General features: G+C 48.8%; 1 long non-coding RNA gene across 4 annotated transcripts; it reads right to left on the bottom strand.

The window, feature by feature from the left end:
• Positions 1–18,418: 18,418 nt before the first annotated feature.
• On the bottom strand, positions 18,419–39,735 carry LOC123579260. Of its 4 annotated transcripts, none has more exons than XR_006702708.1 (4): positions 39,273–39,735; positions 34,508–35,005; positions 28,020–28,233; positions 18,419–19,115 (listed from the first exon to the last, which is right to left on the bottom strand). It is a non-coding gene; the product is annotated as an uncharacterized LOC123579260 (long non-coding RNA). The 4 variants fall into 4 exon arrangements; XR_006702706.1 differs by lacking the exon at positions 39,273–39,735 and having other exon boundaries at positions 18,419–18,521; positions 18,814–19,115; positions 34,508–35,390; XR_006702707.1 differs by lacking the exon at positions 39,273–39,735 and adding an exon at positions 35,098–35,388.
• Positions 39,736–71,162: the final 31,427 nt, after the last annotated feature.

Below are 71,162 nucleotides of genomic sequence, written 5' to 3'. Positions count from 1 at the left end.
CCCCTTTCCCCAGATTTGCTGAGCACCTACTAAGGGCAAGATTCCCTGACAAATCTCTGGGATGCAACAGTGAGTAAGTCGAGTAAGTCTTAGGCCCTGTAGGAAGGAGTCTATAGCCTTGAGCACAGGGGGTGAAAGTCAGATACATGAATGATGTTGTCTCCTATAGAGGAGGCTGTGTGTGGGGTGTGAATGCAGAGGAGGGGACAGATAACTGGGTCTGGGGGAGTAAAGACACCTTTTTAGAGGACCCATGAAGCTGCAACTTGATGGGAGAGGTTTTCAAGTAGAGAGGGTATAGAGTGCTGGGCAGAGGGTCTGGAATGTGCAAAGGGAGAGGACAGACTGGATGAATAAGACCATTTTCTGTGTTCCTCACCAAGGCTGGTCATGGTGACAGAATTGGGGCATCCTCGTCATCCTTTTTTTCCTGTTCTGGTGCAACTTTAACCTGCCTCTAGGAGCCCTGCCTCTTCTGTGGCTCCCCCTCCATCCAGAAGACCCCCAAGCCCCGCATTTCAGGCCCGGTGAGTGACTGACTTGTACATCAATAGTTCAGGCTTGTCTTCAAGGTCTGGAGCTGAACTGAGTCCTGGAGCTTAGAGTGAATGATGCCATGTAGGAGCAAACCTCAGACAAGGATCAGGTAGCTGGGGTATGGCGTGATTAATCTCAAGCAAGCATAGCGTTAAAAAGAACCTGGGCAGAAGGCTTCCAGATTTTTCTTCATGTTCCTTTTATCTCTCCAGGCGCTGTTGTTTTCTTAGGGTAGGTGGGATCTTCCTTTCCTAGCTAATCTTACAGCCTCCAAGAAAACAGGCCTCAGGCCTTGGAGATGTAAGTCTGGGAGCAGAAGTCAAGGTGGGGAAGGCAGGCAGAGAAGCCTGTTGGACTTCAGGTGTGGGAATTCAGTGCAGAATTCAGAATTCTTGAGGTTTGTGTCACGCACCAAAAAGTCTGGTGATGGTCAAGACGTGAAATAAGAATGAGCAGAATCAGAGATGAGGCTTCCAGCAACTTCTCTCCCTGTCCTCTCTGCCTTCCGTCCTGGAAGTGGGTGCTCACAGTGTTGGGTTGGGAGACACACGGACCCAGCGAGAAGCACTTGAGAAGCCGTGTCAGTGCTTCTGTTTTCTGAAGTTGTCTTTCTCAGGCTCAGGTTTGAACCAAGGAATCAGTTACCTGGCTCTTACATGGTGTGCCACACCACTTAGTGTCATCTCCTTACAGCCTCTAGCTGAGTCCACATCCCGCTAGGACTTAGGACTCCAGGGGCAGGGCTGAACAAGGCATGCATGGGTCCTGGTTCCTGTCACTCTCCACCACCTATTTCCCCGGGCATCCGGTCTGTGATGATGCTTCTACCAAGCTTCCCGCCCACTATGGTCTCTTGCTCTGCTCATGAGCGTTCACACCCTCTGCTGTGAGAACACGCTGTTCTGGGACACCGGGTTCGTCTGCCCTGCCGTGTCTGAGCACAAGCTGTTCCTTCTGCCAGGACTGCCCTGTCCTCGCTGCCCGCCACGTATACTCCCAGACCTGTCCACCCCAGCTCAGGTGCCGGCTCCGGGAGAAGCCTTACTCTCCCTCCCGGGCTGCCCTCCGCCGACCCCTATGCTCAGTGGTCCCGTGTGTCTCTGCTGCGGGGGCCTTGGGTCCCAGGAGGGCAGGAACCACGTCCCAGCGCCAGCCCACGCACACACGATGGGGGCTGAGTGGAAGGATAGATACGTGTGCGTGTGGCCGAGGGCCTGTCCGTACCGTGGAGGCGCTGGGGCGCTCCTCCCCTGGAGAGCAGGCAGGTTTTTCCTGTGGCTCCTCCAGCTGGTCCACTAGACCATTCTTGGATTTGGGGACCCCAGGCCCTGTTGTAAGCTTTCATCTTGGTTTCCATTTTCCTTAGAAATGAGAGAGCTAATAGGTAAGCCTCCATTTCTTTTTCTTTTTTTCTTTTTTTAATTTATGTCCAAGTTAGTTAACATATAACATAACAGTGATTTCAGGAATAGAATTTAGTGATTCATCACTTACATACAACACCTGGTTGTAAGCCTCCATTTCTGCCCTTTGCAAGCCTGGGGTGGAGAGGCCTGGCTTGGACCCCCTCCTTCTCAAGTAAAATGGGCAGGAGGGAAAACCTGGAGTGGGATTGCATCCCTAGTACCTCAGGCTTGTGTTGGCCGAATACAAAACCTGGAGCCTGGAGCACACCTCAGGAGCGGACACAGGCCGGCCTGGTGAGGGCAGAGCTCCTCTGGCAATGTCCCTACAGGCTGCTGCTCCAGGAACAATGAGGGGCCTGTTGTAGTCAGGACAGCATTCCCCCAAATTCGTGTCCAACCAGAACCTCCAAATGTGACCTTATTTGGAAATGGGATCTTGGCAATTACAATTAGTTAAGGATCTTAAGATGAAGTCATCCTGGGTTTAGGGTGGGTGCCAACCCCAATCACTGGTGCCCTTCTAAGACCAAGAGCGGACCCACGGAAGCACAGGAGGAAGGCCATGTGAAGACAGAGGTGGAGTGATGCGATTATAAGCCAGAGAGCGCCGAGGATGGCCAGGTGCCTCTAGAAGCTAGGAAGAGGCATGGAAGAGGTCCTCCCGCAAAGTCTCTAGAAGGAACCGCTCCCATAGACACCTTGATTTCGTATGTCTGGCCTCAGAAGTGTGAGATTGCATATTTATGTTTTAAGCCAGCAATCTTGTGGTAATTTGTTACAGCGGCTGCAGGATACACGTGTGGGGGGTGTTTGGGGTCACTGACCTTCCTTGTCCTCCTCCCTGTGCTCCCAAAGCTTCCTCACACAGCGTCTTCTCTCATACGCATGTGCTACAAAAAGCCAATGTTTCTTTCACACATGAAAAAAACTGTTACACACAATGTGACATGTGTGGGTGTTACAGGGGTTGGGACACTCAACTCACTGAATCTGCTGATAGATCTTTGCCTCTGCTCTCTGCCTCCCAGTCTGCGATATTTTCTTTCCTTCACATTATATCCAGTAAGGGAGGAGGCAGCAAAGAAACAAACAACAGGCAAAGGGCAAACCTGGTTGTCCAGAAGTATCCTTGCTTTAGCAGCCTGGATGGATTCTGGCAGGTCCTGGGGCACCAGGGCTGTTCCAGGCCGTGACCACACTTCACGCTTGTCAGCTAACAGATGAGCAACGTATCAGTTAGCATTTGCTGCATAACAAGCCACCCCCAGACCTGGTCCCTTAAACAGCAACATTTACGAACCTCATGATTCTGCAGTCAGCACTTTGGGGCCCGTCAGGCAGTTCCGGTGTTGTCTGGGCTTACTCACCCGTGTGTGGCTGTGTGCCAGCTTGCCTGGAGGTGGACTGATCTACCGTGGCCTCCTTGGGTGGTGGTTGGCTGGCTGTGGCTTAGGGTCATTGGGCTGACTGAGAGATGTGATTAGATGTCTGTAATCCTATAGTAGGCCAGTGAAGGGGGGCTGTCACATGACGCTGGCAGGGCTCCAAAGCAGAAGCCACAGGCCTTTTGAGGCCATCACTTCCTTTGCATTCTTTTGACCAGAGCAAGGCCCTAGAGTAGCCTGGAATCGAGGGATGGGCCAGTAGACAGTGTCAGGATGGGGAGCTGCAAGGTCACATGGCATGGGGCGTGGTCACAGGAGAGGCAGAGAACTGGGGCGACTTGTGCTGACAGCCTATCCACAGCCCACCCGTCTCTCGGCCTGGGCAGAGAAGTTCCCTGCTGTTCTTTGCTGTCCTCTCTGTCCGGGGGTAGTCTTGCTGTGGGAGGTGAAGGCAGAACCCAGCTTTTAGTACATATACTTTCAGAGTAGACCTGTAATCTGTCATTCCAGAAACATTACTTGCATCAAACATTTATTCTAGCACCCAGCCCAAGGCCAGGCATAGAGACCCACTCAGGGAGCCTGGATACGGTACCAGTTAACAGCTTGGACTTTGAAATCAGACGGGCCTGGCTTTGAATCTCTGCTCTTACAGGCTACGGGCTTTGGGGCGAGTCACTGTCCTTTCCTGAGCCTGCTTTATTATTGACAAAATGGGGACGATAATGTCTGTCTTATGGGGAAGCTGTGAGGCCTGAATCAGATACCAAAGGTAAAGTGCTTAGTGCAGCGCCTGGCCCGCAATGGATGTCACTGAATGGTAGCTATTATTATTAATAATAAATGTAGGCTGAGGGGTTGCCTAGATGAGTGAGTGTCTGGGCAACTTTCAGCCAAACGTGCGTAATGAATGCTCACTCCCTCCCCATTCTGGCCCCAGTAAAATATACAAAGGATCTAAGAAGACCCATTAACTGTGGCTAACTTTCATAACAAGAAACCTCCCAGCCACAGCCCCTTTGTGACCGAGGCATGTGGATGCATTAGTAACACCCCACCCTGCTTCTGGGCTCCGGGAAGCCGCACCCCTCACTGCGCCCGCAAACAACTCCTCTGATCGATCGCTTCTCGTGCACCAGTGGCAGCCCAGAGGCGTTTTCCCCCAGGTTGCCCGGACAATTTTGTCTCTACACCTGCACACAGTCTTCTTTTTTCCCCTCCTTGCCAAATCAAAGCATGCCTTCGCTCTCTGCCGCCTGCCTCAGAGCAGAGTTGGCGGGGAGGGCAAGGAGAAAGCTGAGCGATTAGACAACTTACCGGCCCCTCCTGGAGGCTGTAGCTGTTTTTAGCTCTGCCTCTCCTGCAGGCAGGCCTGGCCTTGGGGTCTGGGCCCAGCCTGGTAAATTAGTAACAGCAGAAGACTGTCAGGGCCCCTCCAGCTCCAGGAGAGGGGAGGAGCCGCTGCCTCTGAGCACTGAGCAGTTGGAGGTGCTGTCTTACTTTTTCCCTTTATTCTGTTGTAAATGACAGAGTTTCCCCCTTTAAGTGTGCACGCATTGCCTTTGTCCAGATGCTCTTTGTCAAATAGCCCAGTGTAATTACGAACAACAATAAACTCCCCCTTCTATATATTTTTAGTGGAAAATAAAAACACATTTTCTCATCCGGAACTGCACGCCACAGGAGAATTCAGAGGACGCGGCTGATGCAGGGTTTTGGGGGCAGTGGAGGAATCCTGGAGCTTCCAGGAGGAGAGAAAAAGCTTCCAGGTTTTCTTAAATGGCATTCAGAAGTTGAGGCCACTCCCAGGGGCCAGGGACGGGCAGGAATTGGGGTACCTGGGAGTGTAGGGGGTAAGCTGTAAGAGGGTCAGTTCCTGGAGGCATATGGGCCCCATCCAGGCTGATACAATCTGCTGGCGAGACTAACTCTGGACTTGGATCTAACAAAGACTATAAAAGAGAGGTTCAGAGACTTTTTTTCGGCCTTTCAGGAGTCGGGTAGTTTTAAATGAAGGCAGATGTAGCCTGAGGCCTCAATTTGCCTCCCCCAGTCCTGCTGTAACCTTATTAAAGGATAAAAAGAAAGGCAGGACTTTTATGGTAAGAAAGGACCGGCAAGGCGAGGTGCCTTCCTGGAACCAAGAGGGGTTCTAGGAACATGGGCAGAAGGTGGGATCCCCTGCTTCCCACAAAAGGCTCCTGGGGGAGGGGGATGGGGAGGGGAGGCGAGGCCCTGGGCAGGGGCAGGGGCAGTAGGGAGAGCAGGAGGGGACTCCCAGCTGGTGCAGCATGTTAGGTCTTTGCTAGGTCAGCCCCCTGCGAGGGCAGCCCCTCACCCCACAACTCTGGGTGTCCATGCAAGATGCGTTGTGACTCCATGTAACAGGGCACGGAAGTGGGAGCCCTGACTTTTCCAAGGTAGCACAGCGCCTGGCTTCCTGGGAGGGGCGGTGCAGGGAGAGAGGGGCCGGGGAGGCCTTCCTTCAGGTTTGGAGGGTGGTCAGTAGGGGACACGTGCTGTCCCCTCTGGCTTCAAGTCTTCCAGTTCTCTCTTCTCTCCCCTACCTGGTCTCGTGTCTCTAGTCTTTTTGGCTGCACTCTCTTTTCCAGAAGGCAGCCAGAGTGGCCCATGTAATCACAGATCTGACTGTGCCACTGACTCTCCCCTGAATCTCTCCCATGGTTCCCAGTTACTTCTGGGAAAGAGTTCTGTAAACTCTGTAAGGTGTTATATAGACCTTCTGCAGCCCCTCTTGTACTCTCTGTTCCCTCACCCCTTCCACCCTGGGGTGCGGGGTACACAGCTTGCGGGCACACAATACGACACACTGCCTGCCTGCATGTTGTTACAGCCACTGTCAATGCCCCGCCCTGATTGTCTCCATTTACCCCCAAGATACCGCCATCTGTGATGGATGGTTCTGTGTCTCAGATGGCTTCAGACCTCAAGAACTTGCAAGTCTCTGCCTGATGACTTGGTCCGGTCTCGGGAAGATGCCCTGCCTGCTTACCAAGTAGGATAGCCGTGGGAGGGTGCGGGGGGGGGGGGGGGGCGGCGGGGAGTGATTGGGATGACTCAGGAGCCACCCGCAATCAGTGAATGAGGAGCAGGAGTTGGAGGCGAAATATCCAGCTTTCGAGGGCCTCGATGGGACGACTCTGAGGCACGTCCTTCACAGCCTCTCAGAGCGTTCCCAGAGGGATTGGGCCCCAGTTGCCTTTACAGTGTCCCACTTGTTCATAAACGCATGCTTTCCTCTTCTCCCTGTTGGTTTGGGCTGAATGTTTGTGTCTCCCAGAATTCATATGGTGAACCTCTAACCTGCCACGCGATGGGACCGGGAGGCAGCGCATTTAGGAGGTGATCGAGTGAGCAGGGTGGCCTTCTCATGGTGAGATTGGTGCCCTTTTAAGGTTTCTGAAGGAGTTTGCTTCCCCTTTCTGTTCTCTGCAGCAGTGGGCCACCTGGAGGAGGCTCCCACCACCACCGGCTCTGTTGACGCCCATCTCGGACCTCCAGTCCCCAGAGCTGTGAGGACTCCTTTTCTGTTGTTTTTAAGTCACTCAGCCTATGCTATTTTGTTATCGCAGCCTGAGCTCACATCTGTAGAACATCTGTCTTACTGCGCCAACCGCCCACCAGCTTCCTGGGATCACCCCCTAAATGCTCCTTCGCACCCACATTCTAATCTCGGGTCTGCTCTGGGGGGATCCCAAACCGTGCCACATCTGCTCTTTCCTTCTGTCTGGAGCGCTAACTTCTCCCATCTGGTTCTCAGCTCAGGCTTTCCTGCCCAGCCTTCCCCGACAGAGGCTGCCTTGCTCTGTGCTCCCATGGCGTCTGGCTCTGTCCTCTGGCAGACTTGCTGCTTGGTATAATCTCTCAGCTTGTCAGTGTGGTTCCGGGGAGTGGGTCCCCTCGGCATCCGGGGGCGGTTTGTTCATGTCTGCGTACCCGGTGGCTGGCACAGCGCCGGCCCATAGTAGGGGTTCAACAGACACTCGTTTAGGGTGCCGACACGACGGACCCTTGCAAGCATTAGCGTTTGGGGCTTAGAAACGGCAGCAAATAGTGTTTTCTGTGTTTTACAGATTTTTCCTTCCTTGGCCAAACAAAATACATAAAAGAATTTCTCGAATAATATCTTGCCTTCACATAGGGTGAGTGCCTCCCAAAGCGCTTTTATGTGGATCTGGGTCTCACCTAAACTCTGCAATGAGCAGACAGCACGGCCCCATTTTACAGACAAGATCACTGAGGCACGTTGGCTGGCCTGAGACAATAACCATGAAGGTGGAGATTGTAGTACAGAGAAGTTAGGTAAATGGCCCAGAGGCGCATGGCACAGAGCCAGCAGGAGAGAGTCAGCCAGACCCCAGGCTTATCTTTCTGTTGAATCCGTATTCTCTCCCCTGGCCAACTACCTGGAGTGGGTGCCTGCTGTTGTCAGGCTCTGTGTGCAGTGGTGGTGGTGGTGGTAGTGGCAGTGGGGCATCCCTCCCCTCCCCTCCCCTCCCCTTCCATCCCTTCCCCTCCCCTCCTCTTCCCTCTGCATTTTGTTCTCACAAAGATCCTCTAAGCTGGAGAATGCAGTTTCCCTTTTCAGATGAGGAGATTGAGGTTCTGAGAGGTTCCAGGGACAGATCCAAGCTCTGGCCCTAGGTCGCTGTGACTCTGTATCCAGTCTATCTGGATAGCCAGCGTATTTTCTTTTCCTAAACTTTCCTCTTTTATGTCCCAAAGCAGACAGCACAGGGAGAGGAGTATTTCAGGAATGTATTTTTAATGGCAGGCACTGATCGTAAACCTTGGGTGTTTGTGTCTGAGACTCAGGGTTTCCAGTGGAGACGCAAATGGTGGGGGTGGACCACAAGAGCTAAGGCAGCTGCGATATTTATCCTTCAGATGAGAGGGCTTTGTTAGTGGAGTAGGAGTAGGGAGGAAGTGGAGGAGGAGGGAGGAAAAGAGGAGATAGAGGGGGATTGCTTCCTTTCTCTTGCTAGCCCGCACGGGACCAGCCCCTCTGGGTTTTCTAGAACCCATTCTACATGTCTCCTTTCTTCTTTGGGTAGACGGGAGATCAGATAGAGGAGGTCAGACGTTTGCCAAGTTGAGAAAGGCTTTTTATCCTTTAAAAGCTCAAATAGCCTTTGCTCTTCCCTTTTCCCCTCCCCCACGCCCCTCCAGTCTCCAAGGCATCAATCCTCCTTCTTCAATAGAATCTATCCCTTGGCTCCTTTCCGCATCACTCGCCTGGATAACGGGAGGAGACTTCTGGCTGTTTCTCTTCTCCTCCTGTCCCCAACTGTCCCTCCCACGCTGGCCCCGGAGTGACCCTTCCACAAATGCAAACCTGACCCAAGTCATCCTCCCACTTAAACCCTCTTGTGCTTCCCCATAATAATAGTGTACATCTATCTATAAACTGTCATGTGCTGGCAAACCAGCGGAAAAAGAAAAGTCCCGATTTTATTGTATTTGCTGATTGCTGTGGTGTAAAGATTCCCACTGTTTCAGGCTGCAGCCTTCTGCTGGCGGCACTCGGAATACTCAGCAATGGCTGTCGATGAGTGGCAGCAGTGACTCTGGCCCATCGCTGAGTAGCTCTCACAGGGGGCCTGGCACTGCTTGAAGACTTCTGTCTTTGTCTGCGTCCTCCCCTGCCTGGCGTGCTCTCTCCTCTGGTCTGCGTTTATTCAAATCTTCCCCCTTCCCCAGTCTCACCTCCGGTCTCACTTGTTCCAGAATGCCTCCCCAGACCGCTCCAACAGTGGGAAGTTCTCCCATCAACCCCCGATTTGCTCTCTCTGTCTAGCAGGATCCCCTGTCCCTTCCTTGGGGAGAGTAGTCCATTTCAGGGGCCCAGCCGCCATTTGTGAATTTGAGGTGTTAGTAACGCTTGCCAGGAACCGGGCTGTTCCAACGAGTATTGATTGAGCGCCAACAGTGTGGTCCGTCTCAGGGTAATGGCTCATGGGGGCAACACACATGCCAGCCTTGAGCCTTGCCCTCAGGGACCCAGGAGCTGGCTTTGGGTGTCATGAGCCTCACGAGGTGGGGCCCCCAGGTCAGCAGCTCCAGCATTTTGTGGTGAGGAGCCCCTGTCGTTTGTCTTGCACCTCAGCCTGATTCTCCTTTGTTATGCTTTCCTCATCATTGCGATGGATGGAGGCCATTAATCCTGATTAGCAGATGATGTGTCCCTTAATGGGAAAGCAGAAAGGGGGATTTGCAAGGTCAATATGTGCCCTTTCTATTAAGAGTTCAGTTCTGTAGGGAAGGAAAGAGAGAACCACAGCTGCTTTTCCTGCCTAGTACACAGAGGGGTAGGGTGTCCCCCAAATCCTGCCTGGAACCTGTCATCCTCACCACAAACCTTCACCACATCCTGCCTCTCTCTATGAAAGGACTGAGTTTGGTATTAAGGAACCCTTAATGTTAAAACAAAAATGAGATTTGTTTTCTCCCCTAAATGATTGGCAAAATCCAAAAAATTAATAAAACCCAGTGCTGTCAAGGCTGCTACAAAATGACATTCTTGTCTACTATCTGTGGGAGAGTGCATTGGGCCACACTTCTTTTTGGAAAGGAGGTTGGCATTGTCTGGATAAAAAAAAAATTTACATCTGAGGAATCTGTAAAATTTATGTAAATACTAGCACGCATGCGTGAAAGATGCACTCTTTTTTGGTAAGAGCAAAAAATCAGAAATAACCATTCATCAGTAGGGGATTGGTCGAATCAAAGGTGATATACTTACAAAATGCAACAAAACTTTCCATTTTAGAAAAGCACAGTGGATTTATCGGTGATGATTTGGGTGATAGTCTGTGATGTGTTCGTAGGTGGGGGGTGAAGTGAGTGGCACAGTGTTGCTGATGTCCTAGCAGAGCAGGGGCCATGCCCCTTGTTCACAGCTGTCCCCAGCACCTGGGATGGAACCTGGCCCCAGGAAGTGCTCTATAAATGTGGCTACCCTTACTGTTGTCAGTAGGCCATAAAGAAATGATGAGTGAATCCTACTTTGTAAGATATCACATAGAAGCATAGAGAATATTTGGAAGGAACTTCCTGAAAATGTTAACAGAGTGACTGCCTGTTTGGGGCAGAAGTGGCTGAGAAGGGATGAGACACCCAGTGGTATCTTGTACGTTTCTGTATTGTTTGAATTTGTCATGGGTTTAAATTATTTTTGTGATCAGACTAAAAACCAAAATAATTGGAAAAAAATATCCCTTCATACTCTTCCCCTACAATCACACTTTTTTTTAAAAAAAAAATTTTTTTTTTTTCATCGTTTATTTATTTTTGGGACAGAGAGAGACAGAGCATGAACGGGGGAGGGGCAGAGAGAGAGGGAGACACAGAATCGGAAACAGGCTCCAGGCTCTGAGCCATCAGCCCAGAGCCTGACGCGGGGCTCGAACTCACGGACCGCGAGATCGTGACCTGGCTGAAGTCGGACGCTTAACCGACTGCGCCACCCAGGCGCCCCACACTTTTTTTTTTTTAAGTGTATTTATTTATTTTGAGAGAGAGACAGCATGAGTGGTGGAGGGTCAAAGAGAGAGGAGACAAGAGAATTCCAAGCAGGCTTCTCTCTGCCAGCGCAGAGCTCGACACGGGGCTCAAACCCACAAAACCGTGAGATTATGACCTGAGCTGAAACCAAAAGCCAGACACTCAACCAACTGAGCCACCCAAGCGCCCCTGCAGTCACACTCTCATACGCGCTGTTAATACCCCCAACACACACACTCTGGCCTTTGCAGGTCTGGGGACTCGTCCTGCTTCCAGTGATTCCTGCCTGGCACGCTGGATCATGAGAGCTCTTCTCACAGGGTGGTAGGGAGAGTTGTAGGTGCTAATGAGGGGAGTGCGCTCAGGGCCACCCCTTGCACGCTGAAGTGGCCCATAAGCGTTAGCTACCTCCTGCCATCCCATGGAGTTTCATTCACTGACTCTCCCACTTACCTTTTGTTGCCCCAGGGCCTTTGCTTGAGTTCATCAGAGAATAGTTAGTTCCTGAAACAAGACCAAGGATGAAACCCTCAGGAAGATCCTGCCCCACTCTGTTGTTTTGTGGAAACCAGGGCTCAGAGAGGTGAAGTGACTTGCCCGGAGTCACACAGCTTTCAAGCGGTAGAGATGGTATCTGCCCTGGACTCCAAAGCCATCTGCTTTCATTGCACTGAACTGCCTGGCAGGGACTTCCTGTTTGCCTTCCCAGGAGGACTCCCAGAGGCACAGGTGCCTTTCACTAAGAGGAAGGTGTCTCCAGTGGGGGCTTACCAATCACTCAGAGGCCGCCCTGTCCAGGGCCACCTTCTTCCTCAGGCCTTCCTCTGAGCCTGAGAAAGGAAGGGGCTGGCTTGGAGAAGCATACCCACATTTGTACGGACTCAGGGACTCCTTCCCTGAGCTGGTCCTCTCCAGCCACACACACCCCTGGGCTGGCCTCCCCACAAAAAGATCTTCCTTGGTCATCACAAGCCTTAGAGCCAACAGATCTGGGTTCACGGCCCTGTTCTGATTAGCTGTGGGCCTTGGATTTCTCAGTTGCAAAATGGGGCCAGTGAGACTTACCTGTCAGAGGCACGAGAATTCGATGAGCGAGGAGTCACATAGCTGCCGGGTGTGGGTCCTGGCACACCATGGCAAGCTGATTGGATGATCAGCAAATCTGAACTGCTTTGATTCAAGAAAGGTGCTTTCCTCCTGGGCCTTGAAGCCACCTGCTACATGTGACAGGGCTCCGTGGCTTGAGAGTAAGATGAAAAAGCAGTGTTTCTGACTATTCCCTCAAAGTCAGCGTGGTTGTCTTTTGCCCATTCCAAGTGTCCCTAAATATGTGTGGGCGCAGGGGTGGCGGAGAGATTAACATCATGGTCTTAGCGCCTTAGGGTCCTGGGTTTAAGGCCCAGGCCATCACGTACCAGCTGACCTTGGGCAAGTCCCTTGGAGTCACGAGCCTCCATTTCTTCACCTATAAATTCAGGCTTTATATTAACATCCACCTTGTTGTAAATATTAAATGAAATAAAGGATACAAAGCACTTAGCCCAATGCCTGGTGTATGGTAAATACCAATAAATGTCAGCTTCTTTTAATATTTTATCATTGTTATTGTTTCTGCTATCACAGTGTGGTAGTCCTTCATGCTGTTCACCCAATATTTGCCGTTCGCCTCTGGGCAAGTGGTAGAACCATACTTCTGATCCATTAAAATTAGGCAACGCCTCCAACTTGCTTGGGGCCAATGAAACATAAGGAAAAATGTGTGTATCACCCTGGACAGAAGTTCTCAGGGCTGGAGTATGATTTGCTACGTTTGCTTCTCCTGCCACGGGAGGGGTGAGGACAAACTCTGCCGTGCACATACGTGCAAGTGACAAACCGTGCGTGGGGAGAAGCCACTGAGTGGGGGTCAGTTGTTGCAGTGACACAACCTGGCTTCTCCTGACTGCTATGCGTGGGCCGGCCCTGGCGTGGCGACACCGTGGGTGGTAAATGGCCTTCTGCCTTGTCACCTGGAGAGGGAGAAGAGAGGGCAAAGGAGGAAGATTTTGTCCAGTGGAGTGATGAGAGCAGGCAGACCCAGCACCCTCCTCCCTCCGACTGGAAGGATTGGGATGTGTGGGAGGCTGCACAGACCAGGGCCCAGATTGCAGCTGTGCACCGCCTCTTTGGAACCAGTTGGTCCTCTGCCTGAACTGCCCCCACCTAGTTCTCTGCAAAGAGTGGGCTGTTCATGCATCTTGCAGTGTGAACTTCCAAGTGACTCCCGAGGATCAGTGCTCATGAGGAATTTGAAACTGCACTCCCTCGAGGTGGCCTGGCAGAAACTCCTCTGCACCTGCTCCCTGCCAAATCCACAGGTGTGCTTCTGGGGCAGGGCCGCCAGAGAAGGGCCCTGACCCGAACACCCCTCCCTGGCGACTCTCTGGTTCCCTATGCAAGGGATCACCGGAGAAGACGGTAGAAAACCCTGGTCCTCCTGAAGGAGCTGATGTATGACCCACAGTCATTTCTCTTAAGGTATAGGTGACAAATATAGAGTCATTCAACACCCCACTATGTCAGTGGAGGTGAGCCACAAGATACAAATGCCAAAAATCTGAGAGACGGAGCCTCAGGAGTCAAAAGGGACACCGAAAGAGGAGATTGGTGGCCGGGATGGGCAATAAGTCAAGCCTCCTCTGGGAGGTGATGCAGGGACTTTGTGGTCGGGCAGCTTGGGTTCAAAACTTGCTCTTGCCCCCTGGCAGCCGTGTGATCCCCAGGGGGAGGGTGGATCGTTCTGGGCCACGAGAGTGCATTGGCTCGGTTCATGAGATGTGTGAATGTCTCTGCTGGGTCGTGAGTGGGGCACTCAGGATGCGCCCCCACCATTTGAACACCTTATCCTGTGCTCCCTAAAATAGATCCACACCAACACCAAGAGCCATCTTTTCGTTGTTTCAGTGCAGAAATACAATTAAACTGAAAACACTTACTGATCTCTTACTCTGTGCTGCAGAGATGGTGAAGGCACCATAAGGAGACCTTGGAGTTAGAAATCAGGAAACAGTCTGGGAAAGTCTCTTTCCTTCTCTGGGACTTGGGCTCTGTATGTGCAACAGGGAGAGACCAATGGCATCTTCTCTGAACATTCTGGGGCCGCTGAATGAAAGGGGGTGTGCACAAGCCATTTGCAAATAACAAAGGTCTGTACAAGCATGGGGGGTTTGAAATATTATTGAGTCCGATGCTGTCTGCTTGAAGGTCACCCCTGATTGTGCCCATGTGTTCCCATGAGAGCTTACTGGGGTATTCCATGGGACGACTTGGTCAGAGACATTGAATTGAATTGGCTGACGTCAGGGCCCTGGGTGGCTCTCCACGCACATTTCCTTGGAAGAGAGGGGACTGTTGCTTCCGTCCGTCAGTGGGTTCCACCAAGAGCCAGCCCCCACATTCCCGTCGTGAGGAAGGAATGGAACTGTATCCTGCCTGAAGAAGTGCTAACCATCTGGCCCATACGGCCATGTGCCAGAGGATTGTCTTCAGTGTTGAAACAGCAGAGATGCAGAGGGAGGCTGGGGAGATGCGTCTTAATCTCCATGAGGGAGGAGGTGCAAATGGTTGGACACCGATGAACCTTGGTGTGTCCCTTGAGAATCGGGAAAGCCTTCTTATTTGTAAAACATCACTGACTTTTATGATTTTTGAGCCCAGATGTCCCTAATTGAGCTCCTTGATTATTTCTTCCTTGAGCTTTTTAATTTTTTTAAATAAAATTGTTGTGGTCTCAGCTTCAAAGATGACCTGATTAGCTACCCAGCCGCAGGCTTCCCGGCAGAGCAGGGCCGGCTTTCACTCTGAGTTCAGAGCTTTCAGGAGCAGCGCTGTGGGCGTGCTGGCTTTTCTCTCCAGGAAGACGGGAAGGCAGCAAGCCTGGCTTAGGGGTGCAAACCATAAGTCAGTTACTGTCATGCAAAAACATTAATAGGGGCTGACTTAGAGTTAGGCGTGGTGGTAGGTAATGGGAGCAAAGTTATTGCTGTTGGATGACCACCAGAGAGGTGGGGAAGGAGGCAAATAGGAAGTTGATTGCACGGGAGCGTAGACATCATGTCCCCAGACCTGCTTGCGGTGTGGCTGGCCAAGGAGTGGTGTTTGAGCAGATCCATAAAAACTGTGGAGTCTGGAGGAGTCGGAAGGGCTCATGGATGTTTCAGCAGAGGGGCAGTGTGGTTGAAGGCTGAGAGGCCTGAACTTGGTAAGAGGTTCCAGTGTGTAGAGAATAGGCTGGTGGCAAAGGGGTGTGTGTGAGACTGGGAAGAGCCTGTAACACCGAGGATGAGGCAGATAGTGTCAAGTCTGTGTTTTGGAAAGGTTTTCTTTAAAAAAAGGTTTTTTAAAAAATGTTTATTTTTGGGAGAGAGAGACAGAGAGGGAGAGAGAGAGAGAGCAAGCTGGGGAGGGGCAGAGAGAGAGGGAGACATAGAATCTGAAGGAGGCTCCAGGCTCTGAGCTGTCAGCACAGAGACCGATGCGGGGCTGGAACTCATGACCTGAGCCAAAGTTGGACGCTTAAGCGACTGAGCCACCCGGGCACCCCGGAAAGGTTTTCTGTGAACATCCCTTGTGATGGGAAGCTCACTACCTCTGGGGGCCCATTCCACCTTCAGCTCTGACCCATAGTCAAGTCCTTTCTGAGAGCAAGCCAGTGCCCACTGGTGGCCTCGGGGGTTCCTGAGGGACAATCCCATACCATGCTCAGTCCTTTCGTCCTTGTTTGTGTCCTTGATAGAGCAATGGACATTTGTTTATTGGACAAGCGTGATCACTTCCTTTTACCATGACCACTCCAAAGCTTAGGCATGTGCTGTAACCTCCAGAACTTTCTCTTAGTGACCCGGGATGGTCTACTATGGGAAACATTGTCTTACTTCATCTCTGTAGTTTGCCTAGTGGCTAAAAGCTTTGGGGTTTGGGGTTCAACAGCCGTGGTGTTGAATCCTATTGCAGCCACTTTGTAGCCTTCTGACCTTGAGCAGGTGCCTTTCCTCTCCAAGTTCAGCTCCCTAGCCGGCCACAGGGGATTACCATAAATGCAAATAACACACCAGCTCACTCCGTGCTGGTTAAGAGGCCTCTCTCTTCCCAGGCAGTTGAGAGGGAGTCTTGGAAGATTCTTGGTCAGTGCTGTCACTGAGAAGACCCCAGAGCCCTGGGCCCCTTTTCAGCCACCTTTCTCTCCTAGGAACCGGTTCATGTGTTTTCTGCCCACAGTGGGCCGCTCCCGTTTTCTGTACATTTATCTGGCATGCTCCGTTCAGTCTCTGTTGGTTTAGGATCCATGTACAATAGGCATTTTGCAGGCCGCGTTGGCCCGTTTTTAGACAAAACATTTTGATGGTGCATTCCTGGCATTGCCTCTTTCACCTGGCTTTTGCAGGTCCTGGGGTGTGCTCTCCCCGAGCCTTTGACTCTGTGAACCTCCAAGTGCTGAGTGTCCACTGGGGTCAGTCTGGCTGGAGTCTGGGGCTACCCAGCATCAGAGCGGGCTGGCTCCTTGGGCGTCACCCAGCTCACACGCTGCCCACAGACTGGGAGATGGGGGCCCAGCGAGCAGGGTCGGGGGAGACTTGTCTGAAGTCACAGGGCACATCGGTGGCAGAGGTGGGTGGACAGTTCCCCTCCTTCGGCTCCGGCTCCGTGTCCTGCTCTCAGCTGGGTCTCTGAGGGCCCTGAGGTAGCCTGAGTGTTGCTGGCCTTGTTCATCGGGGCTGCGCTCATTCATTCTGCAGGCCTGCACGCCTTTCTGTAGGTGCGCAACTCCTGCTGCTGGTCCAGCTCGAACCTGGCCTTATTCGTGCCCCGGCCGCCTGAGCTGCAAACACCCAGAACTCAGTCACTCAGCAGACGTGCCCTAAAGTCCTTCTCCTGCCCGGCTCCTGGCTGAGGGGAGGCTGTGCAGTGCAACACTCAGGGAGCCCCCAAGCGAGGCAGGGGAGTCCAGAGGCTGTGGATCAGGGGAACTGGATCTACAACCCCTTTCCCCGTCTCCCCCTGGCCCTGCCCCAGGCCTTGAGAGCACTAGTCTGCGAGCCAGGTGCATGATTTTCCTAAGAGTGAACTGACATCCAGTGTATTTGTTTTCTTCTTGCTGCTGTTACAGATGATCACAGACTCAGTGGCTTGGAATAATTCAGATTTATTCTCAATTCTGGAAGTCAGAAGTTCAAAGAGAGTCTTACGGGGCTAAAATAAAAGTATTGGCTAGTTCCTTCTGGAGGCTCCAGGAGAGTCCCATTTCCTTACGTTTGTTGCTTCTAGAGTATTCCTTGGCTCGTGGGCCCCTTCTTCATCTTCAAAGCCAGAGGCTTGGCATCTTCTTTCTCTGAATCTGCTTCTGTTGTCACATGGCCTTCTTCTTTTCTGTTGCCAGTCTCTCTCTGCTTCTCTCTCTAAGGACATTTGTGACTACAGTTAGAATTCACCAGATAATCCAGGATAATTTCCACCTCAAGACCCTTACTTTAATCACATCTGTAAAATCCCCTGTGCCATGTAAGGTGACATTCACAGGTTCCCAAAAGTAGGCTGTAGGAATCTTTGGAGACGATTACTCAGCCTACCACAGTCCATTAATGCCATGCCCATTTGACAGACTTGGAACTTGGGGCCTGGAAAATTTAAGCAGTGTAGGAAATCGATGTCTGAAGCCTTCTCCCTAATCCTAGAATTGAGGTTTTGAGGTCCTTCTGGGACCTGTGGGCTGGTCTTTAAAAGTGAATAATTTGACACTTTCTCACATTGGTTGGTTGTTTTCTGGGGGTGGGGGGTCACTTCATTGTTCCTTCGAAATTTTGGACAAACGCTCCCTTTTTCCTCATCAATAAGCTGGAATTAGTAATGCCTACCCACTGACCTTGTTGGGTTTTTAGGAAGATGGCAGTCATGAGAATGAAGCCTCTAGGGCACTTCTCTGATGATCGGCGACTACAGCGGTCCTTCCTTCCGCCCTCCCTGTCTCCGTGGTGGGCATAATGGGGTCTCTACCCAGATCCCCTTTCTGGGGAGCAGGTGCACCCACCTTCTAGCTGCTGTGAGTGTTGGAGGCTAATTCACAGCCGCCCTCTTCCTGCAGAATTGCCCCCAGTGAGACAGGGGCTGCCTATGAACAACCCGCCCTGGAATGCGCCCTCGCTGCCCTGACTGCCCATTCCATTGACTGACCAATGCGAGCACGCGCAGCTGCTCTCCTTCCGCCAGGTGGGACCCACTTCTGGTGCAGTTCCTGCTCTGGAGCTGCCCGGGAGACGAGGCTCGTCTCCACTGGAGGTCACATCCTTCTTGGTACCCACCCTGCCCTGTGGTGCTTCCTTCACTGACTCAGGACCCTACAATCCTGTCATGGGCTCTGCTTCCAGGGGATGCAACCCCAGTCACTTTCCCTTTTGCCTTTTAATGTTTCCTCTTTCCCTCTCTTTCTCTTCAGGAAATCGAGAGAGCATCATTTCATGGAAACCAAATTAGGAGACTGGCCAGCAGCATTGGATGAAGAAGGAGTCACAAAGTCAGGACTAAAGACTGCTCTTTGGCGTTGACATTTCCAAGGTTTATTGGTACCCTTCTTTCTAATTGAATATCAAGGTACGGTTAAACTTCACCTTCCTCCTTTATGGCTGGGTCTGTAAATCTTAAAAAAAAAACAATCGTTAATGGTAGAAAAATGCCAGGCAAGTCAATAATCTTGGCTTAGCTTAGTTTCCCTAGCTACAAATTAAGGTTTTTGAGCTAGAGAATCTATCCAAAATTCTGTGATTCCAAGAGCATATCCTTGTGTGATCTTCTGCAGGTAACAGTCCCATTTACCAAGCTTTCATACGTGCCCTACCACAGTGCTAAGCAGGCCATGTGAAGTATCTATTTCAGTCCTCACAGCCACCTGTGAGGTAGGAAGTATATTACTCCCCTTTTGTTGTACTAACTTGTCTGCGTGCTGAGGCCTCCTGGGTTTGTATCTCCAGCCTGGACCTCGCCCTTGAATCAGCCGGCTTCGGTGTCTGTCAGTTCTAATCATATAACGCCTGTATGAGTCCAGGCTCCCATAATAAAATGCCACAGATGGCGGGGGCGGGGAGGGGGAAGCTTGCTCATCAGTCATTTATTTCTCGTAGTTCTGGGGGCTGGACACCTGAGATCAAGGGGCCAGCATGAGCAGGTTATGGTGGAGCTCCTCTTCCTGTGTTGCAGATGACTATCTCCTTGCTGTGGCCTCACCTAGTGGGGGCTGGGGAGAGTGAAAGAGAGTGAGAGAGGATTAGGGCTTTGGCATAGGAATTTTGGGAGGGCACAATTCAGTCCATAGCAACCTCTGACCAATAATCAATCACACTGGGGCTCAACCTAGCCTGGGAATTCTAGTAGATACTGTAAAATATGCCTCAAGGTTATCCCCCACAAAAGGTGAGGGAGCTGGGCTATTTATCCCCTGGATCCTGGCAGTCATGGGTGAAGGGCTGCTTCGAGGAAGTGCTAACTCCCCGGTGCTTCTGGTCTCCTGTGTGAGCTGAGCATGCTCCAGTGACCAGAAAAGGCCACCACGCAGCATAGCAGGTGCTTGTAGTTGAAGCCATTGGGTCTGCTTGCTCAGGTGTGGTACGTGCTGAGGGAATAGGGAGAGAAGGTGGGACCCTGCGGCATGCCAGCTCTCAGATCTGAGTGGAGGGGAGGAGGTCCGGGTGACTTCAGAGGGGGCAGTTTCCGTGGAGGGGTGGGCGCAGAAGCCCCAGTGGAGGGAGTTGCTGACAGACAAGCAATAGGAGCGGAACTGACATGAGGACATCTCCTGAGTGAAGCAGGTGGGAGCCTGGGGTCAGGAGACAGCATTCTTGTCCCCGGATGGGAGACTTAGGAGCGTGCTTTTGCACTGATGGGAACGCTTAGGGGGTAAGGCGGTGGTGGGTGGTGCAGAATGGATGATCCAGGGAGGGAAGATTGGACGTGTGAAAATTTGAAGACAGATTAGAGGCTAGAGTCCAGACACACACGGAGTGACTGGTCTGTGGGAAGTTGAGAGCCTCTTTTGAGCTGTGAAATGAGGGAGGGAGGGGAGGTGGGACCAGCTCAAGGGGATGGTAAGGGATGATTCATGAGCTTGGTTAATGCCTTTAGTTTTTCAGGGAGATATAGGCAAGGTCAGGACAAAGGAGTGAATGGAGAGAGGTGGGGGGGCATTGGCATTGTCACCCCATTTATTCTATGTTTTTGAGTTATGTGAGAAAGAATAGTTTATTTCCATTTATACAGAAACACCTCTCTTAGCTATCAAGATGACTATTTTCTTTGATCGAAAATAAATACACCTCGGAAGCTTCTACACACTTAGTAACTTTCTCACGGTCTTGAAATTACTTATTGGTTTCTCTTGTCAGCATCGTGTGAATGCCAAATGCAAAATATACTAGTGTTTTTGAAGGGGCAATTTGGAACCCTTAGTGAAATCAACAAGACATGTAGATTTCGACCCAACAGTTTCATGAAATTCCAGTACTTTCATGCTTGGAAGGCAAAAGGAGAAGGTATTAAAGAGAGATTAAGAGACATAAGGAAAGAATTTCTCAGGTGTTAGCAAGGGATGAACAGCTAACATTTATTGAGCACTTAACTATGATCCCGGCTGTCGATGAAGGTTTTCCAGTCATTTACTTCCGCACTGCTATGAAGGAGGTGATGTGATTATCCTGGGTTTACAAATGAGGAATAAGAGGCTCAGGAAGGTATTAGGTAAGCTACCACAAGTTATAGGACTGTGCTGGAACTAGTAGAAGTAAGTTCTCTAAGGTCAGTGCCTACCTCGACCTCATTTCTTCACTTAGCCTTGTCATGTGACTCTCACCTCTGTATATTCTTAAAAAAACAAGCTACGCCCCCCCCCCCCCAGCTTTACTGAGATATAATTGGCATGCAACATGGTGTAAATTTAAGGTGTACATAATGATTTGATACATGTTTATGTTGTGAAATCATCACCACAATAGGGTTAGTTAACACCTCCATCACCTCACATAATTACCATTTCTTTTTGTGATGAAAGCATTTAAAAGCTACTCTCTTAGAAGCTTTCAAGTGTACAATACAGTATTGCGAACTCTAATCATTATGCTGTACGATAGATCCCCAGAACCGACTCATCTTATAACTGAAGTTTGTACCTTTGGACTGACATCTCCCCACTTCCCCCAACTCTGCAGCCCCTGGAAACCACCATTCTAGTCTCTGTTTCTATGAGTTCGGCTTTTTAAGATTCCACATGTGGGTGACAACATACAGTATTTGTCTTTCTCTGTCTTATTTCCTCATTACCCCATTTCTCTGGTCCTGATGGACCACCAAAGCCCAAATCCAGAAGACGCGCAGGGCACCAGGAACTTGGGTGGGGCTGGTATATTTCTTTGCAAATTCCATGACAGAAAAAAAAAAAGTCTCACCTCCCACTAACAGATAATTACATGTTAATGAAGCTGATCACCAAATGACAGTGATGAAAAGGAGATTTCTACACTTTAGGAAGTGACTTATAATGATACACACTCCCTTTTCCTCTCCTTCTGTCTTATCTAAAAAAATGGCAGAAGGAGTTGCATGTGTCATGTAATGTTCTTCATTTACTGCTGTGCTGTGGTTTTCAAAACTAGCATTCTGCACAAGTGTATTAATTTGAGTATAAAGTCCTTTTGTGCTAAAATGATGGGTACAGGAACATATAAAATTACATATTTTTGTTGTCTTTGATATAAAATGGATACTCAGGCGGTCCAACATGACAAATGATAACTTCCCCGACAAGAAATAAAGATGTCTAAAGAGTCTGAGAGTTAACATTATGAGTTGTAGTTAGATGCTGTGACACTCAATTTGGAGCATGATAATAACTTTTCAGAGTTCCTGACTTATCCCCTCTGCCTGCCATCATATGTACTTCTATATAGTTTATGGTTTTAATATTATTCCACGGGTTTGTCCAATCGTATTACAATGAAATTCCTCTCAAAGAAGAGCCGGCTGAGTAATGACAAACAACGTTTGCATTTAACTTAAGGATAGATTCTGTGCTGAAACTGAGCGCTCGGACCCCTTGCATTTCCTTAGGTGAGGATGTAGAGAAGCTAATCAATTTGGCCATGAAAAGCAGTTTGTGACTTTGCACATTCTGTACTTAAGCCCAGGGAGAAATTGAAATTCCATGTACTCTCCTCTGGAACACCAGAGATTTTAGTCCAGAGGGGGCTTAGAAACTGCTATACATAATCAAACGTGCAAACGCCTTGTTCACAATTGCTAGTGTTTTCCATCACACACATGGGACTGGATTCTTAACGAGCTGCTGGGAATTTCATGTAGTTTATTTAGGGTGTTAAATCCCAGGAAGATGAATTGGGGCGAGGAGGTGGACACGGCTGAATGGGGAGTAGCAGTGTGCTTTGGTCAGAGTGATCTAGTAATGGCCAAGAGCGGTGTTCCTGCCCCAGGCCTGACATTCTTGTGTGTGTGTGACATTCCTCTGTGGATGGAGGCACTGTCCTTCTCTGGACAAGGGAAAAAAAAATCAAGGGTTAGGATGGGAATAGCCCCAAGGTTCCTCTCCGTTCAGATAGGCTAGGAGTCTACAACCCTAGGTCTGATCTCTGCTCCTTCTTGCAGAGTCCACTGTATCATCTGGGACTCATTAAGCAGGCAAGGGATCCTTAATGGAAAATTCATTCCCATACTTTAGTGAGGGCCCCAGACAAGACAAGGAGAGTCAGGGGACGGAGCGAAATGGTAGCTCTGCTGGGTTTTTAATTACCACTGGTGGTTCAGGTTGGAGAAAGGCCTTTTCCTTTAAAGACAGGGTGCTTGTAATGGAAAAAAGCATGCAGGTCAGTCTGTGGGCGGATCTGATCATTGGCTAAATAGGCGGGGCATTGAGGGGATGACTGAAGGGGGGGTGTCCTGCTACACTGCTTTCTTGAACTGCAACGTGGTATTGTGATGTTAATACGGAGCAAGCAGTTGTCAAGAAATTATTAAAAATTAGCAATGGACCGAGGAAACGCAGGATGACAGATTGGTGCCCAGGGTGCTGGGGGAAAGAATAATTTACAGCCTTCAAGTGAAATCTCAGGTTGTTTGTTCTGCACTTCTGGAAGCACAAAGCAACATTTGCAGCACGTGTTGGATAAATTAACCTTTTGTTAATGTTGGAATCTGCTGTCAGCCCCTCCCCCTCCCTTTCTCAGCTTCAGCCATGAGAGGGGTGTGCAAGGGGGTGCGGGACGACACTGTCCCCGCCTGCCTCAGAGCTCTCTCACGGGGCCCCCGGGTATTGCAATACTGCTGTCTCACTGCCTTCTGGGCTGGAAGCCCCATGAGAGCAGGGACTGTGTCTGTTTTGTGTTTCTGGTGCCTGCCACATCGTGGGTGCTCAGTAAATACTCGTAGCATGCCCAGATCCTGGGAGCAAGCTCTTCGTGAAGAGCAGACCAGACCAGACTAGGAGGAGATGAGTGGGTGAGACAGCTTGTGACCCCCATTTCCCCCACTGCAGACTCCCTCCCGGAGGCAGAGGAGAGCAGAGCTCATCTCTGGAGCTTCTCTTTGTTCTCGCTCATCTGCCTGCGGTGCTGGGGGTCAGTGGCTGAGCAGTGTGATTTTTCTGCAGCTCCTGCGTGGAGGAAATTCAGCGGCACAGGTGTCCCTCCCTTGTGCATCCCAGAATGAGTTCTCGGACTGGGCGTCATCAAGGCCAACCCAAGGGCACTGGGGAGGGGGAGGGGCCACTGTGCCCTGCAGGGCTACTGCCTCCCAGAGGAAGGCAGGGAATGTCTGTGGCTCCGCATTTGGAAGCCAAGTAACTGGTGTTTCTGTGCTCACATTCTCATATGGACGTTATTCAGCTTTTACTAATTGGCTTTACAATTTTCTCAGTAGTTAATATTCATCTGTCAAAGATGGAAGCATAAATAAATAACTTTGGTTCAAGCACACCTTCTTATTAGACCATACATCATGTGAGAAAGTTCGCATTCTTTAACCAGGAAGATGAAATTAGAAACATCTTGAAAAAGCCTTCTTGTTATCAATCATGTCATCTTGAACATGTTTCGAAGCCTGCTGCTGGCATCAAGAATAGATGTTTTATTCAAAAGAATGTATTTAAGGAAAATGACAGCACTTTTCGATTTGAGTTTTTTAAAAACAGGAAATCTTTCAAGTCCTCCTGACTTGAGCATTCTAACGCCTCAGAGGATGTGTGGAATGGTTCTAGCCTTTTCTGGATGTACCCATAAGGGTGGAGAATTTTCTGACCCTTTAGCAAGGGTGTGGGGCAAAAAGACAAACGTGTGGTTTGGCTGAATGTCCTGGGTCTTGTGTGGCTTTGAAAAAGTCACTTACCCTGTCTGGCCTCAGTCTATTCATTTGTAAAATGAAGAGGTTGTATGAGATTAGTGTTTCAGCTCAGGCTTCTATAACAAGTTACCATATCCTGGGTGGCTTAAATAGCAAATATTGACTGCTCACCGTTCTGGCAGCTGGAAGTCCAAAACCAGGGCCCTAGCAGGTCAAGGACCTGGAGAGAGCACTTTCCTTGGCCTGCAGATGGCCGTCTTCCTGTTGTGTCCTCATATGGTAGAGAGCATTGAGCAACACTCCATGTCTCCTCCTCTTTTTATCCAGGCGTGGCTCTCATCCTGAGGATCCTACCTCGTGACCTCATCTGACCCTAATTACTTCCCAAAGGCTCCCCCCCCCAAAAATGTCATTAGCACCTTCAACATTATTGGGCTTGGGATTTTCTTGCTCCTGGCTCACTGCCTCCTCCTTCCAGCCTGGGAACACACACACAGGGCTAGACATTCTCCAGTGCCCCTCCAGCTCTGACCTGCTTGACCCAGGAGAGATGGGACGAAGGGTTCATGTGGCTCTCTATCCAAACCCCTCCTCCCAAGATGGCTCAGGGTCTTTCCCAACCCCAGCCATGCCTACATTCAGTTACACAGCACAGTGTGTGCAGGGAGGTGGTCCCTGAACTAAGAGAAGAGGATCCTTGCCCCAGCTCTACCCACCTTGGGTAGTGACCTTGCGTAAGTCACTGCCCTTCCTGGGCTCACTCTCCCAATCCATAGAACAAGGCAGCTGTTGGATAGGCTGATCTCCAAAAGCCAAGATTTAATAATCCCTCTTGGAGTTACAAGGTAGCTGAGGTCTGGATGTATTTCTGTAAAACAAATGGAATCTAATCTTTTCCCCCCAAAGCCCAGATCCTATGGGGCAATGTGTTCCTTATTGGAAAGAGTTTAGAATCTGTCTGTCAAATGAATCCAGAAAATATAGGGACTCAGTCAATCAGGTAGGCCCCTTATCAGCACCAGAGGTCATTCTAGGGCAAGAACATTCAAAGCTTTTCCCCTCCATGATGGTCCCAGAGAGTGATCCTGTCTGTATCCCTAAACTTGCTTCTCATTTAAAAGCATGAACACAACTCCTCAAAATGCACAACTTAATTTTGAATTCTTTCCCTTCTTTACGCTTAAATATAAAGTCATAGTTTGTAAAAATGCATAAACACCGAACCTACACTCAGCCATATGCTGCCAACCACACCCATCTGCCGCCCCGAATTCCCAGCATGACTGGCTGTCAAATACTCATCATGGACAGTTTGCCAAACGCCTCACAGCCAAACCTCACGGAAAATTAATAGTGTTAAGTATGTCTGTGACATCTCTTGTGAATCAGATGGGTCAGTTTATGACAACATGTTTCCCTCAACCCCTATTCGAAAACTGAAGGCGTTAGGTTGGATTACTGGAGGCAGCGGCCAGAACAGAAATAAGGACAAATTCCAGTCCTGAGAGCCCACAGTCCAGCAGGACAGATATGCCTGTAAGCGACATTCAATGTATCCGAAACACTAAAATAATTGACAAGGGACCTCAGCAGAGGGAGAAGCACATGCTGGCAGGCAGATCACTGGGGGGCAGGCGTCCGGACCAGGCTCTGGAAGAGGCATGCACAGAAGTAGGACTTGAGGCCCCAGGGCGACGGTGCGCAGTGCACATTCCAGGAACAGCGGATGTGAGTGCAGGTAGGATTGGGAAGGCTGGTTGGAGCCCAACCTCAAAGGCCTCGAATGCCAGCCTGAGGGCTGAAGCTCTTGTGCAAGAAGCGACCAACCCACTGTAAGAGCGGAGATTGACAAGGAGGGGAAGTGTGGACTTTGGAGAAAAGACAGTCTGAGGTTCAAATCTTGGGTGTTCTGTTTCTCAGTTGGTGACCTCTGGCCAGTCCCTCAACCCAGCATCTCCATAATGGGGCACTTCCAGGTGGTACGTCACCTTTTGCAACAGTGAGAGCCAACGTGTGTTGGTGTGCACTGGGCCGTGCGGGTCTTAAACTTTCCATAAGTCGTGTCACCTAATCTTCGGAATGACTTTCTGGGGGTCATTACCCCATTTCACAGGTGAGGACACTGGGACTCAGGCACGGGCCCCCGCTTTACACTGCTGAGCTTGAGAGAGCTTCCCACCTGTGCGATGATGTCAAGGTGTTGCACACAGCCCAGTATTAGCACTCATCCCCCTCACGGTCTTGGGAAGAGCTGGGCGCATGCTATTAAGCATTTCCCACGAGCTGACTTATTTCATCTTTGCAATGGCCCTGTGAGATTGGCACATTGCTTCCCCCATTATATGGGTGGGGAAGGCTGTAACTGTTCCTGTCACCTGATATCGGGAGAGCCAGGGTTTGGTTGATGTATCTGCCCTCCATCACATGCCCAGAGATTCCAATTTCATTGCCTGGCATGGAGTCAGGCATTGGTATTTCTTAAGGCTGCCCAGGTGATTCTGACGTGATCCTGGGGCTGTGAGCCCCCTGGCCTGGTAGCAAAGCTCCCAAGACTTTAAAAAACCAAAAACTCCAGGGGCACCTGGGTGACTCATTCGGTTAAGTGTCTGATTCTTGATTTTGGCTCGGGTCATGATCTCACGGTTCATGAGTTCAAGGCCCGAGTCAGGCTCTGTGCTGATATCTCAGAGCCTGCTTGGGATTCTCTCTCTCCCTCTCTTTCAGCCCCTCCCCTGCTTTTGAGCTCTTTCTCTCTCTCTGTCTGTCTAAATAAGTAAATAAATAAAAGCCCACAGAACTCCACATCCTTCTTTATCCACAGTGCCCAGGTATTCCCAAACCTAGACCTTTGTTCAGTAAACAGACTGACCTCCAACAAAACAAAGTTTGGATTGTGCTGTTACTGTTATTGTCTTTAAGAAAAGGGCAGAGGGAGAGAAGCTCTTCCAAACATGGAGATACCTGGTTGGGTCACAAAGTGCCCGGGTCAAGTAGCCTTGACCTCACCTGCCAGGTGTCCGTCATCGCCTGCTGGCACAGCAGACTTGATTTTCTAAGGGTATTTTGGGGGAATATGGTCAGCGGGGCTCCTGAATGGAAGAAAGTATGGGCTTTGGCAGGAGAAGGCAAGGTTTTAATTTTATTTTTCCCCTTTGAGGAAAGAACCCCTGTCCAAGGGCTCTCAGAGACCCCGGAAAAGGAGATTTGACTTTCAATCCTTCTGAATTAAGGAGATGAGTTTCGAAGATAATGTGTAACGTGGAAATTCACCTTGCTGCTGCGTTCTGTCTCTTGGGGCAAGTGCTCTTCTGAGTTCGTACAGGGCCCCGGTCTCCGTGTGGTGGCCCAGCCTCTGTGGCACCCAGTGCGGCACAGCTAATACCTGCCCTGCTTTCCCACACCCACTGGGCTTCTCTGCCTCAGTAGCTCAGGACACAGCCTGGCCACCACAGGTGGAGACCTTTCCCTGTTTTTCAGAGAGGGTCGTGTTGTCTCCGTGTGGACACCTTCAAGGAGGAAGGCCATCGACGGCCCCCAGGATCAGGAGATTCCTTCAAGTTGTGGTTCTGAAAAGTGGGTGAGCGCCTTGGGTGGCTTACTTGACTTGAGCCTCAAGGTGGGTCTGGCCTTTGGCATTAAGTTCTGCCCATGCTGCCAGATACCTTTCGTGGTCTGTGCGGAGGTGGTTTCATCACCAAAGAGGCTTTGCGTGGGCAGGGGCACCCTCCCACTGACCCCTGACCTTGTCGTTCTGCTAAAAGTGACAGTGATAATGATAATGGTAATAACTGCAGCTACTTACACAGGCCAGTGCTGCTCCAAGCACTTTACAAACACTGTGTGCTTCATTTCTCACTGCAGTCCTCTGCGGTTGTTTACTTTATCTCCATTTTCCAGGGGGAGCCTGAGGCCCAGAAAACTCAAGAAGGTGGTCGTCATAGGTGGCAGAGCCATTTTTCAACCTGGGTCTTCTTATTTCTAAGGCCTGTGCCCTTTCATCGCTCAGGAGTGCAGACCTAGGAAATTATTTTGTAAATTCAGTTGCAACACGCCCCTCGAAGAGGTTCTGTGTTTAGTTCAAATCTGCTTTCTGGAGGCCCTGCTGGCATGCATCATGGAGTCCATTTGATCAATGTTCCCCTTAAAACGTTCACAGTTCCAAATATAAAACTGAAAACACCAGCCCACTACAGGGATTTCTTTTTTTAAGGAAGAAACTGAAGTATCCAGTTTTAGACCTATAAGCGGTCTTAAAGACAGTGTCATGTAAGCTCCCCATTTATACATGAGAAAACTGAGGCCAAGGAGGGAGGGAGCAAACTGCCCAAGGTCGCGGAACAAGTTAGTGGTGGATCCACACACTCGCAGTTTGCCCGTATCTCGGGTGGGCGCCACAGGGCTGCTGAGGGATGAAGCATTTGTGACATACCTGGTCCAGTACTTGGTACTTAGAGGCAGGCCGTGTTGGGGGACAGGTGCTGAGGCCTGTCGGCAGTGCGGTGAGGGTGGAAGGGGAGGGGAGCGATCCCTGAGGTAGAGGCAGTGGGAGCTGGTAGTAGGCTCAGAAGGAGAGCTGTCAGAAACGGATGACTCCCACGTTTCTCAGTTTCAACGCCTTTGAAAAGGGTTTCAAAAGATGAATAGGAGTTTACACAACGGACAGGACAGAGACAGGTCTTCTGCCCAGAAGGAATGGCCGTGCAAAGGCACATTGTACTGGGATGTGCTGGCTGTACTGGATGTACTGGGGCATGCAACACAAGGCCTCTCTTGGACTCTAGTTACCCTGGTGAGGCACGGACCGTAACGAAACAGGCATCTTAGCAGCAGTGACGACTATAAATGCAGCAGGGAGAGAAAATGATCATCAGTGCTGGAAACAATGAAAGGTATTTCAACGCTTCGTTCACAGACATCTTACGAGCTCCATCCAGAGGCTCTGAGTTAATGAAATTTAGGCAGCTCTCCACCCTCCCGACTTGCTCGTCCCCTTGTCACCCGAGCTGTGGGCCTGGGGGCTTCCTGGAGAACAGGGAAGCCCCAGGCCCTCGGTTCTCCCTCTGAGCTGCCTCTTGTACAGCTCTTAGGTGCCGCTGGATCAGAACTGGGGATGATGGGAGCAGTAGGTCTCCTCATCAGAGCTGCAGAGTGGTTCCAGCCATTCCTTCATTCCCTTCCCCAAATCTTATTGTAACCAGCCTGCAAACATCTTCATTTCTGACCAGATCACAGCAGCATGCAGAATGCCACGTACTTCGGAAGGCTAAACCAAGACCTGTCTTCTTTATTTTCTTTTGTTTTTGGGCTTTTATTTGTTCCATTTCCAGAGCTGATCCCAGGTCTTGAGGTCCTGGATCTGGGAGTTGCCTGCTGAAAAGGGTGTGTGTGTGTGTGTGTGTGTGTGTGTGTGTGTGTGTGTGTGTGTCTGGTCAGCATCTCAGCAGCAGAGCTGAGCCGGTGACCTGAAACCAGCCATGCCTGAAGCCTCCCTACTTACTGGGCATGTCTGACTTACAGCCCCTGTGTCCCTGTCAGGGATGCTCCAGATAAACAGGTCCAAGCACACCGGTACTGTCTGGTGAGCTCCTCATCACGCTCTTCCCCACCATATGGCAACCTGTGGGCACACTCGAAACCCCGGGTGCTTCGTCCCGCTGGGACCAGAGAGTTTGTTCCTGTAGGATCTAAGGGGGGCATTGAATGGCATGTGTCTTCTGTGTCGTCTCGCAGTTGCCGGGTGGAGAATTCGCTGCTGGAATCCGACCACCGGGGTGGTCTACGCAGCACCTAGGGCAGACCCTGTGCTGCCCCCTGTGAGTTCTGCACGTGTGTCATCTCACCTCATTCCTCCTACAACAGAGGTGGCCCAGAGAAGTTCAGGAATGTGCCCAAAGTCACACAGCCACTGAGGGCTGGAGCAGGGCCAAGGACCAGGACGGTCGGGCTGCAAAGGTGGTAGGTGAGCTCAACCCTGATGCAACAGCTGTCCCCAGGGTGTAGCTGTGGTACATCTACACCTTATCAGTTAGAGTGCAGTCAAGACTTATTCTCCTAAATACATATGAATTGCAGAATGCCTGCAAAGGCTAGGAGGGATGAAGGCACCAGGGGGGGTCCAGAGGAAAGAGCCCATGATGGGGAGGGGTTCCCCCCCTTTCCTCAGAAGAAGAAAACTCTTAAATTCTTTGTTTTGTTTTCTGAGAAAGGGAGAGTGGGGGAGGGCCAGAGAGAGAGGGAGAAAGAGAGAGAGGGAGAGGGAGAATCCCATGCAGGCTCCATGTCCAGCGCAGAGCCCAACATGGGGCTTGATCTCACGACTGTGAGATCATGACCCGAGTCAAGGTCAAGAGTCAGATGCTCAAAAAACTGAGCCACCCAGGTGCCCCCAGAAGGAAAGTCTAATGACTCAAGTTTATTAGAATGGAGGAGGAAGGGTAGAGACATGTCTGACTATGTGAAGAACCCATGGGAAAGAACTAACTAGTTCTCCATGTCCCTGATTTGTAGCACTAAATTCTGTTTTGATCGATGCAAGGACCTTGTTTGTGATGCTCAAATGTGAGCAGTTGGTAGTGAGCGCTCTGTCACTGGAAGCATCCTATCAAAACAGAAATCCCTTGTCACTTCAGTGAGAATTTCAGTATTCACTAAGTGGGCTGGGGGCGGGCAGCAGTGACAGCCTTTTAGCCTAACATAGAACTGAGCCAAAGTTTTAATTAATTTCCCAAAGATTCCAGAAAACATTAGAGACAAACATAAAGTTTCATGGGACAAGATGTTCTTTCTGGCACTATTTATCATATTAGACATTAGAAACAACCCAGTGTCCCCGAATTGGGTGTTGGAGAGGCAAAATATGGTACCACCGTATAATGTAATATTCGTTTGTCATTCAGGTGAGGTTTAAAAACAGAATTTAAGAGGTGCCTGGGTGGCTCAGTTGGTTAAGCGTCTGGCTCTTGGTTTTGGCTCAGGCCATAATCTCACGGATCATGAGTTCTAGCCCTGCATGGGGCTCTGCACTGACAGTGTGGAGCCTGTGTGGGATTCTCTCTCTCTCCCTCTCTCTCTCTGTCCCTCCCCCACTCGTAGCACTCTCTCTTAAATAAACTAAAAAAAAAAAAAAAAAGAAAGAAAAAACTCACCACATGAATAATGTGGGGAAATGGGAGTACGAAGAGTTGTATAAATGCACAGAAGTAAAAATGCAGAAATATGCACACACACGTGGAAATTGACTCAGGAACAGGAAAAAGTGAAGTGGAGACACAAGGACAAGATGTAAGCCATGATTAGGGTCTAGTGGTGAGCTAACCAGGGCCACGTACCGTGATGTATGCTGCAGAGGTCCTCACCAAGGGCCTGTGTCACGTTTAAAACCAAAGCACATGTTATCACAATGTTATTTAAACTTTTTAAATGTTTATTTATTTATTCTGAGAGAGAGAGAGAGAGCAAGCACAAGTGGGGAAGGGGCAGAGAGAGAGAGAGAGAGGGAGAGAGAGAAACCCAAGCAGGCTCTGCACTGTCAGCACAGAGCCAGATGCAGGGCTTGAACTCACAAACTGTGAGATTATGAGCGAAAACCAAGAGTCAGATGCTTAACAGACTGAGCCACCCAGGCGCCCCAAAATGGTATTTTTGAAGACTAGAACGGCATAGGGAAAACACAATATCCGGTTAAGTGAAAAATGCAGGATGTGAAAATAGGCATATATTATGACCCTAATTATGCACATATGTTTAGTTATTTATTCCTTACTTGTTTCCTGGAAAGCACTGACAACAGCATAGGTAAACACACATGAGCATGCCCTCCCCCGTGTCCTCAGGGGAAGCCTAAAGCCAGGGTCTGAAAATGCTGTTGGTGGTCCTAGGCTGTAAGGTTGTAGTTTTTTGGCTTTGCTTCAGTATTCTTCAGTATTTTTTCAGTATTTTCCTAATTTTTGTTTTGTTGTTTTCTAGTAATGTTTATATAATCAAGAGGGAAGTCCCAGAAAAACCAAAAACAATTCCTGGAGCCTGTTAGGACCCTAAGGACTGATAATTCCCCTTCCTGCTGCTCTGAACTTTCTAATCCTCACTGAAGGGACAGATGGCCAGAGACCTTCCAGACAAGGGAGGCCTTCAGCAGTGTGTGCTCTGCAAAGGGTCAGCTGCGTGCCCGGACCAGCTAGGCAGGAGGACAGGCACCATCCCCAAGTTCAGCTGGGGTTCCTGCTAGGTGTGACCCTAACAAGTCTTTGGTTGTCACTTTGGAAACTGGCTTGGGCTATCCCAGGTCTCTCAAGATGCTTTGTTAAACACATCCTACCGAATTCATCAGCTCAAACCAAGCCTTGTCATAATCCCCAGAATCACAGCAAATGTAGACAGGGGGTGATGACACCCCCGGGTGCACATCAGGTTTACTCATACTTTTATAAAGAGGTAATTTGCAAAAGTGCAGTTAATCCCACCGCGCTTTATAATTTAAATGTCGCTGGAAATGATTGCTGACATATAACTGATTAACAGCAGCCCTTAGTGCCAAATAAATCAGCATCTAATCCAGAGTATGTATTAAGATGGAAGGAGATAAAAAGAACCTTCTCCTCCACCCCCTCCGCTGTTATTTTGATAGAGTGCCCAACTTTTCTCACTGGTTTGGGAGTTTGACTAAAAGCTATTTTCTCACAAGAAAAAGACACATAAACGATAAATTGTCAAAACTGAAGTGTGATTTTTCCCATGGGGGAATTGAATTACACCCTCTTCCTTTGATATGGTTGGGAGAACCTGTCAATCACTCTGCCCAAAGCTGGGGCAGGGGAAGGTGAGGGAGGCCACCTCCATCTCCCCACATTCTAGAAAGATAAGCCACCAGTTAGCATTTCCGGGAGCCATCTAGTTCCGTCCTTCCCAAGGCATAATACATTTTGGTTTTGCCTTTGATTCAGTGAGCGACCCTGTATCCTTCCAATAAATTCCTTTTAAAAAAAAATTTTTTTTTTTTACATTTATTCATTTTTGAGAGACAGAGAGAGACAGAGCACAAGCAGGGGAAGGGCAGAGAGAGAAGGAGACACAGAATCCAAAGCAGGCTCCAGGCTCTGACCTGTCAGCACAGAGCCTGACGCGGGGCTCAGACTCATGAGCTATGAGATCATGACCTGAGCCGGAGTCGGATGCACAACCGACTGAGCCACCCAGGTGCCCCAATAAATTCCTTTAAAAAAAAAAAAAGTTAGCCCTCTGGCTGGATGGCAAGCCTAGCCCCTAAGTGGAGATTGTAATTTTCTTAAGGAAGGTTTCTTCTTTTGCTTCTTACCGACTGGCCTCTCCAACCCCTCCTCACTCCCTCGCCCGAGGAGGGGGCTGCTTAGTCCTGCAAGTAAGTTGTCACCTGTCAGAGCTCCAGGGTGCCAGGGCCAGGACGGAGGAGGGCAGAGGGTGATCCTTGCCTCTTACCTGCGACAGACTGCCGGCTGACCTGAGTGAACCTTGTCTCGGGAAGGCCCTCTGGCAGGGTCACCTTTCCTACACCTCGCTGGGTCTCTGGCTATTCACATCTAAAAAAAACTTTACTCTCTTTTAAATGCATTTTCAAAGGTTGTAGTCCTTGAAGTGGAAGAGGCCCTTTTCTCTCCGTGAACTCAATTTTGGCTTTGTTAAATTGACAGCAATGCCTCAGTGGTAGGAAAGGAGTGTCTCTTAAAACAAAAGAAATAGTTACATCATACGGTCAGTGTTTACCGCCAACACGTATCCGCAGCGGGGCTTGGGTTTCTTTAGCGATAATTCCCTGGGTTTGGTCTCAACCCACTGGACGCTCAGGACTCTCAAAGAGGCATCTCCTCCGGAGACAAATGACTTGAAGTAGGTCTCAGAGGTGCAGACCTGTATCTGGAGGTGATCTTATTTAGGATGGTGGATTTCAAACTTTTTTCTTTTTTAAAGCAGCAGAACCTTTTTTTTTTTTTTTTCCAAATGATATATATAACGCAGGCACAGATCCCCTTTACAGAAGACGCAAGCCCGAGGAAAAACTAGGACAAATTTAACACTGATTTGCAATGGTTTAAGGTTAGCCAACGTAGATATCTGCATATCTTTAAGTAATATTCTAATTATTTATCACTTTGGCAATAGCAGGTGAAATGTTAATGCTGCGCTTTTGTCTGCCTTTCTAGAGCTCTGGATTTCATAGGTCAAGGTAGAGGGGTCATCTGTGACTCAGGTAAGCCTGCCTATTCAAAACCCATCTGTTGAGATCAGCAGAAAGACCAGAACCCAGGCTTTGCCACCTACCTGTAACCAAATTTCACAGAAGTTCTGGTAGAATGATAATCATGTCCGGATTGGATGGAGTGTTTGCTGTGTACCAGGTGCTGGGCTAAGGGTCGCTTGTCATCTCATTCAGTGCCCCTGACAGTCCCAGGAAGTAGGTACTGTTTTGCTGAGAGGCAAACTCAAGTTCACAGAGTTTGCCCATTCACACATGGTCACACAGTAAGTAGAGGGCACAACTGAGGTTTGTACCCTGGCGGTGACACTCAGGAGCCCACCACCTGGAGCTAGCTTTGCACACTGTAATTTGATAGAGCAGTAGCAAATCCCAGTTCCCCTTTCCGCTTCCCTCCCTTGCTGTTCATTCCATACCATCCGGATTCTGCCCTTCTCTCCTCCTTTGCCTGGAGACAGCCTGCTCCATTTCTTCATCTTCCTCGGCGCCCCTGGGGCAGCTGACCCCCAATCTCACTGTTGTTCAAATGCAAACATCACTAGGGCCAGCTCCTGGCATCCACCCTAGGAAAGATAAGATGGAAAGTTAATGCCCCCAAACTTCCAAGGAATGTGCAGAGGAAATGATTTGTGATGTGTGGTTTGAAACACTAAACTCCTCCTGGGCTGGAAGCTGTGTCCTGCTTGTTGGTAGCTGCTGGCTGGTTCTCCACCCCCACGGCTGTGTCCTGTGTGCCTGTTTGAGGAGGAGCTCTCCTTTTAAGGAGAACAGGGTTGGTAGATGTTCTTCCCCAGCGTCTTGCAGGCCGAGACCCTGGGCTTCTGCCAACATCAGCCTGAGATGCAAGCCGTGTTGGCAAATAGCTTGCCCAGACCCGCATGCGTCCACAATAATCTGTTTGGTGGCCAGTCCTGCTTCCCCCACTGCGCCCATGGCTGCCACCACACGCCTTCCATCTCATCTCGTCTCAGTCTGGTCCGATGGAAGCGACAGCAGGAAATCTGCTCTCATGTCCCTTCCCTAACCTCTAATCCTGATGCGGAGAAGGCAGGGTGGGGTCTGCTCAGTTTAGTGACGGCTCAGGGCCGCTGCAGCTGGGCTCATAGCAAGACTAGATCTGGAGATGAGGCTGTGGGCATTGGGCATCCTGGCAGGATCCTGAGCTGGCAGGAGCTTGCCAGAGGAAGGAAGACCAGCGTCCATTGGATTCGGGCAGACAGGAGAAGAGACCATGATGTTTTGGAACGTGGGATCTGGGAGGACTGGCAGAGGTCTTGAGTTTACTGATCATGACAGAATGAAGCCTGGAGCCTTGCCTCCTGGTTCTTAGCACCTTCTACCTCATTGTCCTTTCTGTGGCATTTCTGATCTCTCGGAAGGAGTCACACCATGCCCCTGTTCAGACAGCATTCAGCTTATTCCACCACTCCAGCACAGTCTACCCTGCCCTGGAGACACATGTTCCTTCCTGAACTCTCCTGTTCTTTCTAGCTTAACTCAGCTTGGCCACCCAGCCCCCGGGTGATGGGGGCTGGGCACTGAGATTTTGGGAGGCTCTACCCAGCAGCTCTGGAGAGCCTGGTAGAGATGGGTGTTGGAGGAGGGGACATTGGCCCTACAGCATGGGAGAAAGCCTGGTGCCTTGGGCAGGCAAGAGAGAGGACAGTTGAGTCACAAAGCAAAGGCAGATGTGGGGGGATGGGCACAGCAAGGTCTCATAATTCAAACTCTCTGGTGGCAAGTGACAGAAACTCGGCTGCCTCTGGTTTAAGTGTTAGAGGGGACATATTGGAAAGCATTGACGTGGCCACGGATTTGATCTCTCCTTGCGTTCTGTGCCAGGCGTCTCCCTCACTGTGTGGTGGTCCCAGCCTGGCTGGAAAGCCCCAGCTACACAGCCTTTTCCTCCAGCTCCAGCTTGAGAAGTCTCAGGAAAGGACCCTGTTGGCTTGAATCATATGAACATCTCGGGTCAATCCGTCATCTCTGGGTCTCCGTTTTCTCCTATCTTGAATGAATAAGAGGGACTGAATGGTCTCTAAAGACTCACTGGGTCATGAGAGAGACGTGTCTTTTCCTTTCTGTATCCCCAGAACCTAGCCCAGGGTGGGCGCCTACCACCCAGTGGCTTTCCTTCACTGTATGCAAACGAGTCTGCTTCTTCCCCAATATCTCTTTTTGCTGGGACCCTCCAAGAACCGAATTCTGGGGCATTTCTCAGAATCCTTAAGTCCTGGGCCAAGCCCTGGGTTGGGAAAGGCATGTTTATGATGCAGACCAGCTCAGGGAGATTTGTCTCCGAAGGAGCAGTAGCTTGGGAACGGCTGAGTATGTTGGATGGCCTGGTGAGAGCATTTCCAGCCTGGCTCTGCTTTCTGGGGTGGGTGGAGGGAGGGGTGCCCAGAGAGCTGGATGAGCGAGGTGAGCCCCCTCGGAGACTAGCAGCTGGAGCCCGAGGGCCTCTGCCTGGGTTGGGGCCGAGGGCCCCCGGGGAGGTTCTGTGTGCCTAGTATGCCAGCCTCCCGTGGGTTCCAGTCTCCAATGCTGAAGGAGACCAGGTGGTGGCGTCAGTTGGAGGCGAAGGGGTCGGGGAGCCTGGAAGAAGGGCCCCTCTGTTGTCTCAGCTCTGCTTTGTCTTCAGGCTGAGGAGGGCTAATAAGGAATTTTGCCATCAGAGAGAATAAATAGTAGATTCACAGTGCGGGCATCTGAGGCTGCATCCCGGTCCTGTCACCCATCACGTGTGTGTCCTTGGATGAGCTGATTAGCTGCTTTGAGCCTCAGTCTTGCCGTCTGTAAGATGGACCTGACAGTATAACCTACCTGACAATGTTGTGTCTGAAAAGTAACCACACACGTTATTGAAGTCGTGATCATTTTTGGTGGAGCCATTCCTTTGTGAAAAGTTATATCTTAAATTCATAGTTCCCAAGCTGGGCATGTGGAGCCCTGGACTCTCTGAGTGCCTGCCCCGCCTGGGGTCGGGATGTGGGATGGGGAGGGCTTCAGTGAGAGGCTGAGCTCAGTCTTCTGATTTCAGCCAGTGGAGCTCTGCTCACAGGGGTTTTCTCATCGGGGTTCCATATCATGTTTTAAAACACTTTATTTTAACGTTTATTTTTGAGAGAGAGAGAGAGAGAGAGCAGGGGAGGGGCAGAGAGAGAGGGAGACACAGAATCGGAGGAAGCAGGCTCCAGGCTCTGAGCTGTCAGCACAGAGCCTGACGCGGAGCTCAGACCCACAAACCACGAGATCATGACCTGAGCGGAAGTCAGACGCTTAACCGCCTGAGCCACCCAGGCGTCCCGAGGGTTCCATACCATATTTAACCTGACAAAAGGGGTTGCTGCTCTAGAGCATATCAGCAGCTGGTGGCAAAGCGGAAGGAATGCGAGCGCTGTGGAGCCAGGTCAGGTGCTTCCCCAGCAACTCCACCGTGTAGGGTCGTGGTGAGGATCAGGGATGCCTGTCGTGTCTCGGGACCCACGCATGGCGGGTGCTTTCCTGTGTGAGCCCACGATATGCACAGGGACCCTGGGAGGTGGATGAGGTGTCTGGAGCTCAGCCAGGGTCCCACAGATAGGAAGTGAGGGGATCTGGGATCAAGGGTGGGAAATTCCCGTCCCTGGGATGCATGTCACCGAGCAGCCCTGCGTGCCCTACCTGACCTTATGCCCACGATGTCTTTCCCTTTAGTTGACAAGGCCATGCTGCACCATGTTGGTTTTGGGAAGGGGTCTTCCCTGCTCTGGTGCTTCCAGTCTCCTCCTGCACACTCCACCTCTTGCTTCCGTTCTCTCTGATCAGTCTTCTTTCTGATTCACCCGTGACCTCCCAGGAGACTCCCAGTCTGTTACCTTAGAATTGCCGAGGGAGAAGATGTCTGCTTGATAAAACGCTAGGGTTTCCATTAGCTCTGAGCTTGAGTCTTGTGTATTGTCTTTGGTGGGTTTTCTCGCCTCCATGCAAATCTCCTCGAGACCCTGGTCATGTGCTCCTGTTCGTGTCTGAGTCCCACTCAGTGCATAGGATGCTGCTGCTTTGGTGACCCACCCACACCAGCACGGGGGCCTGGCCTGTGTCCTCAAGGCTGCTGCGTGTTCAGTCACCACATTAATCTTTCTAACTTAGCCGACTCATTTTGTGGCATACACGTGACTAATTTTATCTAGAAAATTCTCACATAGTCAGTTTTTGTATGTTTAGAAGAAGATGACGTTTCCCCCCCCCCCCCCCCTCCCCGTGGTGCCTTCCCTGACGTGGTGCCTATCGTCCTGCATACGGGTGGCGGTGACATGGAAGGGAAGTAAGTGCAAACGGAGGGAGGGACGTGTGAGCGCAGCATTTGGAACGTCACCAAAGTACAAGCAACAGTGCCTCACTTTATCAGAGCTGGAAAAAGGGGAGGGGAATCTTTACACACAGGAGAAACTCAATGGCCACGGGAAAGGGAGAAAGGAAAACACCCACGCTCTTGGCTCTTCTCCGGGACACACGTGCCCAGAGTCTGTTCCCGAGTTCCTGACCTGGGGGTAACGGATTTTTGGTGGTCTGTGAGTTTTATGGTCTGTGACTGGGTCTTTCCCCAACGCGTTCCGAAATGGAGCGAAAGACCGTATTCAGAGTTAGAAACCCTGAATTTCAGTCCTGGACCATCTAGAGGTTTTTCTAACCTCCGATGGGTCAATTAAGCCCACCGAGACTTGGATGTTCTATCTGAAGAAGGGACCAGACAGTAGTAGACTTTCTGAACTTGGACATTTCCTACGAGACCAAACAGAAGTGGTGAGAAGGTCCACTGCCTGCCTCTCAGGGGCCTTACGGGCTTACCAGGTATGGTGAGCGTGACCACATCCTAAAGTCATGAAGAAGTCCGTGCACACCTGTGTGTCTTCACGGCGGTTCTGTGTGTGATGCGCTGTGGCCCCTCTGGCTGGCTGGCCAGTGATGGGGTTGCCGCCGCTTCCTGGGACTTGGACTCTGGCTGGACAGAGGCTGACCTCATTTCCACACTGGTGGGCACCGTCCAGGGCAAGTCCATCCCGGGAGATCTGTTTTGGGCCATCCGATCATGTGCTGAGTAAGTCTGGCCTCGGCCGCTGGCTCTCTTTGCCTGGCTGGGCCTGAGCAAGGCTACTTCTAAATTCTGCTTCCTCAGGTTTTATCCCACAAGCATATCTTGATCCAAAAGAGAGAAAGGAACCCTCTCTCTTGCCTCCACCCGATGCCTTTGTCCCAGGTTCCTGCCCCCAACCCCAGGAGGGTTCTCTAGCTCCTCTCTAACTTCCAGGGAGCCGAGCTAAAACAAATACTGGATTATTTTTTCTTTTTAATAACCAGAAGGAAGAAATCTCATACGAAGGGAGTGATAGTTGTCAAAATCCATGCCAAGGGTCAAAATGTGGCTGAGTGTTTTGTTCACAGAACTGTATAATTTGTAGATTTTTTTTGTGTGTTTGGGGTGGAAGCTGGACCATCCACACACAAACAGTTCATCTAAATGAGCCATTCCAGGAAAATGAGACACGTTAAGCTTTCTCCTTTAATATCCGAAATGGAAAAAAACAATTCTTCCAGCAACCACAAGAATGTCTTATTGCAACAGGGCTACGGCTTCCGATGGTCATGTGCTGACTCGGAGGCTTAGCATGAGAACCTCTGTAACGGTCAGGAGGGCCTGCCATCCTGGGCAGGAAGGAAGACGTCCCTGTCAGGGTCGGATCTCTAAACCAGACTGCTCAGCAGTCCAGAGTAGAAGCTGTGTTCAAACGCAGCTGCAGTGGAGAATTCTGTCTGAGAAGTGGTGCTCAAGAAAGCACTGAGGAGAGGCCACAGGTGTCAGGTTTCTGTCCTTGTTCTGGCTAGGTGGAATAGGTAAACTGAGGCTCGGGTTATGTGCATGACTTCCCCCATTTCCTCCGGCTGCTCAGCGGCGGGGCCTTGTGCTCAGACACTCTGCCTGCTGTCTGCAAGTGCAGGGCCCCCTAAGGGACCTCAGAGAAGTCAGCTAATGTCTGCTGCTCCTTGCTTCCTGGATGTTTCGTCAAGACAAGACCTGCTGGGCCCTTTGAGGACTCAAGGAGACCCCCACTTGGAGTTCAGCCGGGTCTGCACTCCCCAGCCATCCTGGGGGACTGCCTTCAGCTCCCCCAGCCCACCTGAGGCCTCTGGGCCGGACACTTTCTTCTTCTATTTACAGACACGAACAATTTCCCATGCAATTGAGCAACTTAGCTGTGAAAATTTGATAAGACTACTCAGTTGTCAGCTTTTACATGTCTGCTCAATAGAGCTGGGTTTCTGGAAGGTGAGCTGAAGTGTGAGCAGAGCCACTTGATCAGAGAGCTAGAAGAATGGAGCTAGATTAGAGAGCTCCAGCAGAGGCCCCCGGACCTACTTCTCTGCAACCCCCTTTCAGATGGCGCCCTCTCTCAAACTTTGCCAGGGCTGTCCTCTGGATGGTAACAGAGACGCAGGTCCCTGATGCTTGATGTGCAGTGGGGTAGTTGGCTTTGCTTGGGGACAGCTCTCGACTCTTTCCAAGGAGCTTGTTTTCAGGGCAGAAGTGGGTGGGTTTGTGGCCGGCTCTGTGGTCACAGCCCAAGGGCTTGGTACCAAACATCCTCTTCATTGGCAGAGGAGGATGGGGCTGGTCCTCAGGAGAGCATTTGCAGGGCTTTGTGAGTTACTCATGACTCTTCAGTGGATTTCTGTCTCTTCCTGTGTCTTTGTGGTAATTTTATTGCAATTGGTGTGACGCTGCATCCCAGAGCAGCCATGCTGATTTTAGACCGTGCGCACTCATTGTAATGAATCGAATCCCCATGGTAACTCTGTGAGAGAGGAAATAGAATCTTTATTCCTATTTCACGGATGTAGACCTGGGACTCAGAGAGGTCAAGCAACTTTCCTGAAGCAGCACAGCTAGAAGCCTCAAGATTCAGATAGATTGTAGTGGATGGGGCTTGCCCAGAGCCCCTCAGATCCCCCTTACCGAGGCGGGGGGGGGGGGATCTGCATGTCTGGTACCCAGCTCCACGTGTTGTCTCTAACTCTTGTATCGGTGACTGTCCCAGGAGGTCTTCCCCTGGACTACAGGGGCCTGGAAATCCCACTGCCTCCTGGGCAGCCTGCAGTTGATGAGCAACCAGGGCTGGAGTCCGAAGGGCCAGCTCCCTGCCTGGAGGCAGGACAGACCCTGAGGTGTGATTTGTGCTCCAGAGAACCCTGAACTCATACCTTTGCTTGGCTTCTTCCCTTTCTCTGTTCGTCTTTCTCCTCTGGCTCAGCCGTTTCTTTTCCTTTTCCCTTAATAAATCTCTTGCACATAAATTCCCATCTCCGGGTCTGCTTGTGGGCACCCTGACCTAAGATATGGAGGTGTGTTTGACCGCTGCCTGCCCTTTTCTGGAGCCCGAGAGCCTCGTCCCTCATCTCACACGACTAGCTCAGCTCCCTGCGTGGACTGCCGGCGTGTGAAACGTCCGCTTGGGATTTCTGCGTGGCCCCAGATTCACAGCACAGTAGAACGTGTGCCAGAAAGATCTCCTAGGGTTGGGTTCCTTAGCCTCTGCAGGGCACAGTTTCATTGTCTGTAAAATGGGAGCGATAATCATGTTGATAGTAAAGGACTGGTTGAGCAGCCAGTGAATTTGCATATGCAGATCAGCACTGGGCACATGGTGAGCGCCATCAGCGTTAGTGATTATTATTGGCATTCAAATATTTATCATCTCATCAGACCTCGGGTTCCTAGTTGGGGTTCAGACACGAGGTCACGGTGCTGCGTGTCCTTGGAACCGAGCTGGGTGTTCAGTGAACATCTTCAACTTTTTTTGGTAGGGCGTGTGAAAAAGTCTGCTGTTGGAAAGACCACTTGCCTGCCCCTGGCGGAAGACGACGTTAGGATTCTGCCGTCCTGTGTCCTGTCAACGGTTCCCTTCTCCCTCAGTCTCCCTTTCCTTTGAGAGACAAGTTTGCCAAGCATTTCACAGACACCCTGGGGGGAAGGGAGAGGAGGGAAAGACAGGGGCCCAGTGCCGCAAACGGGAGGAGGAACAGGTCTGCAGCATTCCCCAGGGGCCCGCATTAAGGGCCTGATTAACTTAAAATATTTCCCAGCTTCTGAAGCTCTTGATTAAAGTCAATTGGGGGGAAAGAAGATAAGCTCTTACAAGGGCTAATTGAGGCTTACAAAATTTGAATATGCCTAAATCTCCAGTTGTCGGGTCTGCGGTGGTGGTGGTGGGGGCGAACATTTAACATTCTGGTGGCGGTCCTTGGGGTCCCCTGACCCACATCCCCGGTCCCACGCTTCCTCTTTGCGGCTGCCTGGCTGCGCAGACTTTCATTCCATCCGTCTTCTCTTTTCTTCCCCTTGTGAGGGCTCAGATGATTTTCCCTTTTGAAGGCATAGAAATAGATGGCTTTGGATTCAGAACACAGCCTCTGTTGCCGGCTTCCACCCCCTCATGCCTGGAAAAATCAAAGTGGGGCTTTAGTGATGCTGTCCCCTGGCATCCTCTTGATGTGTTAATGGGTCACGCTTGCTGCCCTGCCGTCCCTGCTGCCAGGGACACTATTATATGGGCAGATCTTTCTCCCTTTCCCCTCAGATCGGGGAGGGGTGGGGGGCACAGAGCCAGGCAGGGAGCAATTGGTTTTCCTTTCATGAACCCTGCTGAGCCAACTTTTGATCTTTGACAGGGAATTTCCTGCAAAGATGCATACAGGGTGGGGCTCTAATCCTGGCTGCCCAGTTTAGCACAGCGAGGGCTGGGGTGGGAGGTGCGTTTTATTGCCACTGGATGCTGTATTAGTTTTCTGTGGCTTCACAGTGGCTTGAAATGACACCCATTTATTAGCTCATGGTCTGGAGGTTAAAAGTTTGGCCCAGTGTGGCTGGCTCTCTGCTCAGGGTTCTACAAGGCTGATTTCAAGGTGATGGCTGGGTGGAGCCCAGGGTCTCTGGGGAGAAAGCTGCTGGCAAGTGCAAATAGGGTATTGGCAGAACTCGGTTCCTTGTTCTTGACAGGATTGGGGTCCTGTTTCCATGCCGGCCATCACTCGAGGGCCCTCTCAGAACAACTTCAGGCTGTTGGCATTTCTTCTCACGTGCCCACCTCCTCCTTCGAACCAGCAAAGGCACATCAAATCCCGCTTTGTGCTTTGAACCGATTTGACGACTTCTTGTGTCACCAGCCAGAGAAAACTCCCTGCCTTTAAATGCTCAGCTATTTGGGTCAGGCTCACTTGGATAATCTCTGTTTTGTAAGGTCAATTGACTTGAGACTTTAATTACAGCTGCCAAATGCTTCACAGAAAGAAGTTTCTAGGTTACTGTTTAAATAACTAAGGGAATGGGATTTTGGGGGGGCTGGGCGGGAGATCCTGCCTATGACTGTCATGTGGTTATGGCCAGAGGACCCCGGATAGTCATGAAGAGCCTCCCTCATCCCTGTAAGGTCCCCACGGGAGGGAGGAAGGCTCCCAGGGAAGCCTGGCGAATGGGAACAAAACTACCAGCTTCTTATTCTCAGCAGGGCCTCTGTGGTCACCCCCCCAGGGAGACCTCTGGGGACCAGGTGATGTGGCTTTGAGATCATGGGCTACAGGATCTATCCTAAGCCTCGTAGCCACTGCCATCCCCTCTTTCTCTCTTCCGTGGGTTTTGTAGCACCAAGCAAGAGCTTTCAACAGCACACAGAGAAAATTGTGGCTATTTCTAATAAAACTCAGTGTCTAAAGATAGTATTTTGTATTTATTACATTTACCTATTAAATGAATACTTGGTGACTTCTCATCCCAAGTGGATCTTGCAAGCAATTCTCGCTCATGTCTTCCGAGGTCCTTCAGAAATACGTCTGAAGTAGTAGAGGGAGCAAAGTGGTGCATCCGGACCGGGAGCCCCGGCTGGCGGCCACTGTCTGAGGCATCTGGGGGTGGTCCCCACAGGGGCAGCGTGCAGCTTGCTGTGGGAGGCCCCAAATGTGTCCTGCCTTTCTAATCTGAATATATTCATCAGTTTAAAGGAAGGGAGGTAGATCTGGGGTCTCTCCTCTGCAGGATTCTTGAGGCAGAGGGCCAGGGTCCCAGCGACCCTAAGAACTGGACATCAACTGACTACACAGGGCTTCTGCATTTGAGGCCTCAGAGCACTTTTCTGCTCACTCCGTTTTCTCGGCCATGCCCCCAGCACTTCCCCGGCTGCTGTCTGGGGCCTGATGGAGGGGCTCCTGTCCTGGTAAACGTGGCCCCCAATCACAGGTCACAGTGTAGTAGGAGGCGGGGGATCCAGCAGAGGCCTGGAGTAGCGCATTTCGGGAACTGTAGTTTTCACCGGGCTCCTGTGGTTCGGGGAGGTGAGCAGTCAGGATACAGGCGTTCCTTCTCAGCTCTTCCATTTCGGCCCAGGTAGCGTGCCCTCAGCATGGAATTAATTCTCGTGTGAGCAGATCAGCCAACATGTACGGGCTTCTTGCTCTTCATCTGAGGCTGCTTCTTATTCTGGTTCAGAAGTAGAGCATTTTAAAAAAGGGAGGACAACAAGGGGATTCTTCCCTTGGGGTGGTGGGAATGCATTATGAAACTAGTGATTGAAGAGTTGGGCCCTGGTGTAAGAATCAGCTGGCAGATCACTGCAGTAGAATAGATAGTCCTATGTAAACCAGAACCAGGTACAGACTGAGGCCATAGAATGAAGACAATAAGAGCACACAGTTCAACACATTCAATTGGCTATTTGGAAGGAAAATCAAGTTAGATAGCTCCTCGTCTTTTACCAAGTCCCCCAAATATTAAAGAAATTCAACTCTCCCCCCATTCAATATATTCTATACAATTAAAAAGCCAACGACAAACTAAGTAAACTTACCATACCTTTGGCAGACAAAATCTTTTATTATAAAAAAATGTCTTCCATGTCAGAGGAAAAGCTAGCAAAGGATGTGACCCCACAGGTCAAGTCAGAGAAACCATCTTTAAGAAATAACCAGGAGAGGGGTGCCCGGGACACTTAGTCTAAGTGTCCGACTTTGGCACAGGTTCATGATCTTGTGGCTCATGAGTTCGAACCCCGCGTCGGGCTCTGTGCTGACAGCTCGGATCCTGGAGCCTGCTTCGGATTCTGTGTCTCCCCTTCTCTCTGCCCCTCTCCCGCTCACACTCTGTTTCTCTCTCAAAAATAAACATTAAAAAAGAAAAGAAACAACGAGAACAAATACCTCTTTAAAAGTGTGTTTGTTCATTTAGTGCCACTTAGAAGAAAATGTTACCAAAAAGAAAAAAAAGAAAGAAAAAGAAAAATTCCTGAAATGTTTAACATTTGAAGACTGGTTGAATGAATTGTAGTACGTTTATGTGATACAATGTTGGCAGTTATCATTGTACTTTAGAGAATTTCTACTATCATGGGATGACATGTGAAGCTTCATTTGTAAACAATGTAACACTAAATATGCTGCAGAGCAATGGCCAGCACACACAACAGACTGTTACAGTGGATTCTATGTGAGATGCAATTATATGGGATTTTTATTTGCCTCTGTATTTTCTTTCGTGTTTCTGTTTTCCAAATTTCTTTAATGAGTTTTTTGGCAAGAAAATTATAGAAGTTATTTTAATTAATCAATAGCTGTTAAATTGGTGTATAAAAAGCTGAAAACACTATGGGAACAAGTAGATATACATTATGTTTATTAGAAAATTGCAATATTGGAAAGATGTAACTTCTCTTTAATATAATTAATAAGTTAATCCACAAGCCTAATGAATCTCAATTAAGACACTAAGAGGGTTGCGGTTTCACAATTTGACAAAAGGATTCAAAAGTCACCTAGGAAAAAAGAAGTGTGCAAAAATAGGGAAATTCTGTAAAAAAATACAAGGAGTATTCAATAAAAAGTAATACAGGGAGACTGATACCAGCAGCTCTTAAAATGTATCATGAAGCTACAAAATTCAAAATGTTTGGTTTCAGGAAACAAATGAACAGAATGAAGTGCCCTCCACCCCAAATACCCAAGGAAGTTTTAGTATATGTTAAAAGAAGCATTTTAATTTAAATTTTAGGGAAGGGAGGGTGGATCGTTTAATAAATGAGACAACTGACCGGTCATTTTGGAAAAAAAAAAAAAAAAGTAACAAAGCGATGTTCCTGTTTCTTTGTTTCCTTCACTAAAAAAGCTTCTAGATGGATCCGAGGCTAGTCTTTCAGACACTGAAGTGAGATGGTGCCGCTCCCTGGTTTAGAGCCGGACAGTGGCTGCCCTTCTCAGGAAGAGCGCCCCATGCTGTACCGCGGATGCCCTGCAGGGGGGGCCCGCCCACTTCTAGGACGCGCCCCACCGGCAAGGCCCTGCCCACTTGTCTCAGGAGGCCCTGATCGAATCTCCGAATCTCCTTGCTGGGGGCTCAGAAGCTCCTTCCTTCTCAGAGACTGCACCTGCTGTCCTCCTGCCTGCACACTCTTCTCTGGCTTCCACCTTTCTCACGAGACACCCCTCCCCCACCTCCATCCTCTTTACATAATCCTGCTTTTTTTTTTTCCTGCTTAGCTCCTGCCATCTTCTAACATCATTTATTCATCTGAGTTTTGGGATGGGCCCATCAGTCCCACACTGGGATTTGAGCTCTTGGAAGAGTTGCTGTCTTGTCATCTTGTTCTCTTCTTGTTCACTGTACCTACAGACAGGGCCCGAAACAGAGGAGGTCCTGGATATATATGAGTCTCAATGAACGACTTTAACCTTGAAAATGAAACAATGGTTAAGTACCTTTCCAAGCTGCCCAGAAAAATGAAAACCTGTTCAAGAAGGGAATGATAAATCTGAGTACACATTAATTCATGCATTAAATAAATATCTGGTGAGGACCCACAGTGTTTCAGACACTGATGGAGACGCTGGGCATGCAATGGTGAATAAGACAGACAAGGTCCTGCCTTCATGGAGCTTGGATTCTGGATGGGGAGAACAGACGGAAGCTGATAAATACGTACCGATACATTGTGCTAGATACTACCGCAGAGGCAGACGAGAAGCTGAGATCTAGAATAGCAGAGGAAGGGCCCCCCTTCAGTCAGGGGTCACAGAAGTCTTTCTGAGCATGTGACGTTTAAACTGTGGCCTTGGAGAATGGGAATGACTTCCTCAGCTAGCTAGCTGGAGACAGGAGGAAAGAACATCCCAGAGGGCAAGAAAGCTTATGGGAAGGAGCTCAGGTGTGCTTGGAGTGAGGGGGAGGGTGTGGTGTGAGGCAGGAGCAGCAGGCAGCTTCCAGATGGGCAATGGTGCCTTAGGTCACCACAGACTGTGGATGTGTTCTCAGGACGATGGAAAACACCAAGAGGGTTTCAAGCGAGGAAGCGACGTGCTCACTTCAGTTTTTTAAAAGGTCACAGCTGCAGCAAGAGTAGAAATGGGAGGATCAGTTAGAAGGTTATTTTATAGATTAAAAAAAATCCATAGCAAAACACAACCAAGGAATAAAATGAAAAGTGAATCAGAACAACAACAAAAAAAGTTTGCGGCATTCCACCCAAGATGGCTTTTCTGAATTTATAATAGGGTTGTGAGATTGATATGGAATTTTAAAAAGTTTAAAATATGGGTAGGGGCTCTAAACAGACAGTTAATGAGGGAACTTCTGGTTCATCTCAGTCTCTATCTCTCTCCAGCAAGTGTGCACGATCTCATCTTCTTCTTCCTTTTAAGGTTTATTAATTTATTTTGAGAGAGAGGCAGAGACAGAGACAGAGAACGAGAGGGGTGGAGGTGGGGGAGACAGAGGATCTGAAGCCGGCTCTGTGCTGATAGCAGAGAGCCCGATGTGGGGTTCGAACCCATGAACTGCGAGATCATGACCTGAGCCAAAGTCGGACACTTAACCCACTGAGCCACCTGGGTGTCCCTCCCCCCATCTTCTTCTAAAGAAAACAATCACGCAATAAATTGCCAATGAGCATGTGAGAAGACATCAACCATCAGTCATAATAAATGAGATACAAGTCAAAATAGTAACAAGATCCCATTTTTCCCTTTTCTGATTGGCAAATACTAAAAAAGTTTTCTCTTTTCTAGGGTTGACTAGAGCCTGGGACAAAGGGCCACTGGGATATAAGTGAATGAGAGGAAGGCATGTGGGGGGTTCCCAGGGGGACCTCCAGCCACATCGTTAAAGCCTTCCGATGCACGTGGCATCTGATCGAGCAATTTCAGGTCTAAGAGCACATCCTGGGGCGGTTCTCCCGGCCATGCTGTTAACGGCTTGAATGAGGTACTCCTGGCCATTCTGTTGTAACAGGAGAGAATCCCCAACAGGACCACAAATGACCTTCAACAGAGGTCTGCTTAAATAATTTCTGGTGTATCCGTTAATGGAACTCTTTCCACCTAAAAAAAGAATGAATTGAATCTACACATACTGCTGTGTGACCCTGTCTGAGGTGTATGTTACATGAAGATGAAAAAGCAAGGTGCGGGACAATGGAAAACACATATACACACACACCTCCCCCCCCCCCCCCCCACTTACATGCAGAAATAGACATCTCCAAGGGTCTATAAGAAACTGTTATATTAACAGAGGTTGCTTTGGGGGATCTTTTAGTTTTCATTTTGTACTCTCTGTGGTGTTTGAATTTTTAAAATATACTTTATTAAGTAGAACAAAAGTTTGTTAAATGTTACTAAATTTAACAAAAATGTTACAAACAGGAAACAAGTTAGCTGTCACCGGTCCAGGCACAATAAACAAGGATATCCCCGAATAATGAATAGTAAACATGATTAATCACCCTCCATCTGTAGGACTGTGTACCACTTACTAAGCTGACGTCTTCAGACAGGAGCTCATGTAATTGTCAGGGGGTGGTCGCAATGACCCAGTGTGTGTGGGGGAACTCAAGAGTGTAGGTCCGGTTCTCTGATTCCCTGTCCAGGGCTTTTCTGTACTCTGTTCTGATAGAGATGAAGGGCATCCATTGGAAAGGCGGTGTTCTGTTTCCCAACAATGCCAATATGGGCAAAAGTTATGGCTTGCTGATCTATCTCAGTGGACCCTAGCGTCTGCAGTATGACCTTGGGCAAGTCGCTTCCAATCTGTGGATAATCTCTAATGCCTCACCAAGCTCTATATATCTTTGATTTATGCCAAATGCCTTGCTGAGGTAATTGAATTTTCAGGGTGGTATGTCATAACTCATTCCTAAAAGTTTGAAACATAAGTTCATGGACAACATTTAAAGAATTGGGGTCTTGAGCAATCTGTAAATCACCTGTTCTACAAAGCACATTTGTTGTACCCTTGGAATGGCTGTTCAGAGGGAGGTGCATGGGCATGAGCCCCGCTTTGCGGTTTCTAGCTCAGGCTGTGCACGCTAATGCGGGAGGTCTCCCACTTCCCAGCCCCCGAAGGCCACGTGGTCCCCCGGCCTCCAGCACCCTCTTAGCACTGCTCTCATGTACTGGGATTACTCCATCTTCTCTGTGCAGTGTTCCTCAGCATGTATCCTTTGAGCCCAGTGAGGAATCTGGAACATCGTGTGCACTTGACCAGTGCCCGTGGAACTTCCATGGCCAACTGGCTCGTCTTTTCCTGCCGTTGAAGACGTTTTTTTCTTTGAGTTGTAGCTTTTGGAGTTGAAGACTTCTGGAATCTTAGAAGCATAGGACTGTGTAATTCAGGGAAATGCTGAAGTCTTAGAAATTGAGTGGAGGCAGCGTGTGGGTTAGATACAGGAGCTGGAGAGACAGACTGCCTGGCTTTGAATCCTGTTTGTATCCTGGTTCTCCAGGTCAGTATGGCATGGGCTATCGGACCCACTCAGGGGCCAACAGTGTTCAGTGTGTTCCCTCCCCACTTCCAGTAACTGCATCTCTCGGCCCAACAGATTTCCCCCAGAGCTTGGGAAAGCTGCTGTGGGGTGTAGGGAAGGACGGAAGTGCCATGAGACGAATACTTCCCTTCCCTTTTCTGGCAGCCTTCAACCAACAACTCTTGGAATTAATGTTATGTTGAACCAATGACATTGCCATTTCTACAGGTCAAAAATGATTGAATGGTGTCAATTTCATACAGTTCAATCGAATCTAGTCTCTCAGGTGGGCTCATTTGCCAGGGACAGTCTGCCCACTTCCCAGAGTTTTCCTGTCGGATTGATCCAGTCACCACTGTGGAGCCGGCTTAACCGCACACCCTTTATCGCCACTGGCCCATTTCCTGTGTCACTTCCCCACTGTCTGACTAATATTTCCTAGGATCACCTCCCAAGCCAACTATGTGCCCTTCAACTTTTGTCTCAGGATCTGCCCCTGGGGCAACCACAACCTGATCCACTCAGGGGTTCCCATTTGTAGGACGGCCTCGTTGTCGTGGTCAAGTGAGATAATACGCATGAAGCACCGAGCACACAGCAAGTGCAAATCAGTATCAGCCGTTACTGCTTTCAAGTCCAACGCACTCCTTTTAGAGACATGGTAACCGGAGCCCAGAGTGGAGAGGGGGCTTTCTCAGTGCCACTTCATGGCTTAGCGTGGGCTTCTCATTTTTGGCGAAGTCCGGGGAAGGTGATGCCAAAGGCAGACAGAGCACGATCTGGCTCCTTCCTCACTTACCTCAAGTGGTTTCATGATAGGATGTGGTGGGAAAAATAGTCGCGACTTGCCTTTGTACACACATGCGGGAATGCACCCAGGTGTTCATGTGCTTGTGCACAGATCTTGACTATCCTATGGGGGCATTGCATACACAAGAGTGGGGGTACTGGCCAGAGAGAAGACTGGGCAGGGAGTCAGGGGTATGGGCCCTGATGCCACATTTCCTGCCAAGATTCTGTCTAGACTGGGCAGCTTTGTCCAAATGGCAGGATTCTTGGGTGGAATCCTCATCAAAATGTCAGCTCCAAACAGACCCAGGGATGAGACAGATGAGCATTTTGGACCGATCTCTGATTGAGCTGAACGTTGGATTCAAGTCTGTAATAGAAAGACATCTCATTGTTCAACAGTCTGGGGTTCTGGATCTAGATGTGAGGTTCTCCCGAGGGTCCAAACTGGTGCCTTCTGTCTCTACCCTCCCACCCGGTTATGGTGTAGGTGGGCCAGGTGGGAGAAAGGACATGGTGACAAATGGTGACCTCTTGAGAAAGTCCTCGTAAAGGAGTCTGCCTTGCTCTGTTGGACAGCATCTGGGACCAATGCCGAGAGACTTGGATTCTGGCCCTGGCTGTGCCACTAAGTTGATGGCAAATCCTAAATACACGAATCCAACTTTCTCCTCTGTCAGGTGGGAATTCTAATTCCTTAATAATTGCCCCTGAGACAGTCCTGCAACCATCTTTCAGGAAAGATGGCTCAGGAGGATAGGAACCAAATTTATCCTATCAGTCCCTCTCCCACCCACTCCTCATTGCTAGGCAAGAGCCAGAGCCAGAATTCATATTCGAGGGAGTTTTACAAGCTTGGATCTGATCTGGGCCAGAAGAGGCAATGTTTCTCAAAGTTTGTTCTGGAGAGCAGTATTTTTTTGTGAGCTATTATTAAGTATTTAATCATTAAACGGGTTTTGTGGTGATTAGGTTAGCCTGCCAGTTAACAAAAGAAATGTTGACTCACTTTCAGCTCAATTAGATTGAAACGAATGTCGTTTATCACACGAAAGCCCAGTGCTAGGCACGTGCATGCAGAAGGGAGTGCTGCTCGGCCCAGAGGGGCTCAGCATCGGTTGCAGAGACAGACTGGTGAGCTCATTATTACCGTCAGTGTGCTAAGGGTAAGAGCAAAGGTGGGTACAGGGCATGGGGCTGGCCTGGGGAAGAAGTGATTAAATCGGAATGGGAGTGGGGGCAGAAGGTCTCACCCAAGTCAGTTGTTTTCAGGTTAGATAAATTTGCCTGGTGGCAAGATGACCCACAAGAGTCTTGTAGCAAGCACAGTACTATATATAAGACACAAAGACTTGGAGCAACACGGGGCATTTGGGGAGTTCTGAGATATTTGACAAGTTTAAATGGATAGTTCCTGAGAGCAGAGGTATATCACCTGCTATGGCTCCACAGCCACATCCTCTCCATATATTATTATGAAAAATAGAAACTCAGTGTGTGGTTCCACTGACCCTTTGGAAACACCATAATCAAACCCAGACAGCTGCTCAGGTTGTCTGAATCACCAAGGAGAAGAAGCTACAGAAATGTGGCAGCTGGGAGACAGCCGGGCTGATAGAGGTGACAGGCACAGGAGACGCTGACAGCGATGGGAACCCTCCACCTTGGTTCTGTGATGCTGGCGGGGCTGGATTCACAAAGTGTCGCCTCTGGAGTGGTGCCTCGCAAACTTGAACGTGTATCCACATCGCCAGAGGGAACTTGTTGAGGCCTGGGCCTTTGCATTTCTTCTTCTTTTTTAAATATTTATTTATGTTTGAGAGAGAGATAGAGCACAATCAGGGGAGGGGCAGAGAGAGAGGGAGACACAGAATCTGAAGCAGGCCCCAGGCTCTGAGCTGTCAGCACAGAGCCCGACTTGGGGCTTGAACCCACGAACTGTGAGATCATGACCTGAGCCGAGGTCAGATGCTTAACCGACTGAGCCACCCAGGTGCCCTGCTTCTGCATTTCTAATAAGTTCCCAGGTACTGTCCGTGCTTCCGGTCCTCAGACCTCACTTTATGTAACAAATCTCTAGAATAAGAGTTGGCAAACTATGGTCTGCTACTTATTTTCTAAGTAAAGTTTTTTTTGGAACACAGCCATGCCCATTTGTTTATATATTGTCTCTGGTGCTCTCAAGCTAAAAGAGCGCAGTTGAGTAGTTGTGACAGAGACCACCATATGACCTGAAAAGCCTTAAAAATTTACTATCTGGTTCTTTACAGAAGAATTTTGCTTATGTCTGCTCTAGAGTGGTGGTTCTTGAACCTGACTATATGAAGCTTTTAAACATTCCGATGGCCAAGAGACACCAAACTGATTAGATAGTGATCTCTGGAGGTGGATTTAAGGCATCCATAATTTTCAAGATTTGCAGGTGATCCCAGCATGCAGCTAAGATTAAGAAGCACTGCTCGTGAGGCTGCCATGGCTGATTCACGTTATGCCTGCAATTCAGGAACATGTCACTAGGAAGCGCTAGTGAGGAGATGCACAAGAGGCAGAACAATTGGGGATGGCTCTCTGGAGAGCTCCCACTGGCTCTAGCTACAGAGATCTCCTAGCATAATTAGAACTTGCATTAAAACTGAGAAATCACTCTTAGTTGGTCAGCTCATGTAAACCACTTGCCCTATTCAGTAAGGCAAGCTTATGGGTGGGCTTGTAGGCTTAAGAATTGGAAAAAGACTAACCGCTTTAGGCCTTTTACAAATGGCTCTTTAATGGAAATTGCTTTTTGACTGGACCTTATCTTTTCTAGTCTTGGCTGTTCTGATCTGAATTTTGCCCTTGGACTCTTTGTCAGGATTTCCCTTTCATGTGTGGTATACTCTGGCTCAGATTAAACCAATGTTAAGTATGGGGTGCCTGGGTGGCTTAGATGGTTAAGTGTCCGGCTCTTGATTTTGGCTCAGGTCATGATCTCATGGTCTGTGAGTTTAAGCCCCGCATCGGGCACCGTGCTGACAGTGCAGAGCCTGCTTGGGATTCTCTGTCTCTCCCTTTCTCTCTGTCCCTCACCTGCTTGTGCTCTCTCTCTCTCTCAAAATAAATAAATAAACTTAAAAAAAATTAAACCATTTGTAAGTACAACTAGCATCTGTGTGGCTTTCAACAGCTTATAAAGGACTTCCACATCTATGATAGCATTAAAGTCCTTACAAAACCCTGTATATGGAGTTTATTTCTGTTTCATAGGTAAGAAAACTGAGGTTCACAGGGTGGAGGTGACATTTTCTAGAACTAGCTAGTGGTGGACGTGGGATTCTCACCCAAATCTTCTGTCCAGGACATGAATGATGGCAATGGGAACTTCCTCCCAATTTTAGGAAAAGCTTTTTTGCCAACATCACAAAGTTGTCTCTGCTGGCTCCCCATTCTGCCACGCTGCTGCTTGGCCTCTCCTGCCTACTTCCTGTGTCTCTTTCCAACTCCTTTCAAATGAATAAAAGATTTTACAGCTTCTTTATAAATACTCTGCAGGTTTCAGTGCAGCCTTTTTGTAGATTCAAACAAAATCCCTAAAGGGGCTTGGTTCCCTCTTCTTTTTCTTTCTGTTCGATATATTTGAGCCGTTTTAAACTTAACACATCAGAACAGTTTTTAAACGCAAGTACCCAGTAATTGACTCACACATGTGAGTTTGAGCATTGCCACTTGGGCTATCACTTGAGACCACTGCAGGTCACAGGGAAGACAAATAACCTCCAACTTGAATTCAATTTCATTTCCTCTGCCCCTGGTGCAACTTTTTTTTTTTCTTTTTTTTTACCCATCAGCTTCACGCTCATTGGGAACAAAGAGAATTAGCCTCCTTGAATCTGACCTGGGTGGGCTGTAGCATTTGGGAGGTACTGAGAGATGGATGGTGGCCACTTTGGACTGGTCCTTTGCCCTGGGACATGGCCGTTGATTGGATTCCAGCAACCCAATTGGTTTTCTGTCTTAAAGCCCTTACCTTTCACTTTGGGGAATGAAGTGTCCAAACCACAAAGGCAACAGGACAGGAGAAGTCCAAATGCTTGTAGTTGAATTTGTGCTTCATCCCCTACCTTGTTCTATCAGGGAATCAATTTCTGATGTGCTCCTCTCAACAGGGAAAATGCTTAACAAGGCAATCTGTGATTAAATGTGCAATGGGAAATGTCAATTTTAGAATGGACAGTAAATACAAGTGTAGAATATTCGATGTTTATCAACCTCTGGAGATTTACTGCACCCAAGTGGGTTGATCAACAGGGAGGATGGGAGTTCTGACAATGTGTCCTGAGTTTCCTGGGACAGAGTTAATTTTGTGTCATGTTAGTCTTTTTAATAAAGGTGGTTCACTAAATGTACAATGAAACTTGACTTTTTAAAATATGTTTTTGTCTTTATAGATTAATGTACCCCAAATCATGAAGAAACAAAATATTTGTTGGAGATGGGTTGGGGAAAAATTTGGGTAATTCCAGAGCTCTAAGAGAATGTGCTGAAGCCAAGATTAGTCGGTGGTTACATTAAATCAGGGGGCTTGGTAACACATCATGGATGCCATACTTGAACTGGCTTAGGCAAAAAATAGTGTTTTTTGGAAGGTGTTTGTTGGAAGGCAAATTAAGATAGCTCATAGAATCAAGAACAAGATGAAGAATCAGACTACACAAAGCCAGGACAAGTCCATGGAGCCCAGGAATGGGCAATAGGTCTTCAGACACCCCAAGGACTATCCCTCTATATCTCATCTTTGTTTTTAGCCTAGTTCTCTCCCTGTAAATTCCATCCATACCTGCAGGGTCATCTGTAGATTCCAGACACATATCTCAACAGTTTCAGTAGTGAGAAGAAAAGGGGATCTTCTGTCAGCATCAGTTTACTTTTCCTGGGGACAGGACTCTGATTGGTCAGACTTGGGTCACATGCTCAAGCTCCGGACCAATCACTGCCTAGAGAGGTAGGGTTGGGAAGACAACAGTTTCCAGTCAGAACACAGAGCTATGCTGTAGGCAGGGGAGTGGCTTCCAAAAGAAGTGTGACTAACACAGTTTTGGCCTTGGGGACAGTGGTTGAGAGGCAGCCTCTCCCAGTTTCTGTTTCTACATGTATGACTTAGAAGAAAACACAGAAAATTATAGGGGCCATTTATTAAAGACACACACACACACACACACACACACACACACACACATTACAGGTCTTTAAACAGATTGTCCCACTTAGTTCAAGCCACTGAGACAGGTATAGTGTTGATATGCTCATTTCACTTATGAGACCCAAAGGTCTCGAGAGGTTAAATAACTTGCCCAGAGTCATGGCACTGATGCATGCTGGGTCTGACCTCAAAGCCAGTGTTCTTAACCATTGGGCTATTTTGTCCCTGTATACACTCCACATTGCAATCCTTCCAAAACACGTTTGCCCATGACATTCCCTTGGTTAAACAGTCATCTCCTGCCTTTGCTTTCAGGGTGAAGTTCAAATTCCTTGTCCTCCTGGCCAAAAGCCCTCCCTCCATCTGTCTCTGATCCTGTATTTCTCCCCAAGAAGACTAGCATTGAACTAGCACTCAGCGATTGAATCCTTGACGCTAGATCCTTCCTCTCACCTATCGTGTGTACAGCTCACCATCCAATGCTGCCCCATTGTGGAGAGCCATTGAAATTCAGTCTTTCCACCCCCTATGGACCCCATTGCAACAAGTCTAGGGGAAAGTAACCCCAGAACTCTTCAAAGTCTCCAATCCCCTGGTTAGCGTCAAAGAAAAAAAGTTAATTGGTGCATAGCATTTAGATTCCAAAAATATCCTTAAAACCTTTTTGTCATTAAGATTTTAAAAATCAACAGATCTTGAGCAAAACTCCCTTCTGTTCTCTTCCCACCCTTCCTTGCCCTGCCCTTCCTTTCCCGCTAACTACCCACATCAACTGAGTGTTGAAGGTTTGTTCTTATTTTAAGAGAACCTCTGGTGAGCTTGGATGGTTTCTCATTCCAGAGGACAGGCGAGCCCACCACATATCTGCCTTTTATCAAATGGCCCAAGTGTATTCCAGAGTTGTCACAGCAGAGTCCTAGAAAGTGACTCGTCTCCCAAGTGGCTTCTTATGCATACATTGCCCCCCGTCAGTCTGTCTCATAGGTGTGAGACTTGTTTGGCCCATGAAGTGAGATTGTTGGCCAGGCCACTGAGAGGGTCTGGACGCCATGTATGCTTGATGGGCATTAGTTTTCCTGGTTGTCACTGAACAGGATGAGACCCACCCATGAGCCAAATCAAGGGATAGGCTGCGGAAGGGGCTGCCTGGGAGGCCTGGAGAAGAGAAGGTATCTGTGGGTCAGACGGAGAGAGGGGAAGCAAGTCTGAAGGATGGGTCAGAGCAGCACATTTGGAAGTAGACATGATGAGGCAGCTGTCAAGAGCTACCTGAGGTGGCCCAGATCCTGGTTTCAGAAAGAGCACTGTAGTGGGAGTCAGCGGGCCTGAGTACCTTCTGGGCTCTGTCATTGACTCACTGTGAGGCTGTGGGCAGATCATATCCACTTGGTGACCTACAGTTTTCTCCTCTCTCAAATAAGAGGATCGATTGACCTCAATATTTCCCAAATTTAAAATACTTTCATATGATTATTACCCGGAGTGAGAAAGACAGACACTTGAACAGTAATGGCAGCCCTGTGTGATGTCTACTTTAAGGCTCGATGATCATCTGGACCTAACTAAGTCCAGTTCTGGTTCCATAGGAACTCTACATGAGTTTTACAGCTTATTTATAATTTGCCCACTGGTAACCTCTTCAAAGGATGTGCCTTTTGGAGGCCAGCACAAAGGAGATGCTCCGTACATATTTCTAGCATGAATAAGGCAGTTAGGGCTAACACCAGGACAGCTCCTTATAAATGAGGAATAATGTGTATGGTTGAGAGGGGGCACTTTGGATGGACTCCCATGGGTCTCGGCTCACATCACAACTCCGCAGCTAGCTGATGAATCACATTGTTTTTCAAATACACATTGTTTTCAAATACAGACAGCATTTTCTTCTTTCCAGGGCTTTCATCACGGCTGAGCAGCATAACACTTGAAGTGCCCAGCACGTGCTAGGTGTGCAGTGACGGGTGGAAGAGGCTGTGAGGAGCCAGGTGGGTTGTGGGCTTCACTTCCAGATGGATCCCAAGCCATCCCAGGAACACCATACTCTGTCAAGAAGTGGACTGAGTGGTCCTCCCTCTCTTCTGATCTCCGCGACATTGAGGTGCTTGGTACTGTGACATTTGTCATTAGTGTAGGTTTGTGGACCTCGCAACAGAGAGGTTGTTTCTTCTCCACCTGTGATTTGTTGTTTTTGTTGTTGGTAGTGGTGGTGGTGACTGTGGTGTGTGTGTTATACAGGAAGAATCCTCCCGTGGGAAATGTGTTTCATAGCATCCCATCCAACTGAGTTTTTCTATAAGAAACAGGAGTATTAGCTCTTATATTGGGTACGACCTTTGTGGAGTCATTTACCTGCTCCAGGTTTCCATGTGCACATGTATCACGTGGTACATAAATGACACCTCTTGAACTTGAGTCTTTTCCTCAAGATCTGCTTCTGGAGGAACCCAAACTAAGGCCCTTTGGGAAGAGGACAAGACACATTCTGGCCACCTTGGCCTTTTGATTAACAGAGGGAGACACTGGGGAGCCATGCAAGTGACATTTCATCTTCTGTGGTGAGTGACAAATGTCATCAGATGAGGTAACAAGAAAGGGAAACTACTTCCAGTAATTCTGTTGAGTTAGAGACTGATGATTTTGAAAATTAGTCCCAAGCCCCAGTCACCTGAGGAAGACGGGGGAGCCCCTGGATTTGTTCCAGGCCTCGTTTGGTGCAGCCCGGATACTTTGCTCCTCTCCGTGGGATGAACAGAAAGCTGCTTGTTCGTTTCCCCAGGACAAGAGCCATATCTTCCCCTTCTTTTTTATCCCCTCGTTGGAAAAACATAGCTTTTCATGTGTTTGTAATTGTTCTGAAGATTCTGAAGAAAAAGGTGACCTGACTCTTTTAAGAACAAAGCAGGCCCATCAATGAGGAACATTTTCTGTGGTTGGAAAAGCACGCAGGAAAATCAGAAGGTGTGCGACGAAAGGTCGTTCGTTTGTCTTCAGCTTGTGACCTGGGAGGAAAGGAAGCAGGGAGCTTGCCGGGATGCAGGGGAAGGATTCTACACTTTTCTTGAGGTTCCCAGGAAGTCAGTGTCCAGAGGTCTGCAGGGAACTGGAAATCCATCACAGAATTGGTTGGAGGATTCTTCTGCTCCCGATGCTTCCCAGAAGTTCCCTGGAGCATGGCTCTTCCTCTCCAGCTGCAGAGCCCTCACCTCCTGCCTCTCACCCTCCTGCCCACACCTCCCACCGATGCCAGGGCTGACCTCTCCCTTCTCCCCATCCCTCCTGCCCCTTCAGCCCCACTGCCCTCCTACTCCAGCCTTTCCCCCACAGCTCTGCAGGGGACTCCGCAGTCGCTGTGCCCTTGCGTATGTGGTTCCCTGTGCCTGGAATGTGGTTCCCTGTTCCTTACTTTGCCTCCCTGGCTAAGTCCTACTCATTCTACAGGGCGGAACGTGAATGTTTCCTGCACACAGCCACACGTAAATTAGAGCTCACGTCTCCATGCTTCTGCAGGCTCTCGATACACCTCTCTTATTCCCCGTTACTTTGCGTTGTGCCTTGTTTAATCATCCACGTCCTCTTTTGGGATGTGGCTCCCTGCAGGTGTCCCTATGTCAGACTCATTCTGATTCTCCGGAGGGTCCTCCGTGCCTGGTCCATGATGGACACCTAGTGTAGGCTTGTGGAAAATAATTAGATGGCCTTGAACTTTACTTTGTCATGTTCACATTTTCCTTCTTTTCACCTAGGCCTTAAACACCTAGAGAATAGGTGTGATTTATTTCAGATTCTTTTTTATAATCATTATTACTTTCTGATTCTCCCAGCTGTCTGCCAGCCTGGGCATGTGATCGTGCGTGATAAGTGGCCATTGGGTAAGAGAATGGATGGCATTCATTCTTCCAGCTCCACAGCTCACCTCAGAGTCTTCTCTCTCACATGGCTACGCTGTCAGAGCTTATTTTTATCATTCTGTCCTGCTTAGAAACCTGGGTCCTTGATCCAGGTCATTTCTAAGTCAAAAGTGATACAGTTTCCGGATCCTCGTGCTTAGAGAAAATCCCCGGCAGAGCCACCTGCCTCGGGAGATGTGACAGGTGCTTTTGCAGCACATCTCCCACACCTGTGGGGTGACGAAAGGTAATTTAACACCTGTCCAGACCTCCCTTGAGGCTCTCCAAGTGGGTTAATGGGATGTCGGGCACAGCTTAAGAGCAGAGTCAGAACCCACCAGCTTTACAAAGTATAAGCACTTCCGGCACCAGGCCCTGCCCCCTACTCGCTTCTTATTCATAGGGCAGCCTGCGCTGGAGGCACTCCAGAGCCAGATTTCTCCGGTAATCACGCTCCTTCTCTCTAGTTCCCTTTGGGCTCTGTCGTGTAGGGCAGTGCTCAAGGGCATGGTGGGCAGCTGTTCACCGGGTCTGTCTGCTGCGAGCGCTGGAATCCGAGATGCGTTTGTCAGCGTGGTTGCTCAGATTTAGGCATGTATTATTATAAAGGGGTATCCGAGACTTTGTAAAGCTTGTAAGATGATTCATTATTATACTATTATGCTTGCAAGTAAAATACACAGGTGGTTATGATGTTAACTTCCTGTCTCTTCCCATTTGGGGATGGGTGAGACCCCTTGAGCCAGACAGAACATTCAGTGCTTCAGTATTACGGAGATACAGTGCAGTGAAGTTGCATTTATGCTTGCTTAGCTAATGCAAATTCAGGGAGTGAGAGAAAGAGACATAGAGAGAGAGACACACACACACAGACAGACAGAGAGACAGAGGACAGAGAAGAGTGATTAACAGTTTGCTTGGTCTGGTGATTACACCTGCCATTCTCGATGAGCCCATTTCTAGGCACGAGCAAGAGGTGGTGATGCTGCCGCCATTGGTCTTGGTATCTGTGCGTCTCTTACAGGTCGGGCCCCTGGTTGTGATCCTGCTGTCTACAGAGGTGCGCTTCTTATACCCAGCCCTCTTTGTTGCCACCCTCCCATTACCGAATCCATTATACACAGTAACATCTCTGACCGAGCAGGGCTGTTTGTACCAAATGAGGCAAGCTGTAGTTTATGGACAATTTACAGGATTCTCAGGGGACAATTTTAATAGATTTTTTTTTGCCTTATGTGCTGAACTTTAGACCCCAATTTCTGGGTCAGATGTAACTTCGCCAAAATGCTAACACTAATGATGAGAACAACATATACAGTAGCCGTCATTCGTTACTTAACTCAGCCACGGCGATGGCTACATCTCATGGACTCTCTGTGTTTTCCCTTCCCCCAAATTCTGTACATCCCATATTATGATAGTTTTGGTGCAGTCTTTTACATGAGGTATACATTTCATGGAGTATATTTTGTTTACTCTTTTCACATGTACCTTCTCGTGTAACCAGTGCCCGGATCAAGATACAGGGCATTGCCGTATCCCCTCAGCAGTTTCTCCCACACCCCTTGCTGGCCAACACTGTTCTCCTGATGAGGTGGCCATTATTCTGACTTCTTAGACTGTAGTTTTTGACCTTCTATTCTAGGACTTCATGTAAGTAGAATACTACAGTATATACTTTTCAGTGTCTGGCTTCTTTCTCACAACACAATGTTTTTTTAAAAGTTTATTTATTTATTTTTGAGAGAGAGCAAGAGAGAGAGAGCAAGCACACGAGCAGGGGAGGGACAGAGAGAGGGGGAGAGAGAGAGAGGATCCCAAGCAGCCTCTTTGCCTGACACGGGGCTCGATCTCGTGAACTGCGGATGCGGAGATCATGACCTGAGCCGAAATCAAGAGTCGGACACTCCACCGACTGAGCCACCCAGGCGCCCCACAACATAATGTTTTTGACATTCATTTCCTTTGTTGTATTTAGCAATATTTCATTTCTTGTTGCTGTGAATTATCCCACTGTATGAACATATCATAATGCGCATATATATGTGTGTGTGTGTATATATATATATACTGTGCATCAGATATTTTTTTCATTTTATAGGTGAGAAAATGTGAAGAAATGGTGGTCTGGGCAGGGGGGCAAGTATAGATTTGCACGAAGCTTTGTCCTACTCCAAAGGCTCTCAGCTGCTACCTCTGTTTTCTAGTCCCAGAAGAGAAGCGTACGCTGGGGCAGATGAAGGTATACCCACTGATACATGCACGCTGACTACAGGAGGCAGTAAATGTACCTGTACCACCAAGTGCTCTCTTTCAGCCAGTTTTTGGCAGAGGGAGTAAGCCTTGGAAATTCAGGCACTTCCCAGCATAGTAGGTTAGGTGATCATAAAGCCCGAGTCTCCATTCCTTTATTCAGAGTCTCGATTCCTGAATTTAACAGAAGAGGTATTACTTTGATGTTCGCATCGTGCCTTTGATCAAAAGCTTGCTGGCTCCCTCATGTCTCTTAGAACAAGACAGTAGTTCTATTGTGCTGGCGTGTGTTGTAACATTTTGGACAGCGGAAATGACATTTACATGAAACAGCCATCCTTGGAATGCATGAGATAAGACAATTTCAACAGCTCCTCGAAGAAGAGTCCCCAGCGTTGACTTTAAATCAAACAGAAGTAATAACATGTCATCTGGCTTCCCCTTCTCAACCTGGTGTTAATTAAAATCCTGATAACAGAACTCAGTCAACATCCATATGAGGAAGACCAAAGCACAGCTTAAAAATGTTCAGATGAAAGTACAGTTAATCAGAATTAAAACAAAGACACCCCCACACAGTCTTCTTTCTCGTTTGGCTTCTACCGGACGAGATGATTAATCAGCAAAAGTAATTTCTAAGGACCACCCCCCCCACCCCCGCTGTACTTTCCGAACTGAACCATTTGAAATAATTGAACAATTACTTTGTGCAATGTTATCAAAGTTTATTAAATTGCTCCCGTCAGCTTTGTCCAATTACCAAATTCAGCTGATTTGCATATTGCGAAACAAAGCGGTGAAAGGGGTTCCCAAGGTAGAACCTGGTGATTTCTGAGCAGAGAGAAGTTGTAAAGTTCATTTGGTTTGAATTCTTTCCCCTTACAGATTAGGAAGCCAGGGCTCAGAGAGGAGAACTGACCTGGCCAAGGTTCAGCCAGACTACAGATAGGGCAGGGCTGTGCCCCCTGCTCCCCAGGACCCTCCATCTGTCTGCAGGGCTCTAAATGGGCAAGCCCCACGTCAGCCCCAGTGAGGCCAGAGTGCACTTCCACGTTCCTGCCTGTCTCAATTAGTTCCAATTTAGACATAACATTGAGCATGCACTTAAAATGCAAATCCATTCTGACAGGACAGGAAATAATACAGGCAGATTATTCCAGTGCAATTTAGTAGCTCAAGGACCTTGGAATTTTGAAGTGACAGACTGAATGGTCCTGAATGAAACACTATTCTTTCTGGTGTGTGTGGAGGGCGCGGGGGGGGGGGGGGGGGGGGGGGGGGAGGCGGTGAAAAACTAACTTCCAGCGCTTTCTATCCCGGTCTCAGAATCCTCTTTCTAGACCATCTAGATTTTGTTTTTATTTTTAAACTTTTATTATGGGAAGTTACCAACAAATGGAAATGTTAGAGTCCTATAATGCACCCCACATACAGCCGGTGCGAGTTCAACAGGGACCAACACAGGGACTGTCCTGTTCTCTCTGCTGGCTCACACTTCCTCATTCACTAAACCATTTTAAAGCAGATGTAACGTTTTGTTCATAAATTCTACAGTAGGGACCTCGATTTTTTTAAGGTCACTATATTTTATATGTCAGTGACATGCGTACTCTATGAAGCTTTTAAATATTGAAACATTAAGCAACCATTAAAAGGATATTTTTGACACGGGAAAACATTCTTCATAATTTAAGAAAATGAAGATACCAACAGAACATGGAGTATGTTTTTATTCTGTGACACGCACACAGAGTCTGAAGGGTTGTGTATCATATTGTGGTTTCTTGCTCTTTTTGCTGACCTTTTACCCCTATTTTTTTCAATGAACATGCATAATTTGTGTAATAAAAAGAAAAGACCCTGAGGGTTGAAAGCCACTCAGAGATGGTGTGAGAGAGGATAGGGAAGCTGAATTCTACTTCTAGGTTGTGGGCAGTTGTACTGAGGGGGAAGATCTGGTCCCTGCCAGGTATATACAGGTCTCCTTAATCGGACTCAGTGATAACAGCAGAGAAAATGATGAAACTTTTCTGATTCAGCAAATGTTTTATGAAGCATCCACTCTGGACCAGGCATTTGAGAAAGAACACAAACACGTTAGACCCTCACTACTCAAGGTGTGGTCCAAGGATCCGCATCACCTGGGAGCTTGTTAGAAATTCAGACTCTCAGGTTCCCCCCCCCCCCCAGACTTACTGAATCAGAAACTGTTTGTAATAAGCCCTCTAGGTGATTCTAAGGCACGTTAAAGTCTAAGAGGCACTGGGCTTGACCACTGGGAATGTGGCTCATTTGTTTCTGCTTTCCCAGCCTCTCTCAGAGCATGTTCAGAGAAGGGGTTGGTGGCAATGGTCAGGGTGAAAACTGGCACTTGATGTGAGTTTCTGATGCAGCCTTGTTGATCAGGTAAATAGATGAAGGTCTTTACACACTGCCTCTGCTCCTGCTCCCCAGCCTTTCTGACTCACCACTGCCAAGGAAGCATCTTCAGACACCTTGACCAGGCATTCAAGGCGCAGTGCAGAATGCACCTTTGCAATTGGTCTCTTTATTCTTGAGCACCCAAACATCCTCTCCACATTATGCCTTTATCTCCTCCCTTAGGAACTCTGAAAAGATTGACTCATGTTTTCCCTATTCTTTAAAGCCCAGATGCCATGCTCTCTCCTCCAGGAAGCCTTCCTAGAATATACCAGCCAGCAGAATTTCTTCCTTCTGCACGCTTTGGCGGGGCCTATTGTCTGTGCAATTCACTGGTCCCTTATGGTGTGAATAACCCAAACTCCCAAAGCCTCAGTTTTCTCACCTGTAAAATGGAAATCATAGTTCCTTCTTCACAGGGAGTCTTGAGGCTAAATTGAGAAATATATATAAAGTACTTAGGGGAATATCTGCATAATATATTCTAGGAAATTTTCTGGCCTATTAATATCAGAAAAACGTTGAGCCTCATGATAATTCTATGAGGTAAGTACTATATTATTCTCCTTATTTTCTAGATGAGGAGACAGATACAGAGAGGTCAACTGACTTGCCCAAGGCCATAGTAGTAAGTGATGAGGAAACCAGAGGTAAGCTCTGGTATTTAACTTGTACTTACAGGCTCGTGTGTGTGTGTGTGTGTGTGTGTGTGTGTGTGTGTGTGATAAGAACACTTAACATGAAATCTACCCTCAATACATTTTTTAAGTGTACGATACAGTATTAACTATAGGCACCGTGTTGTATGGCAGATCTCTAGGACTTACTCATCTTGTCTAACCAAAACCATATGCCTGATGAATAGCAACTCCACACCCCCTTAATCCCCCTGTCCCCGGAAACCACCATTCTACTCTCTGCTTCTATGAGTTTGGCTATGTTACCTACCTCATGTAAGTGGAGTCACACAATATTTGTCCACCTGTGACTGGCTTATTTCACTTAGCACAGTGTCCTCAGGGTTCATCTCTATTGTCACCTATGGCAGTATTTCCTTTGTTTTCAAGGCTGAATAGTATTCCATTCTATGTGGTTGGACATTGGAACCCTTGAAGGCTGTTGGTCAGAGTGTCAAATGGTGCATACACTATGGGAACCAATATGGAGTTTTCTCAAAAAGTTAAAAATAGAAATACCATATGGTCTAGCAATCTCACTTCTGGGTATTTAAAAGAATTGAAGTCAGGATCTCAAAGAGGTATTTGCACTCCTCTGTCCATCGCAGCATTATTCACAATAGCCAAGATGGAGAAACAACTCAACGGATGAACGGATGGGTACATGCATGGACAAGTAAATGCCCACATTTGGTGGCCCCTTAGCAGTGGGGCAGTAAGGTGGTTATTTCCATCCCCCGTTTCCCGCTTACCAGTGCCCAGCCCAATTATAGGGTTGCATAAATCGACACATGTTGGTTTCATATTTTTTCCTGCTGGTAGGCTTGCTTTTAGGTGCTGTGGTTTAACTGGAACAGGGGCGCCCTTTTCATCCCCACTGGCTGGCTTGGATGTCTTGGAACAAAGATGCACCCAGGTTTTCTGTGAGGAATTGTGGCCTTCTTCATGGAAAGGCAGTAGCAGACCGATGGTCCAAGCATCTTGCTGCCCACCCACGGTGCTTCTGGCACTTCTCCGTGGTCACTGCACCTGGTTAGCTGGTGAACGTAAAGAAAGAACTCTGGGTTGGGAGTTGGGAGACCTGGGTCAGAGTGCCTGCTCCTTGACGTACATGTTATATGCATGTCATCCAGTCTCTCTGAGCCTCACTTAGCTCATCTGTAAAATGGGGACCATAATATCCACCTCACAGGGTTGTCCTGAGAGGTGAATGGGAGCAGAGAGAGGAAGACCTTCCAGCCTGTTGATGTTCCAAGCATAAGCCACTAGAAGATGAGGACGTTGAGTGCAGGGACCATATGCAGTTACTGAACATAGCGTTGTGTGTTCTTTCTTCTACCTAAAATTAGATCCCAAATCAAGTTCAAATTACTTGTCTCCATAATTATTTTAAATAACTGCACACTATATCGTTGGGCTGATGTGTTTCAATTACTGGAGCTATTTCTATTAGAAAATGATATACTGAACATGCTTACACATCTCTGCTCCTCTGACTCATAACTTCGGATAAATTTCTAGCAGAGTAATTGTCGGGGGAAGAGGGAATATGTGCACACTGTCCTGATCCTTTGAGTGCGTTTTCATACTGCCCTCTTGTAACATTGTGCAACATTTACCGTAACTTCACTAGCATTGGGTTTTTTCATTTAAAGATTAAAAACAACACCTACCTTGGCAAGCAAAAAACCCATGGCTCAGCCGAGGACCTTTCACACCTTCACAGTATTGCACCGATCACATCAGATGGTAAGCGGTTTCATTTTCAATATTTCTCCCAGCCCCCCACCCCACCCAGATGAGAACCACACGAAGACAGTTGACGGTCGTCTTTCACAGCTGGAACATAGTATGTTTGCAATAATCGTTTGGTGGAATCATCTCTTTTACCTTGCTAAACACAGTGGTCACCCTACAGCGTCTGAAATAAAACTTAGATTTGGTTTTACCCTGGGATGGTGTGCGTTGGATTTGAACCAAGGCTCTGTTGGGTTCTGCAGAATTCTAGGAAACGGCACCTCTGGGTTTGTCAAAGTGCAGCTCTTTTCCTAGAGGAGGGGCAGGTGAAGCCTCTTAAGCTGATGTTTTGCAGAGGGAATTTGGGCCCATAACCCAGTAAACTGATTACAGCTAAGATAGGTCCCTTCAAGGGGCACCTGGGTGGCTCAGTTGGTTGAGCGTCTGATTCTTGATCTCAGCTGAGATCTTGATATCAGGGTCGTGAGTTCAGGCCCTGAGTTGGGCTCCGCGCAGGTCAAGAAACCTACTTAAAGAAAAAAAAAGATAGTTGCCATCGAAGGCACACCAATGTGGGCTGGAGGTGTTGGCTACACATGCACCACCTGCGTTAGTCCAAGGCAGTCCCTGGTTTAAAGAGACAATGGCTGAAAATACAACCTGGATATAATTGCAGTGAGGGAGGCTGTTTTCACAGGAGGATTTTTAGAAACTTATTTGAAGCTGAAAACCAGACTGAGATATGCACTCTGTTGATGAGGAATGTGTGTGTAAATGATGCAGGTGCCGTGGCTCCGCGAGGGCATTGGAGGAGCTCGGGAGGCTGGTAAGGAGGGGGAGGCTGGTGGGAGGATGGGTGGGGTCGGTCAGGGCTCTGCTGGAGAATATTCTGAAATGACAAAGGAGAGGAGGAGATTGGGAAGTCCCAGGGAAAGAAAAACAATAAAGCTAGGGAAGACCAGCTGCCTGACACCAAGAAACGGGAGGAGAGGAAGGTGCTTAAGGCGCATCTCCTGCTGGGTGGGGAAGTCGGGTACAGTCTTCTCTTGGAGACATTTTGTCTGAGGTCACCCCTGGGGGGGCTGTGCAGAGGGAGAGGCGGCCTGGCAGGGGGTCGGGGCAGTGCCTCCTAGCACCATCCATCGCCTTAGCCGTTACCAGCTCTTGTCGCCATCTTCCATCCTTCAGTCCAAAGCCCCAGGCTCTTCGTGGACCAGCTGGACTTCTGCCAAGACCTCTTAAGCAGTTGCTTCACCTCCTTCTCCTTTCCCAACACTCCATCTTTCCAGCTGCTGCCCAGGTGAGTGGCCTTTCAAAGAAATTCCTGTGACTTCATTCTTTCTCCATTGGAACACCTCCAATTCTTCCCCATCCCTTCCAGGAAGTCTCTTCGGTGTGGCCTTCAAGGCCTTCCACAGCCGTTCTGCAGACATCTTGCTTTTTCTCACCCTCAGCCCCGTTACTCCGCCACTGCCTCCTCCCCTTCAGGCTCCTGTGAAGGTTTCCTTTTCTCAGATTTACACGCTTTTGTAGAAGTGAGTCTATCATTCTGGAATCCCCCTTCCCCATTCTCCTGCCCCCCTCCCCTCAGCCTACCTGGAAAATTCCCAACCATCCATCAAGGCCTGGTTCAAATGCCCCCTGCTTAAGGAACACTTCTTTGTTCCCATTTTAATAAGAATGGAAATAGTTATTTAAAGAGATGAAGATCTAACTGCCAGTGGGATAAAAGTTTGGAGAGAACTTTGTTGAGGCAGATAAAAAACCCCGAAGTGGACATAGATGTCCATTATGTGCTAGGCAATTCAGAGACCTGATCATATTTGGACATTTAAAGGACGCTAAGAAACAGAGGAAACTATGGGCCCAGACTGGTAAAGTGACCTGATTGAGGTCACCCAGCTAGCATGGGGCAGAGCTGGGACTGGAGCACAGCTTCCTGACTCCGAGGCACATCCTCAGCCATGAAACTGTGGTTTGGAGGCACTGTTTATTCCTCTGGGGAGGATGGTCCTGTCTGCCACAGGCTGGAGATGAGGAGCCTGAGCCCCTAAAAAGTCCTGAATCACCCTCAGTATCGTGAGAAGCTGTTAGTCTACTTAAAAGGCAGAGCTATTTTAGCAAAACATTCCTACTTTTCGGGTTGGGAGAGGACACGTTTCTAGATTGGATGTCAGGCAGCCAGAAGCTTCTGACACTGGAGCCATGTGGTTGCTCTGGGTAAAGGTGGCCTCCTGGACCTTCAGCCCAGGAATGAAACAGCATGTCCTGTCCTTGGAGGTCGTCACATTTCCTCTCCTATTCTTGCCTGGATGGCTTTCACCTCTTCTTCAGGCATGAGCTTGGGGAAGACTTTGTGACCTTGGACCCCTCCTTGTACACCCTGTTGGTCTCCTCCATGGCAGAATTGGGAGTTCCATTTGGAAGCCAATTGGAGGAGTGCTTTGTTCAATCCTGGTCCTCCTGCTGAGCAGCGAGTGCTGCTATCTTGAGCTTTACCGGTAGGCCCTCCTCTGTGCCTGGCACAGGACAGTCAGCACATCCTTCAGACTCCATGTTTATGACAGAACCAAGCTGTTTGGCCTCATCCTTGCGGGGTACATAGTAGATACTCAGTGCCTTCCCAGGGAGTGAAAATGGCAGAGTGTGTGGGTCTGCTGGGCTCTGCCGCTAGGGGGCAGAATCGGGAGAGCTGTGGAAAGTCCATTCCTGGGATGCTGATGTCCTGGGGTGTGGGGGTAGGGGTGGGGTGAGGGCACCTGTTTTCTCTTGAGGAGGTCCTATAAAAAGAGGAGCAAGGAAAAGGAGGGCACAGAAAAGGGGCTGCAGGAGAAGGTGTGTAGACCTAGGCCCTGGACTCTGATGCTTGCTTGTACCTTTCAGCCTCTCTCCTCCACTGAAAAACAGGCATTTGGACAAGACAACACTTAAGGCTCTTTCTCACATCTATGGTTGGTGATTGGGTTGGCAGGATGTGGTAGAAAAGGGCCTTAACTGAGGGCTGGGGTTGGGGGTCTAGTCTTAGTCTTCCAACTCGCTCCCTGTGTGACCTTCTGAACTCTCGTGTGCCTATTGAAAATGGGGCGCTTGGGTGAGATAGACGCTAAGGCATTTTCTGTAGTAGAGATATTGGGCTTCAAGGCAACCCAGACACCCCAGAAATCCTTGCTCTAATCCACCTGATTTCTTCTGGTCTACAGAAAGCCGGGTGGATGACCAGTCCTTTTCTTCCTCAGAATTAGATGCTTCAACTTTGAAATGCAGGTAGATAGCTTAGCATTGAAAAAAACACTCTCTAGTGGGAATGAGAAGGCTTTGGTTTCTGTCCCGACTCTACTGCAACCTGCTGTGTGACCGTGGGTTAAATACTTTCCCTCTCTGAGTTTTAGGAGCTCCATTGCCAATGAAGAGGAAGTAGATACTCTGGAAGGGCTCTTTCAGCTAAACTGGTGTGTGATTTTCGATAGCATATAGAGATTCTACCACAACGTGGCCGAACACAAATAAACCCTGCAGAGGCAGCCTTGTGAGAAGAGAGACCCATGCCCGATTGTGCCCATTCTGGACAGCTGGGTCCAGACTTGAAATATTCAGGGTCTACCCAAACGTGGCTTGGTTCTGTTACAGCGTCTGCAGAGAGATCTTTCCTTCAGACTTAGTGAAGGCTTTGACATGCTATGTTGAGGGTGCCCAAGTCCACACAGACATGAGAACCGGATGCAAACTTGAGTGTGAAGAACCCATTCCTTCTCACCAAGGATTTGAGAGACCCATAAATGTGCACCTGGGGTAGAGAAAGAAGCGATCACTCCAACAACATTCCTCTTCTTTCAAGTTCCACAGATTGTCTTCTTTATGTTGAACATAGTTCTTGGCACACTTAAATCATTTATTTATTCCGCAAATATTTGCTAAGCACCTACTGTGTTTGCTAAGCACTGTTTAGCTGTGAGGCTACAGCAGAG

This window comes from Leopardus geoffroyi, chromosome E2 (genome assembly GCF_018350155.1).
Source record: "Leopardus geoffroyi isolate Oge1 chromosome E2, O.geoffroyi_Oge1_pat1.0, whole genome shotgun sequence".
NCBI lineage: Eukaryota > Metazoa > Chordata > Mammalia > Carnivora > Felidae > Leopardus > Leopardus geoffroyi.
This window is presented reverse-complemented; position numbering and strand designations above follow the sequence as displayed.